At 44.0% G+C, this 72,089-nt stretch overlaps 2 protein-coding genes across 6 annotated transcripts in view; both read right to left on the bottom strand.

Annotated features, from left to right (window-relative positions):
• Positions 1-23,250: 23,250 nt before the first annotated feature.
• On the bottom strand, positions 23,251-42,127 carry LOC106604571 (mastermind-like protein 1). 3 transcript variants are annotated; one of them, XM_014199342.3, is made up of 6 exons: positions 41,266-42,115; positions 40,222-40,520; positions 29,842-31,215; positions 27,169-27,378; positions 26,609-26,747; positions 23,251-25,655 (listed from the first exon to the last, which is right to left on the bottom strand). In XM_014199342.3, exons 2-6 carry the CDS (start codon positions 40,498-40,500, stop codon positions 24,595-24,597), a joined length of 3,063 nt encoding a protein of 1,020 aa, XP_014054817.1. In that variant the 5' UTR covers positions 40,501-40,520; positions 41,266-42,115; the 3' UTR covers positions 23,251-24,594. The 3 variants fall into 3 exon arrangements, with proteins under 3 accessions (XP_014054817.1, XP_014054816.1, XP_014054815.1); XM_014199341.3 differs by having other exon boundaries at positions 29,842-31,209; positions 40,222-42,127; XM_014199340.3 differs by having other exon boundaries at positions 40,222-42,113.
• A 7,029-nt stretch (positions 42,128-49,156) lies between these two features.
• The window catches only part of LOC106604570 (calnexin), a 24,285-nt gene continuing 1,352 nt past the window's right edge, over positions 49,157-72,089 (bottom strand). The window contains exons 2-14 of one of the 3 annotated variants that reach the window (XM_014199338.3): positions 64,865-65,098; positions 63,239-63,312; positions 62,878-62,936; positions 60,440-60,663; positions 59,518-59,710; positions 59,128-59,317; positions 58,786-58,899; positions 57,958-58,114; positions 56,238-56,453; positions 50,229-50,348; positions 49,853-49,970; positions 49,547-49,683; positions 49,157-49,327 (exon numbers count right to left, since the gene is read on the bottom strand). In XM_014199338.3, the coding sequence (XP_014054813.3) occupies positions 49,265-49,327; positions 49,547-49,683; positions 49,853-49,970; positions 50,229-50,348; positions 56,238-56,453; positions 57,958-58,114; positions 58,786-58,899; positions 59,128-59,317; positions 59,518-59,710; positions 60,440-60,663; positions 62,878-62,936; positions 63,239-63,312; positions 64,865-65,095 (1,896 nt within the window). In that variant the 5' untranslated portion in view covers positions 65,096-65,098 and the 3' untranslated portion in view covers positions 49,157-49,264. Of the gene's footprint in view, positions 49,328-49,536; positions 49,687-49,852; positions 49,971-50,228; positions 50,349-56,237; positions 56,454-57,957; positions 58,115-58,785; positions 58,900-59,127; positions 59,318-59,517; positions 59,711-60,439; positions 60,664-62,877; positions 62,937-63,238; positions 63,313-64,864; positions 65,099-72,089 lie in introns of all 3 variants that reach the window. The other 2 variants (XM_014199337.3, XM_014199339.3) reach the window with 2 other exon arrangements.

Here is a 72,089-nt window from a genome sequence, read left to right as displayed (position 1 = left end):
TGTAATTCCTTTATGGGATGTGATTGCATGTGTACAATGACATAGTGTCCTATTGACAGAAGGGAAAGTTGTTATAGTGGTTTTACCTTGGCGTGAGTGTCTGGTGAGGGGAGAAGGTCAGTTGGCCTGAGAATGACAGGAAGCTACAATTAACCCCAGGAGCAATGCTACTTCCACACACGACAGACACATATAGCCTAAACTTCCTTGGGTTTTTCAAGTTACAAGCTGCAAAAAAATCACTGTCAATGAATGATGCACTCACACTTCATTGAAGTGTTTGGCACTGGCACATGGCATGTCCCAATATCTCAAAATGGCTTCCTCTCTCGCATGTCCTCTCCCTTAGTACGTAAGTCCTGTTCACAGTGATTACTTGAGTTAAATTCTAGGTTGAGCATTCCACTGGCAGCCTATTACTCCAGCATCGGGTTGATTCGATGACAATAGCGAAATCTAAGACCGTTCAAACAGATGCATTCTTCACATGCCTACACATTTTCCCTCAATGGAGGACTTACATTCTACTAAGGATGAGAGAATGGGTTCATGATGTTATCTCCCAACTGAAAGCAAATGTTTATAACCGATAAAATGAGCAAGAAGCTGCAGTGTAATTGGTGTCAGTGTTTCATGACACACACAAAAAAAAACATGTATAAACAGTGACTACGAATTAAGATACATGTCCAAGTCTCTAGAAGCAATTCTTTCTTTGTTGTCAGTCAACCTTGAGTTTTATCTGCATTTTATTAGCAATTCCTTCACGGAGCTGTTGAGAGCATATCAGGACCCGAGGCTCATCCCAAGTTTACTGTGAATGGCTCACAGGACTTCAGAGGAGAAGGAAGCTCCACAGATTTTCTCCATGCTGGCACACAATACAAACGTTTTTATCTCTTTTTCCTCTCTCCAACTTCGTCTTTCTTCATGTGTATCCCAGTTGTTTAAGGGGGGAAAAAAATATGTGTTTACCGGTCTCTTGTGGAGGCAATGGTTCAGACGACAGTTAGCATATTAAGTGTTTTTCGCAAGCTAAACTATTGACCTGCGAAGCTGCCTATTGGAATTTTGCTAAGCTATGAACAGGGAATCAATAGGGCCAGTGTGATGCGCAAACAGTATCAATGAGAAATGAATTCAGCTTCTAAACATGAGTAGAATACTTGTAACTTAGATCATGAGCTTTAGTGTATGTGTGTTTATGTAGGCCAGTGTGAGCTAGCCAGCTGTGGAACACTTGGTGTGGAAAAGCTTCAATTCAGACAGGAAGTCCATTGGCACAGACATCTTTTTACCCACAGTTCTAAGGGATAATAAGAGCTAATGTGGCATCAGTTATGGGGTAACCACCACAGCATCTGTGCACCACACTATGTTCCTGGACAAACCAGTACACAACGGTAGACTAAGGGTGCTTTAAAACCGATCAAAATGATGCATCGTAAACTCAGGAAAACCAATGGTGTTCAATGACAGCCAATGGTGTTCAATGACAGCCATGCGTTGTGGCAATGCAAAGGTGCACAGATTGGGATGCACTACATTTCCGTGGAAGGATTTCTATTTTTGACGCAGCATATCCTGGCTACGGAGCTGGCAACCAATTCAAAATGAATAGCATGAGGTTTCTCCCGCCTCATTTTCCATCACTCCACCACACCCCCGAAAGCACTCAGCAGACAACTATGCATCAGAAGTGGTTTGAAGCCGCCCCAACGCACACACACTTGGCTCTCGCACAGGCTGGAATAGTCAGTCAAATACCTGTCAATCTAAAACACCAAGTCCAGTAAAACAGAAAATGAGAGTTAGCCACAGTTTATTAATCCATCAGTAACCACTTCACCCAGTCAAACTAACCTCCACACACTACTGTCATCTTAATCGTCTGTTGGACTTTCTTTAGGTAGACCCACTCTGGAAGCCACCCACTGGCCCCCCTGGAAGATGAAACTGTGGCCCCCCCAGGGTGAGGGGGGTTTGCTCCGCCGAGTTTGCTCCTCCCCTGGTGAATAATTTAATACATTTGTCTGGGAATGTGTTTTCTAACATTAATGCAGGCATGATGCATTCCACAACATTTATTCCGTGCAGAAGAGAACATGAAACCATACTGTTTCCATAGTCCCTAAACATCTAGCACAGGGATACCCAACCCTCCGCTCGAGGGCTTTTGATCCAACCCTGTTCTAAACACACCTGACCATACTAAGCACCTGTTCATCAGGACTTGATTAGATTACATAGAAGCCTGCACATCTATTATCTCTTCAAGAGTAGGGTTGGCCACCACAGATCTGGGGTGACATTTAATAGATTTAAAAACCTCCAGAAGAACACAGGTGGAGATTAATTATGTATCATAGTCCAGTTGCATACAAATTTACCCACTCCTCCTGCCACTCCTCTCTGGTGCTTCTCATGCTGCTCTTTTATGGTATGGACTCTATACACGTTTCCATAGCAGCGGAATGAAACTGTTACTTTCATTCTTTTGAATTGTTAGATACTACTGCGCTGTTGGTGCTAGGAACACAAGTATTTCCCTGCACCCGCAATAACATCTGCCTAATATGTGTATGCAACCAATACAATTAGATTTGATCATGAATGATATTTGGAATCATTCCACAGTGTACAGTAGGACTCTGGGATAGTATTACCATTCTATTTATATAAGTCGTACTACTCTACTGTAAAGACTATCCAGATGGGGCAGAAACGTTTGAACCCCTCTTTCATCCTAAATTGAATCCCCCAACTCCAATTAAGTCTTTAAAGCAACCAGATGCTGTTCTGTCTGTGGTTATACTCCTTTCCCAAAACAGATTTTCCCCACATGACAAGCTGGTAAAGCTGAAGGCTTGGGGGAGCCCAAACACAGAAGTGTCCCATATGTGCATTGGTGTCAAATTAATGTTTACAATTTAAATACTGATTGTCAAGTCTACACAACTTCAATGCAAATAGAATCAACGTGTTTAATATTGTTAAAGGTGCTTTATTTATGCAGATAACATTTAAATACATATTTTTTTTATTCAAAAGTATTCCAGTATTTTAGTTGAGCTCAACTGAGCATCTCACCTGAATTCAAATTCACAGATGTGGAAAGGAGGTTGGGATTGGGGTGGGTGGAGATAGGGATTTTAGTTCTTCTTTGTGATAAAAAATAAATAAAACTAACAATGCTGCAATTGTACATTTAAATTCGTAATACGAATATATTGGGTAACACTTTACTTTAAGTGCACATTCATTAATATGTAACTAAATAGTAATACATCTATTTATAACATAGTTACATGTAATTACTAGTTACACTGTAATAGGGTTTTATCGATATGTTATTACACAAGTGGAACAAGGACATGTAATTACAAATCTACTTGGAGGTTATTCCACATGTGTAATTACGCATGATTGATGTATGTGTAATTACAAGAGGTCTTGTTCCAAATGTAACTAACATGTTAGTCTCCTGTGTAGCGCCATGTTAACAATGCAGCCTATTGTGTAACCCTGTTACATGTAACTACATAAGTCACTACCACCTAAATAAGCTAGGCTAGGACTCCGTCAGCTGTTGTAGCAAACCCTGTCATTAACTACAGCTTGTTGTCTTATTTCCATATTATTTGGCTTAAAGGATGTACTGAATTAAATGTAAGAGCAATGTATTTACAATGGATATGCATGTAGCTATAATGTACCTACCCAGGAGCAAGCAACTTAATATAAAGTGAAACACATAATGGTATAACCTTAGTAGATTTGTATTTATATGTAAGTAGGCAAGTCAGTTAAGAACAAATTCCTATTTACAATGAAAGCCTTGGAAGAGGTGTTAACTGCCTTGTTCAGGGGTAGAACCACCTTGTCAATTTTTACCTTGTCAGCTCGGGGACCTGTTCTAGCAACCTTTCGGTTACTGGCCCAACGCTCTAACCACTAGGCTAGCTGCTACATATGTGCTTTGAAAGGAATTTAAGAGTTTATTTCTCTGGCTTCAAAGGTGTTACGTAATTGAAACGTTGTTCAAAATAACATAATCTATAATGTTACAGTAGGTACTCATGAGCAAGCAGCTTCAAGTAAAGTGAGACACAGTAGGGTCAACCTTTTTATTACAATCATTGGGAAAATACACTTCAATGTACAATAACTTGTTACAGCACCAATAAGTGTAATTACAATGTACTTTCAATGCCATTACATATTTCACAGGATATATCCAAATGTTATTTATTACAATGTTGTTATAAAGAAAAGTATTGTAACTAAAATGTTTCTACACAGGAACAAGCAACTTAACGTGAAGTGAAACACATTGTGCATTACTCATGTAATTACTATGTTACAATATAGGCAGACACCCAATAAAGCACTTGTATTTGTGATCAATGGGAATCCATCTCAACCTTTAAGTGTAATTACAATATACTTTCAATTAAATTACATATTTCACAGGCTACATCAACATTTCAGTTATTACAATGTTGTTATAAAGAAAAGTATTGTAAATAATGTTTTTATGCAGGAACAAGCAACTTAATGTAAAGTGAAACCCATTTTATTTAGTAATGTAATTCATATGTAGTTACTATGTTACGTGTTTTTGATTGTAGAAGTTGAAGTTTGGTAAGACACTTTAAGGGTTGGTGCATAACCTGTTGATACGACAGTGATATGTTTGGAAACAATGGAATCGAGAGTCTCCCGTTTCATGTGATATACATTGTTACGTGGAGTGACCCAAAAAGGACAGATAGCAACCAAACATGCTTATAACCCTGTCAAAATAATGAAACATTAATTTGCTGTAGGATGGTAGTTCCAAAGACATCGCATTGGTTGATATAAATGAAAAGTTGAGATTGTTGTTTTTGGCAAATTAGAGCTTGCAGGGGATGCTTGATTTAAAGGGCCGGTATTGACCGCTATTTAAATTGACACTGCAAAATACCTGGCACTGGATACTCCCGGCTACATTTCCTCTAGGGGGTGCATGCAAAGAGTGAAAAATCTTACAGCTGACATACTAATCGGATGTCTTTGAAGAGTTGAGAGAGAACTCCTTTCTTATTTTCTTTACCCAACCAGTACGTCCACTCAATAAAATGGAGATGCTTCTTTAAACTTTTTTTGGTTCCGATTTCCCCTTAGCCTCCAGACCTGCCCCTTTGTTGTCTGCCACGCTCTTTCAATGTGTTGTGTGTGACATCCTGTGTGAGGATCCACACAGTTGTTTGTGTGGTTGACTGTCTGGTGATTGTAACCCAGCCTATTCAGAGACCTGACATACTCTCTCCAGCAGTCTCTCAGAATGGTGGAACCTCTTCGCACATGTCGCCTGATGATAGGGATTAAGGTTTCCTGTGAACGGTTTTCCACCATTTTAAGAACTGTGCGCCGTCTGTTGTGTTTGACCTCCATCATCCCAAACACCAAACCCTGTCTTCTCCACGTTGGCCCCATCCTTCCACGATTGTACTGAAAGATAGGAACAAGTGCATATGGTTATTTTGTGACAGGGAGCTGGCCAGTGGTTAGTCGGCGTCTTGGAATGGCGGAGATCAGTAAATCCATGGGAACTAGCAGAATGTCACTTATGACGCAAGCTAAGGTCTGATGGCTGAAGTTGTATAATGTTGAAAGACCTGAAACATGATCCTAGGAAACATCACTGATGATGTGTCCAAACAGCACAGAGATGTATTTATCAAATAATTCAGTATATAAAATGGGCAAGCCCTCTATTTTTGATCCATATCAGTATATCTACTGAGGAGTAATTTAATAAGGCAACTGATGAAATATATCCACAAAGTAAGTGAAATATTTCCACAAATTATCTCTGTTCCCAAGTCCAGATAATGAATATTACTACATCAAAATTGATCATGCTATGCCTTTCTCTTGTGCGAGAACTTGGATTAATCCAACACCAAAGCCTTCCTCCTCTTGAACCTCCTCAGGGCTTTGTTGCAGACCTTCAATAATGAGAGGTAAGACAAATGTTGGTGATATGAGAAAACTTGAGTGTCCCAGGGAAGCATGGCCCCCAACTTTTATAGGAGGGGCACCGAAATCAAATCTCACTTCGGGTCCCAAATCGTCTGGAGCGGACACTGTTCCTGTCTCATGTGGAAATACACTTTAGAGGAGGCTGGTGGCTAGAATGGAATTGCAATGAGCCCGTCCTCCTATAGCTCCTCCTACCAACCTACAGTGGTCAATGTCAGCCTGGCCTGGCAGTGTACATTCCTATAACCTATGAGACTAGCTAACTAGGCTACATAGGAGGTCAAGATGACAGTTAGATTCACTGTACATTTACATATTCAAATACACTGCTCAAAAAAATAAAGGGAACACTAAAATAACACATCCTAGATCTGAATGAATGAAATAATCTTATTAAATACTTTTTTTCTTTACATAGTTGAATGTGCTGACAATAATCAATGGAAATCCAATTTATCAACCCATGGAGGTCTGGATTTGGAGTCACACTCAAAATTAAAGTGGAAAACCACACTACAGGCTGATCCAACTTTGATGTAATGTCCTTAAAACAAGTCAAAATGAGGCTCAGTAGTGTGTGTGGCCTCCACGTGCCTGTATGACCTCCCTACAACATTTACATTTAAGTCATTTAGCAGACGCTCTTATCCAGAGCGACTTACAAATTGGTGCATTCACCTTATAATATCCAGTGGAACAACCACTTTACAATAGTGCATCTAAATCTTTTAAGGGGGGGGGTTAGAAGGATTACTTTATCCTATCCCAGGTATTCCTTGAAGAGGTGGGGTTTCAGGTGTCTCCGGAAGGTGGTGATTGACTCCGCTGTCCTGGCGTCGTGAGGGAGCTTGTTCCACCATTGGGGTGCCAGAGCAGCGAACAGTTTTGACTGGGCTGAGCGGGAACTGTGCTTCCTCAGAGGTAGGGAGGCGAGCAGGCCAGAGGTGGATGAACGGAGTGCCCTTGTTTGGGTGTAGGGCCTGATCAGAGCCTGAAGGTACGGAGGTGCCGTTCCCCTCACAGCTCCGTAGGCAAGCAACATGGTCTTGTAGCGGATGCGAGCTTCGACTGGAAGCCAGTGGAGAGAGCGGAGGAGCGGGGTGACGTGAGAGAACTTGGGAAGGTTGAACACCAGACGGGCTGCGGCGTTCTGGATGAGTTGTAGGGGTTTAATGGCACAGGCAGGGAGCCCAGCCAACAGCGAGTTGCAATAATCCAGACGGGAGATGACAAGTGCCTGGATTAGGACCTGCGCCGCTTCCTGTGTGAGGCAGGGTCGTACTCTGCGAATGTTGTAGAGCATGAACCTACAGGATCGGGTCACCGCCTTGATGTTGGTGGAGAACGACAGGGTGTTGCACAGGGTCACGCCAAGGCTCTTAGCACTCTGGGAGGAGGACACAAGGGAGTTGTCAACCGTGATGGCGAGATCATGGAACGGGCAGTCCTTCCCCGGGAGGAAGAGCAGCTCCGTCTTGCCGAGGTTCAGCTTGAGGTGGTGATCCGTCATCCACACTGATATGTCTGCCAGACATGCAGAGATGCGATTCGCCACCTGGTTGTCAGAAGGGGGAAAGGAGAAGATTAATTGTGTGTCATCTGCATAGCAATGATATGAGAGACCATGTGAGGATATGACAGAGCCAAGTGACTTGGTGTATAGCGAGAATAGGAGTGGGCCAAGAACAGAGCCCTGGGGGACACCAGTGGTGAGAGCACGTGGTGCGGAGACAGATTCTCACCACGCCACCTGGTAGGAGCGACCTGTCAGGTAGGACGCAATCCAAGCGTGGGCGGCGCCGGAGATGCCCAGCTCGGAGAGGGTGGAGAGGAGGATCTGATGGTTCACGGTATCAAAGGCAGCAGATAGGTCTAGAAGGATGAGAGCAGAGGAGAGAGAGTTAGCTTTAGCAGTGCGGAGAGCCTCCGTGACACAGAGAAGAGCAGTCTCAGTTGAATGCCCAGTCTTGAAACCTGACTGATTAGGATCAAGAAGGTCATTCTGAGAGAGATAGCAAGAGAGCTGGCCAAGGACGACACGTTCAAGAGTTTTGGAGAGAAAGGAAAGAAGGGATAGTGGTCTGTAGTTGTTGACATCGGAGGGATCGAGTGTAGGTTTTTTCAGAAGGGGTGCAACTCTCGCTCTCTTGAAGACGGAAGGGACGTAGCCAGCGGTCAAGGATGAGTTGATGAGCGAGGTGAGGTAGGGGAGAAGGTCTCCGGAAATGGTCTGGAGAAGAGAGGAGGGGATAGGGTCAAGTGGGCAGGTTGTTGGGCGGCCGGCCGTCACAAGACGCGAGATTTCATCTGGAGAGAGAGGGGAGAAAGAGGTCAAAGCACAGGGTAGGGCAGTGTGAGCAGGACCAGCAGTGTCGTTTGACTTAGCAAACGAGGATCGGATGTCGTCAACCTTCTTTTCAAAATGGTTGACGAAGTCATCCGCAGAGAGGGAGGAGGGGGGGGGGGAGGGGGAGGAGGATTCAGGAGGGAGGAGAAGGTAGCAAAGAGCTTCCTAGGGTTAGAGGCAGATGCTTGGAGTTTAGAGTGGTAGAAAGTGGCTTTAGCAGCAGAGACAGAAGAGGAAAATGTAGAGAGGAGGGAGTGAAAGGATGCCAGGTCCGCAGGGAGGCGAGTTTTCCTCCATTTCCGCTCGGCTGCCCGGAGCCCTGTTCTGTGAGCTCGCAGTGAGTCGTCGAGCCACGGAGCAGGAGGGGAGGACCGAGCCGGCCTGGAGGATAGGGGACAGAGGAAATCAAAGGATGCAGAGAGGGAGGAGAGGAGGGTTGAGGAGGCAGAATCAGGAGATAGGTTGGAGAAGGTTTGAGCAGAGGGAACAGATGATAGGATGGAAGAGGAGAGAGTAGCGGGAGAGAGAGAGCGAAGGTTGGGACGGCGCAATACCATCCGAGTAGGGGCAGAGTGAGAAGTGTTGGATGAGAGCGAGAGGGAAAAGGATACAAGGTAGTGGTCGGAGACTTGGAGGGGAGTTGCAATGAGATTAGTGGAAGAACAGCATCTAGTAAAGATGAGGTCAAGCGTATTGCCTGCCTTGTGAGTAGGGGGGGAAGGTGAGAGGGTGAGGTCGAAAGAGGAGATGAGTGGAAAGAAGGAGGCAGAGAGGAATGAGTCGAAGGTAGACGTGGGGAGGTTAAAGTCACCCAGAACTGTGAGAGGTGAGCCATCCTCAGGAAAGGAACTTATCAAGGCGTCAAGCTCATTGATGAACTCTCCAAGGGAACCTGGAGGGCGATAAATGATAAGGATGTTAAGCTTGAAAGGGCTGGTAACTGTGACAGCATGGAATTCAAATGAGGAGATAGACAGATGAGTCAGGGGAGAAAGAGAGAATGTCCACTTGGGAGAGATGAGGATTCCAGTGCCACCACCCCGCTGGCTCGATGCTCTAGGGGTATGCGAGAACACGTAGTCAGACGAGGAGAGAGCAGTAGGAGTAGCAGTGTTATCTGTGGTAATCCATGTTTCCGTCAGCGCCAGGAAGTCTAGGGACTGGAGGGTAGCATAGGCTGAGATGAACTCAGCCTTGTTGGCCGCAGACCGGCAGTTCCAGAGGCTGCCGGAGACCTGGAACTCCACGTGGGTCGTGCGCGCTGGGACCACCAGGTTAGAGTGGCAGCGGCCACGCGGTGTGGAGCGTTTGTATGGCCTGTGCAGAGGAGAGAGAACAGGGATAGACAGACACATAGTAGACAAGCTACAGAAGAGGCTACGCTAATGCAAAGGAGATTGGAATGACAAGTGGACTACACGTCTCGAATGTTCAGGAAGTTAAGCTTACGTTGCAAAAATCTTATTGACTAAAATGACACAGTACTGCTGGCTGGGCATGCTCCTGATGAGGTGGCGGATGGTCTCCTGAGGGATCTCCTCCCAGACCTGGACTAAAGCATCCGCCAACTCCTGGACAGTCCGTGGTGCAACGTGGCGTTGGTGGATGGAGCGAGACATGATGTCCCAGATGTGCTCAATTGGATTCAGGTCTGGGGAACGGGCGGGCCAGTCCATAGCATCAATGCCTTCCTCTTGCAGGAACTGCTGACACACTCCAGCCACATGAGGTCTAGCATTGTCTTGCATTAGGAGGAACCCAGGGCCAACCGCACCAGCATATCACAAGGGGTCTGAGGATCTCATCTTGGTACCTAATGGCAGTCAGGCTACCTCTGGCGAGCACATGGAGGGCTGTGCGGCCCCCCAAAGAAATGCCACTCCACACCATGACTGACCCACCGCCAAACCGGTCATGCTGGAGGATTTTGCAGGCATCAGAACGTTCTCCACGGCGTCTCCAGACTCTGTCACATCTGTCACGTGCTCAGTGTGAACCTGCTTTCATCTGTGAAGAGCACAGGGCGCCAGTGGTGAATTTGCCAATCTTGGTGTTCTCTGGCAAATGCCAAACATCCTGCACGGTGTTGGGCTGTAAGCACAACCCCCACCTGTGTACGTCGGGCCCTCATACCACCCTCATGGAGTCTGTTTCTGACCGTTTGAGCAGACACATGCACATTTGTGGCCTGCTGGAGGTCATTTTGCAGGGCTCTGGCAGTGCTCCTCCTGCTCCTCCTTGCACAAAGGCGGAGGTAGCGGTCCTGCTGCTGGGTTGTTGCCCTCCTACGGCCTCCTCCACATCTCCTGATGTACTGGCCTGTCTTCTGGTAACGCCTCCATGCTCTGGACACTACGCTGACAGACACAGCAAACCTTCTTGCCACAGCTCGCATTGATGTGCCATCTTCGATGAGCTGCACTACATGAGCCACTTGTGTGGGTTGTAGACGCCGTCTCATGCTACCACTAGAGTGAAAGCACCGCCAGCATTCAAAAGTGACCAAAACATCAGCCAGGAAGCATAGGAACTGAGAAGTGGTCTGTGGTTACCACCTGCAGAGCCACTCCTTTATTGGGGGTGTCTTGCTAATTGCCTATAATTTCCACCTGTTTTCTATTCCATTTGCACAACAGCATGTGAAATTTATTGTCAATCAGTGTTGCATCCTAAGTGGACAGTTTGACTTCACAGAAGTGTGATTGACTTAGAGTTACATTGTGTTGTTTAAGTGTTCCCTTTATTTTTTTGAGCAGTATATTTCTTACAGTACAGCCCTCCTAATTTCAAACTCTCCCAAAGTTCTCTAGGACAATCAATACCAGTTGTAACATTAACTTACCATATGTATCAATCTTTGCACACATGCCGGATCATTTTCTGCTTGTGGCAGGCCTTTCTTCTGAAGGTATTTGATAACCTTTTTTTTCTGCTGTTTTCTTCTGACAATATATCATTTAGCACACAAGCCATGTTCAATTCAAAATCCCTGGGTCGGGTAAAAACAGTATTGGATCTGGGCGCACAGTTTAAGAGTTTAAATGTGTATCCAGCGGTAATTATAGAAATTGGCGTGAAATACCCATGTGCAGGAAATTGTAGTAACATCATTCAGCAAAGAAACAGATGTTCCCTTGTTCTCATGTTGTTGAACAACAGTCAACGTTGACCAAGGACAACCAAGGTAAATAAATAGTAAGATATGAATGTAGTTCAAATTTAGAATTCAATTTGACTTGATAATGGGTGGATTTCATCTGATATCTCAGTGCAAATGAGGCTCCTTTTGTGGGACAATCTCATTCTCGGTCCCAGCCTGTCGTTAGCTAAGGTCTAAGTGACACAGCTGGAATTTAGCTGTTTACACAAACAGTAACTAGCTAGTTGTATTTCTAATCAATAAGGCATGAGGGGTTGTGGTATATGGCCAATATACCACGGCAAAGGGCTGTTCTTATGCACGACTGTCACGCCCTGACCTGAGAGAGCCGTTTTTCTCTATTTAGTTAGGTCAGGGTGTGATATGGGCTGGGCATTCTATGTGTTTTATTTCTATGTTTTGGCCAGGTATGGTTTCCAATCAGTGGCAGCTGTCTATCGTTGTCTCTGATTGGGAACCATACTTAGGCAGCCCTTTTTCCCTCCTTAAGTTGTGGAATCTTGTTGTTGTGCAGCTGCCTTTGAGCAGCCCCAGAGCGTCACGGTCCTTTCTGTTTATTGTTTTGTTCGGTTTTCCTTCAATAAAGTTTGTGGAATTACCGGCATGCTGCACCTTGGCTTATTTACGACAGGGAGTTCGAGGACAGTGATCGTGACAACGACACAATGCGGAGTGCCTGGATACAGCCCTTAGCGATGGTATATTGGCCATATACCACAAACCACCGAGGTGCCTTTTGCTATTATCAACTGGATACCAAAGTAATTAGAGGAGTAAAAATACATGTTTCGTCATACCCGTGATATGCCACGGCTGTCAGCCAATCAGCATTCAGGGCTCGAACCACCCAGTTTATAATGTGAATTATATTATCTTCACTTGGTTTATTATCTAGCTAACAATGTAAGACGCAAAAGGCATGTTAATCGTTGCCATAGCAGGATAAGCCAGTTTGCTGACAGTGGTTGTTAGGCCAGCCAGCTTACGTTGGTTATCCAACTGTCAGCTAACTTTTTGATGGCTAGCTAACTACAGTTGGATAATCAACTGTAATTACCTAGCTAATTACATTATAATAGCATTAGCTAGGAGCCTGGCTATACACTGGCCATGTTTAGCCATTTGCCATGTTTAGCCTGCCTATAGCTTGGCCACGTGTAGCCGAATAGAAGCCCATTCAAATAGTCCAGATCGAACTTAGATGTCCTTCACTGGGGATCCCGAGTGGTGCAGTGGTCTAAGGCACTGCATCTCAGTGTGGCATCACTACAGTCCCTGGTTCAAATCCAGGCTGTATCACATCCGGCTGTGATTGGGAGTCCCATAGGGCAGTGCACAATTGGCCCAGCATTGTCCTGGTTTGGCCGGGGTAGGCTGTCATTGTAAATAAGAATTTGTTCTTAACTGACTTGCCTAGTTAAATAAAAAATAAGCAAATGTAAAGTCACTAGCCTGTACAGTGGCCTAGTTAGCTAGCAACCTAAGTTAATAAGCTAAGATTAATGTTACTAGCTAGGCTAGTCTACTGTCAGTGTGGTGATAGCTAAGTGTAGCTTAGCCAAACCATTTGATGGTATTTACTGTTAGCTAGAGAAGCTGGCTGCTTTAGCTTGCTAGCTAGTTGTATGCCATAGCTCCAGCCAGCTCATTAGAAGTTGTTACCAACATTGTAGTTAGTTGTGACATACCAATTTCCACATAAGTAATAACCTAATACTACAATAAGTATATACAATGTAGATATACAGTAATAACTCCTATATGATAATATATCTGTAATACCTGATGAATTAATATAATTGGCTTTAGAAGTATTATGCAGTGTTGCACTTGTAATAACCATAGCAAGAATGAATACCTGCAATTACAAAAAAGTACATTTTAGTACCTTTTTAGATGAGAGCTCACTAAACCCTTAGTGATTCTGAAAACCATGTTTGTATGTCCCACACATTTATTAACGGCTTCCCTTTGGAAAGCATGCCACATTTTTTAACAGTACTTTGGTTTACACTGAAAATGTGTTATTTGTTCATCCATAAAATGTCACGTAAAAGGACTTACAAACAATACAAGATGGCGTCATTAGCAGAGGATGATGCCATAACCCGAAGTGGTAGATGTCGACATCCCTAAGCAAGAGGTACAGGAACCAACTGTGGTTGCTCTAGATGATGATATACGTCCCATATATGGTAAGTATTGCTTGATTCGTCATCATTTTTGGTCCCAGTAGAAACATTACAATTATTTTGGGGAGAAAGTTAAATATCTGACGCGACCAAAGCACCAGACTCTGTTGGCTCTTTGATATTGTTTATGTGACGAGTCTGTAATATTGACACTGCAAAGTGCTAGCTAGTAGGTAGAACCTTTGTAAGCTTTAGTTCATATTTCAGTTCAGAAGTGCGGCAACCATGAATTGATCAGAGAGGGTGATGGGAGCCTCGCCCCATGCATATACTTATACCCCTTTCACACCAAGAAACCAGGGTTTTACCCTGTGTATTTGAAGTGGGTAAAACCTGTGTCAGACCCATTCATACTAAACCTATGACACAGGTAATAAGCATGCAAGTCCGTTCATGGAAAATACCTGTTCAGCACACTAGTAGTACTGTTGTGATTGGACATTACTGACTACTGGTCAGTGAACACAGATCGATCCATACAGACCAACAGCTCACCCATGCTTACACGTGTTATTAGGTAGACCCTAAATCCATCTTTATTGTTTGTGTTTTGAATATTGTGGAGGAAAGAATGGTTATCCGACCTGCTTGTGTGTGTATCACAGATCTGTGCATTAGCCAGGCTATAAACTATAAAAAGGGCAGGCTGGTCCATTGCCTAGTGGTTGGGAATCCCTGCTGTAACCATTCATCTTTTGGCTGACAGCCTGAATGTTCTCTGTGTTTCTCCCTTTAGTACAAGGGGGTCAGACTCCCTCCATACGAGAACCAAGTCCTGTCTCATCTGTTGGTCAGTGTGTTTGCATATATTGAGAAAAAAAATCTGATTTGCAGATTATAAATATCAGCACAACACTAATCAAATATATATATATATATTTGATCTTTCTTCATGTTTAGCATTTTAGTCACTGTTAAGTTCCAGCACATATCACAAACAGGTATCCATACCAAAACCATACAACATAACCTCAATCACCTACAGAAAACAGGGTATCCAAAAAACATATGTTTCAAACAATATACTTTGGCGCCACCTTCTGTTAAAATTTGCCAACTGGCGGAAGATGAACATGGACAGAAACATCTCACACACAACTCCTCCCTGTAACAATCTCTTCCCATCTCTCCCATCTCTCTCATCACTCCCTTCCTTCCTTCTTTGCTCCCCCTCAGTGAGGCAGAGGACAGTGCTGGCGGGCTGGGTAAGGTCCAGACCCAGGTAGAATCGAAACACAGAATACAGAAGCCCCAGTGTGGAGAACCCGATCAGAACCTACAGAACCTTAGCACTGAAATACAGAGGGGCTAGTCTGGGAGGGAGATAAGGAGGGGGAGAGGGAGAGCAAGAAAGATATATTTTAGGGAATTATTGAGCAATAATTCAGAATCAAATCAAATTGTATTTGTCACATGCGCCGAATACAATAGGTATAGACCTTACAGTGAAATGCTTACTTACAAGCCCTTAACCAACAATGCTTTAAGAAGTTAAAAAAATAAAACAATAAGTGAAGTACAAAATTGAAAATAAAAGTTACAAATAAAACAGCAGCAGTAAAATAACAAGCAAGGCCATATACAGGGGGTACCAGTATAGAGTCAATGTGCGGGGGCACCGGTTAGTTGAGGTAATATGTACATGTAGGTAGAGTTAAAGTGACTATGCACAGATTATAAACAGTAAGTAGCAGCAGCGTAAAAGAGGGGTCTGGGTAGCCCTTTGATTAGCTGTTCAGGAGTCTTATGGCTTGGGGGTAGAAGCTGTTAAGAAGCCTTTTGGACCTCGACTTGGCGCTCCGGTACCGCTTGCCGTGCGGTAGCAGAGAGAACCGTCTATGACTAGGGTGGCTGGAGTCTTTGACCATTTTTTCGGGCCTTCCTCTGACTCCGCCTGATGATATAGAGGTCCTGGATGGCAGGAAGCTTGGCCCCAGTGATGTACTGGGCCGTGCGCACTACCCTCTGTAGTGCCTTGCGGTCAGAGGCCGAGCAGTTGCCATACCAGGCAGTGAAGCAACAAGTCAGGATGCTCTCGATGGTGCAGCCGTAGAACCTTTTGAGGATCTGAGGATCTTTTCAGTCTCCTGAGGGGGAATAGGCTTTGTCGTGCCCTCTTCATGACTGTCTTAGTGTGTTTGGGTCAGGATAATTTGTTGGTGATGTGGACACAAAGGAACTTGAAGCTCTCAACCTGTTCCACTACAGCCCTGTCAATGTGGGCCTGCTCGTTCCTCCTTTTCAGGTAGCCCACAATCATCTCCTTTGTCTTGATCACGTTGAGGGAGAGGTTGTTGTCCTGGCACCACACAACCAGGTCTCTGACCTCCTTCCTATAGGCTGTGTCATCATTGTTGTGTCATCGGCAAACTTGATGATGGTGTTTTCAGAATTTCACATTGAGCTAGCTAAATAAGGCAGGTCGTAGCTAGTGTTTCTATATGGATATAGAAAAGGTATAAAGTTTTAGATGTGGCTCAATTCATACCTGCATGCTACAGATTGCCATAAAAGTAAAAGTCATGAGTGAACACGGAGTACAGGAGGGGACTGAAGATCAGCGTGGCAGATGTGTTGTTCCCTACCCTTACCACCTGGGGGCGGCCCGTCAGGAAGTCCAGGATCCAGTTGCAGAGGGAGGTGTTTAGTCCCAGGGTCCTTAGCTTAGTGATGAGCTTAGAGGCACTATGGTGTTGAACACTGAGCTGTAGTCAATGAATAGCATTCTCACATAGGTGTTCCTTTTGTCCAGGTGGGAAAGGGCAGTGTTGAGTGCAATAGAGATTGCATCATCTGTGGATCTGTTGGGGCGGTATGCAAATTAGAGTGGGTCTAGGGTTTTTGGGATAATGGTCTTGATGTGAGCCATGACCAGCCTTTCAAAGCACTTCATGGCTACAGACGTGAGTGCTACGGGTCAGTAGTCATTTAAGCAGATTACCTTAGTGTTTGTGGGCACAGAGACTATGGTGGTCTGCTTAAAACATGTTGGTATTACAGACTCAGTGAGGGACATGTTGAAATTGTCAGTGAAGACAACGGAGAGCGTGATCACACAATCATCCGGAACAGCTGGTGCTCTCATGCATGTTTCAGTGTTACTTGCCTCGAAGCGAGCATAGAAGTAATTTAGCTTGTCTGGTAGGTTCGTATCACTGGGCAGCTCGTGGCTGTGCTTCCCTTCGTAGTCTGTAATAGTTTGCAAGCCCTGCCACATCCAACAAGTGTCGGTGCTGCTGTTGTACGATTCAATCTTAGTCCTGTAGTGACGCTTTGCTTATTTGCTGGTTCATCGGAGGGCATAGTGGTATATCTTATAAGCTTCCGGGTTAGAGTCCTGCTCCTTGAAAGCGGCAGCTCTACCCTTTAGCTCAGTGAGGATGCTGCCTGTAATCTATGGCTTATGGTATGTACGTACGGTCACTTTGGGGACGACGTCATCGATGCACTTATTGATAAAACCAGTGACTGATGTGGTGTACTCCTCAATGCCAACGGAAGAACTCCGGAACATATTCCAGTCTGTGCTAGCAAACCAGTCCTGTAGCTTAGCATCTGCTTCATCTGACCACTTTCTTATTGACCGAGTCACTGGTGCTTCCTGCTTTAGTTTCTGCTTGGAAGCAGGAATCAGGAGGATCGAATTATGGTCAGATTTGCCAAATGGAGGGCGAGGGAGAGCTTTGTTCACGTCTCTGTGTGTGGAGTAAAGGTAGTCTAGAGTTTTTCTTCCCTCTGGTAACACATTTAACATGCTGATTGAAATTATGTAAAACTGACTTGTTTCCCTGCAATAAAGTCCCCGGCCACTAAGAGCACCCCCTCTGGATGAGTGTTTTTTATATTGATTAATTCACAATGAATGAGTGGATGATGTGTGTTTGAAGTATATTGACCAAACACAAGACAAAATTAATTTGTCTTGAACAGAATATGAGATTACAACTTTTCTAAAAGCTTCCTATGGGAAAGATATGGGGAAAGTGGCATTTGAGGAACTGTTTGAGCCTCCAGCTCAGGGCTGGCTCCAGGCATAAGTGACATAAGTGGTCGCTTAGCCCGACCGCAAAAAAAAGTATTTTTAGGAACAAAGTATCTCAACTAACTGTTGAGAGTTAGAATAGTAGAATACAGTGATAGAAAAAGTACCCATTTGTCATACTTGAGTAAAAGTAAAAGATACCTCAATAGAAAATGAATCAAGTCAAAGTGAAAGTCACCCAGTAAAATATTACTTCACAAAAAGTCTAAAAGTATTTGGTTTTAAATATACTTAAGTATCAAAAGTAAATGTAATTAGCAAAAATATACTTAAGTATAAATCATTTGAAATTGCTTATATTACGCAAACCAGCCCGGACACTCCAACACTCAGAAATGATTTACACATTTTGAGAGTCTGCCAGATCAGAGGCAGTAGGGATGACCAAGGATTTTCTCTTTATAAGTGTGTGATTTGACCATTTTCCTGTCTTGCTAAGCATTTAAAATGTAACACGTACTTTTAGGTGTCAGGGAAAATGTATGGAGTAAAAATTACATTATTTTCTTTAGGAATGTCACAAAGTAAAAGTAGTCGAATATAAATCGTACAGATACCACCACAAAAACACAATACTTTAAATTGTTTTTACTTAAGTACTTTATACCACTGGTAGAATACACAAGGTGGAAGTTTGAAATTTGGTTGTGCATCAGCAGTTTTTCTTGTTTTGTCAGTCATGGACAGTCAGTCAATTAGCCATGTCAGCTAACAATTTTTAGAGTGGTAAGTTAGTATAGCCAGTTATCATGGCTGAATACTGACCGTGCACGTGCCCAGGGGCGCTGACCTACAGTGGGCCCCCATTTAATTTGTTAGTCACTCTCACTCAGAGATCATAAGTATGGCATACAGTGCATTGGTAAAGTATTCAGACCCCTTGACTTTTTCCACATTGTTACATTACAGCCTTAATATAACATTTATAACATTGTTTTTGTCCCTCATGAATCTATACACAATATCTGAAAATGACAATGCAAACCTGTTTTTTTTACATTCTTGCTAATTTAATTAAACAAATTAAAAATGAAATATCACCTTTACATAAGTATTCAGACCCTTTACTCAGTACTTTGATAAAGCACCTTTGGCAGCGATTACAGCCGAGTCTTCTTGAGTATGACGCTAAGCTTAGCACACCTGTATTTGGGGAGTTTCTCCCATTCTTTTCTACAGATCCTCTCAAGCTCTGTCAGGTTGGATGGCGTGCGTTGCTGCACAGCAATTTTCAGGTCTCCAGAGATGTTCGATCGGGTTCAAGTCCGGGCTCTGTCTGTGCCACTGAGGAACATTTAGAGACTCGTCCCGGAGCGCTCTGGAGCAGGTTTTCATCAAGGATCTCTCTGTAGTTTGCTCCGTTCATCTTTCCCTCAATCCTGACTAGTCTCCCAGTCCCTGCCGCTTAAAAACATCCCCACAGCACAATGCTGCCACAACCATGCCTCACCGTAGGGATGGTGCCAGGTTTCCTCCAGACGTGATGCTTAGCATTCAGGCCAAAGTGTTCAATCTTGGTTTCATCAGACCAGAGAATCTTGTTTCTTATGGTCTGAGAGTATTTAGGGGCCTTTTGGCAAACTCAAAGCGGGCTGTCATGTGGCTTATACTGAGGAGCGCCTTTATGGTAGAGTGGCCAGACGGAAGCCACTCCTCAGTAAAAGGCACATAATAATACGCTTGGAGTTTGCCAAAAGGCCCCTAAAGACTCAGACCATAAGAAACAAGATTCTCTGGTCTGATGAAACCAAGATTGCAAAAACTAAATACCCACCCACACTAGTATAATGCTCCCCAAGTGTTTGATAAGACTAGGACATTTCCCAAGACTAGGTCATTTCAACAATAAGTCATTTCTCAAGTGCCATTAATTTCTGAGTGGAGGTGAAGAATGACACGTCAGGTCATTTCTTAAATGATATGTAGGTAAAGTGAAGACATTAGTAAACATTTCTGATCTACCAGCTCTAGCAGACTTACTGAGCTTTAAAGACTCTCTCAAACTCTGGCGGTCCCGAGGTGCTGGGCGGTGAGACTAAGTACTTGCGTCTGGCGTAGGTCACCTGGAGTGAGAAGTAAGCTGCGCCAAATACACACACCTTAGTCTGCAGGTAGCCATGCCCATAATATAAACACTTTATGCAATGTATAGTGAACAACTTACCTTGCTCTAACAAACCCAACACCGTTACTCCTGCAATGACCACTACCTGATCCAGCATGTCTTAAGCGCTAAAAGTGTCTGTCTTTCCAACCTGGTGTTTAGATGAGGGGACCGATAGGTGTCAACTCAGGGCGAGAGGCTGCGACTTCCTGATCTTTGAGTGGCCTGGATCATGTGGGTAATTTATTATCCAATGCTTCATCAGGGGTTTGATCATTAGTCCAAACAGTTATCTCCATTTTGCAACTAAACCAAGTTTCTATGGGATAAATGTAGGTATGTCCCTCCCTGGTTCGTTACGCTTCTTCCACTTACTAAAATCTTTGCAACAGAATCGGCATAACGATTACACCCCTGGTAGCCCAATGCAATGGTCAAGCAGAAGGTTTCATGTCTGTCTACGCATATTTATCTACACTATATTACAAAAAGAAAACCAGCCCTGTTGCGGACACTGACGTTTTGCTCCCGGACAAATTAAACATATTTGCTCGCTTTTAGGACAACAGTGCCACTGACACGGCCCGCTACCAAAGCCTGTGGGCTCTTCCTCTCCGTGGCCAACGCGAGTAAAACATTTAAACGTGTTAACACGCAAGGCTGCCGGCCCAGACGGCATTCCTAGCCGCGTCCTCAGAGCATGCGCAGACCATCTGGCTGGTGTGTTTATGGACATATTCAACCAATCCCTATCCCAGTCTGTTACCACATGCTTCAAGATGGCCACCATTGTTCCTGTTACCAAGAAAGCTAAGGTAACTGAACTAAATGACTATTGCCCCATTGCACTCACTTCTGTCATCATGAAGTGCTTTGAGAGACGAGTCAAGGACCATATCACCTCCACCCTACCTGACACCCTAGGCCCACTACAATTTGCTTACCGCCCCAATTAGGTCCACTGACGATGCAATCGCCATCACACTGCCCTATCCCATCTGGACAAGAGGAATACCTACGTAAGAATGCTGTTCATTGACTACAGCTCAGCATTTAACACCATAGTACCCTGCAAACTCGTCATTAAGCTCGAGACCCTGGGTCTCGACCCCGCCCAGTGCAACTGGGTCCAGGACTTTGACGGTCCGCCCCCAGGTGGTGAAGGTAGGAAACAACATCTCCACCCCGCTGATCCTCAACACTGGGGCCCCACAAGGGTGCGTTCTCAGCCCTCTCCTGTACTCACTGTTCACTCATGACTGCGTGGCCACGCTTCCAACTCAATCATCAAGTTTGCAGACGACACTACAGTGGTAGGCCTGATTACCAACAACGATGAGACGGCCTACAGGGAGGAGGTGAGGGCCCTCGGAGTGTGGTGTCAGGAAAATAACCTCACACTCAACATCAACAAAACAAAGGAGATGATCATGGACTTCAGGAAACAGCAGAGGGAGCAGCCCCCTATCCACATCGAAGGGACCGTAGTGAAGAAGGTGGAAAGTTAAGTTCCTCGGCGTACACATCACGGACAAACTGAAATGGTCCACCCACACAGACAGCGTGGTGAAGGTGGCGCAACAGCGCCTCTTCAAGCTCAAGAGGCTGAAGAAATTTGGCTTGTCATCTAAAACACTCAAACTTTTACAGATGCACAATCAAGAGCATCCTGTCAGGCTGCATCACCGCCTGGTACCGCAATTGCACCGCAAGGCTCTCCAGAGGGTAGTGAGGTCTGCACAACGCATCACCAGGAGCAAACTACCTGCCCTCCAGGACACCTACAGCACCCGATGTCACAGGAAGGCCAAAAAGATCATCAAGGACAACAACCACCCGAGCCACTGCCTGTTCACCCCGCTATCATCCAGAAGGTGAGGTCAGTACAGGTGCATCAAAGCTGGAACCGAGAGACTGAAAAACAGCTTCTATCTCAAGGCCATCAGACTGTTAAACAGCCATCACTAACATAGAGAGGCTGCTGCCAACATAGAACAGACTTAAAGGTATCACTAGTCACTTTAAGTAACGGCACTTTAATAAAGTTTACATAGAGGTATCACTAGTCACTTAAATAAAACCACTTTTATAATGTTTACATATCCTACATTACTCATATGTATATACTGTATTCTACACCATCTACTGCATCTTGCCTATGCCACACGCCATCGCTCATCAGTATATTTATAAGTACATATTCATCCCTTTACATTTGTGTGTATAAGGTAGTTGTTGTGAATTTGTTAGATTACTTGTTAGTCGGAACTAGAAGCACAAACATTTGGCTACACTCGCATTAACATCTGCTAACCATGTGTATGTGACCAATAAAATTTGATATATCAGCGTAGAGGCTATGCTATATACTCCCCTACACATTTGGACAGTGTCGCTAAAACTCTTAATTTCACTCTGTACTCCAGAATTTGAGATCAAACGTTTCATGAGGCGACAGTAAAGAACGTCACCTTTTATTTTAGGGTATTTTCATACATGTTTTACTGTTTAAGAAATTAAAGCATTATGTATCCAGTCCCCCCCATTTGAAGGTGTCATAGTTATTTTGGACAAATGCACATAGGGTGTTAATTTAGTCAATAGTTTAGTATTCGGTCCTATATTCCTAACACACAGACTACATCAAGCTTGTGACTACAAACTTGTTGGATGCATTGTCCCTTTTATCATAAGGGTAGAGTATGTTTCTGAGCACTTCTACATTAGTGTGGATGCTACCATGATTACAGAGAATCATGAATAAATAATGATGAGTGAGAAAGTCTGAGGCATTAAGATCATCATAACCCCCCCCCAAAAAAAGTTTGTCTTGGGGGTATGATATTTGTGCGTCTAACTTTCTCCCTTGTCATTATTCAGGATTCATTCAGGATTATCCGTAATCATGGTAGCATCCACATGAATGTAGAATTGTTCAGAAACAAATACGTAGGGGAGTGTATCAGGGATGGACAACTCCAGTACTCTGGGTCCTGATTAGTGTCAGTGACATGTTTTCCCCAGCACATCCCATTCAATTTCAAGTTAATAAACGTATTGCATTCTAAACCGGAGACCATGAACAGTTGATTTTGAGTCCAGTGTGTTAGGGTTGGGACAGAAATGTGTCAGGCTCATCAGTCCGGCCCCGAAGATTGGAGCTGCCCATTCCTGTGATATATGATGCAAAAATAATTACAAGGAAGGACAAGAAACCAGATGGAAGAAAGTCAAATCATCATCATGACTAAGTGGAATGGGATACATAGGAATACAGTGTTCTGCAGGATTCTACTCACACCTTACATTGGCACTTAATATTAAAATGCTTGTCAGTTACAATTCACACACACAAAACTAAGACAAAACACAGGGTCCGTTTCTAAATAACTATATTTACATAATACTCTTGTTTTACAGAGAACGATATTAAAAGTATGAAATACTTACAAAAATCCGCTGCAATATACATATAAAAATAAGATCTATCTTCAGAACAATCGGAAAATGCATACATACAAAAAATATATCGAAAAATGTACAAGGAGCCCCTGACACAAAAGAGGATGAACAAATTCAAACATCTCAACTTAAGTATCTGGCTGTACTGTCGTTCAAGGGAATGGAAAAAGATTGTCTGCAATGTGTCTGAAGGCAATAAATGTCCACTATTCATACATTATCTTATAGCTTGGTTAATAAAATGACAATGGACTGAATGTTTAAAGACAGTGATTTTAGGGTAACCATTTTAGAAACATGATACATACAAGCATCATTCAAAAGTGTTTTTGGAAGGTGTTGGGGGGCGGGGGTCATTGCACAACTAACAGAGGAAGAGTCTTGTCTCTTATAACATATGGGTCCACACTTACCAAATAATGGGCACTGGCTAACCAAATGAGTATGGCCGCCACAGTCGAGTCTCCTAGGCGCACCTCGTCATTGGTTTGAGAGTAGGGGAGAGATGGCACACGTCTATTTATTAGCAATATCTAGTGTATCACCACCAACATTTGACATGGGGGAATGTGTTACTAGGTCACCTCTGCTACATAGAGCATTCATTTGCATTTAAGGCGGCAACTTCTAACAAAGCAGAGAACGGGTAGGGGGCATAGAAACCAAAATAAGCACCTCTACTGTGGTGGTGCTTGTTTGGTAAGCGTTGACAAAGTGTGTGTGCGATGTTTGATTCACCCTTGATTCAGTGGTTTAGTACTGAGTCAGAGGTTCAGTAGTAGTAATAGTAGCAGAGTTCTTTCTATACGTTTCCCAGTCCTGGGAAAATGCTCCAATAGGAATCAACACAGGGGTTTTGGTCCTGCACACCATCATTCCCATCCAATCATTCTCCTGACCTTATATACACAGTACACACAATACTGAGGATGACCGTCTCTTAGCCGTGTCAGAACAGTAACAGGATTCCATTAGTAACTCTCGCTGTTCCTGCCTTTCATTGGCAATTGGCTTGGAACACATACACCAGCATTCCATCTCACCAACTCATTGGATGAATCTCACTTGCCTGAAGGCTTCCTCTCCCCAGCTCCTCTCAGTCTTAATCTACTGATCTGAAAAGGCAAGGTGAACACAACATGGAAGACGGGATGCCTAGCAGACACTTGCTCTCAACCATCCGGCTCTAACATTGGCGCAGATGGAGAAGAGGAAGCCACTACAGACTATTGAGATTCTCCTGTTCATTAAAAGTCATCAGTGGTGGCTAGCTAAGAGCTCATCCAGATCGTCCATCCACTCCTGTGTGCTGCGTTCTTTCAGCAGAGAGTCCACCAGGTCACTCTCACCAGGGAAGCTGGGCAAACTGCTAGCCCCTGACCCAGTGTTGTAGCCAAACGGCAACTGCTGCTGCTGTTGTTGGTTAGAAGTTCTGTTGCCCTGGTAGTCTTGCTGTCTGCACTGGAGCCCCTGGCTGACCGAACGCCCCCCCTGCGGCTGACCAAAGGCACCCAGGTCGGGCAACACCCCCTGGCCTTGGGAACCCTGCTGCTGTTGCTGATTGGGTAAGACTTGCCCGGGGCCTAAGGGCTGCCCAAGGGAAACTTGGGTGTTGGCTGCAGTCCTTTGCTGGGCCTGCTGCATCATCTGTTGCTGGGCAGGGTTCATGGCACCCATGGGCCTGCCGTTGGCATTGGCACCGAAGGGGGTGTTGCCAACAGGCATCTTGTTTGGTATGTGGGTCTGCTGCTGCATGTGGAAGGCGTTGGGGTTGGCAAAGGCATTGGGCGGGAGACCGCCGTTGCTGGAGGGAGGCTGCTGGGCACCCATAGCTTGCTGCATGCCCTGCTGCTGCCATGTTTGGCTCTGGGTGCTCTGCATGGCGTTGGGCATAACACTGGGCATGTTGCCGCCAGGCATGGAGCCGGGTAGTCTGGCTAACTGCTGCTGCTGTTGTTTCAGCAGGGTGGCGTTGGGCTGGTTTTTAAGGTGTTGCTGCTGGGATAGCATGTTCTGTCGGTAGGGGGCGCCCATATTGCCTACAGGCTGCCTCTGCATGGAACTTTGCTGGGAGGGGTGCATGTTCATGTTGCTGTAGAGTACCTGATGCTGTAAGGCAGAGTCCATAACACCCACACAGGAGGCGAGGCTCATGTCTGCCTGGCTGGAGGGAGGGGGGACACCAGGAGTGGGGCCAGCACCACCCTGTTGGCCCATGGTCATACCAATCATGCCTTGTTGCGTCTGGGGGAACATTCGCTGAGCTCCGGGGGCGGGGCCTCCCAGCGAACCCACGTTGCTCAATGGCTGTGACGAACCTGCAGGGAGAAGCAAAACAAGAAGAAGTGAGTCACAAAAACATGACAAATTGAAAAGCTAACCTTTGAATTATAAAAACATGTGTAACTATTATGCAATCTTAATCAATAAACTCATTATAGGAGAAGACCAAGTCTCTCTCAATATATTTAAATGGCTTTCCATGCCTCCATATCTGTGTCATTATTTTTCATGAACGCAGTTAGCAGAAAGGAACTGATATGGTCTAGCTACCACAATAAGTTCATGCCATTATGAGGTAAAAAGGACAGCGAGCACTGAGACAGCAGCTGTTCTCGCCAAAGACACAGAACAAAGGGCAAATGTATTCAGCAACGAGAGAACACAGACCTCATTACTAGTTTACCATTCAAATTAATCACACGGTAAGCAGCATTTGCATTGACGAGGTAATATTAGTGTACTGGCAAACAAAGTTGTTCTGTGTGAGTCACATCATTGAAGCAAACCTTCTGGCCCATGACCAGACATTTTCAAAAGGTGCCTATTCAATAGCAATGGGAAGTGCAAGCAGTGGTAGAGAGTTTAGCCGTGGTTCCAAAATCGCCCTCTTACCCCCTAACCTATATAGACCCGCTTTTTACATAGGTTATGGTCGATTTGTTTCAGGCTGTGGAAAGCGACTGGGTTGTGCCTGTTTATTCAGCTGGGTTGAAGGAAAATTCCAAAACTTTTTGGGTCGTCAAGAAACAAATTCACTGCCCTAGTGTAATGAATTAAAATAATATGGCTAAACATGAGAGGAAACTACATCTAGACAATTCAATGATCTGAAACCCATAAAGGGAAGTCAACGTCTGTACACTTCTGCCAGAACTCCAGTAAAGGATTGGATTAGAGCCCTACAAGCCCTTTTAAGGCCTTGGGAGTGTCTAGGGGGGTTGGGTTATGCTACATTGGAGGTAACGTGGTGACATAGGGTCTCATTTACCTGTAAACTGGGCGACCTGCTGCTGCTGGAAGGGGTTGTTCTGTGCCCCAGGTTGCTGGTTCTGTTGGTCCTGGTACTGAGGAGGGGGACGGGTCAGGTGCCTCTGGAGCTGCTGCTCTTGCTGCTGACGCTGTTTTTCCTGAAACACAGAAAACATATTAGAGCATGATTGTCATACATGCATATACCGGTGACTGAAATTCCTCCCATACATTCTCTTGGACAAGGATCAGAGATGGAAAACGCCTACTGTGAAACTGCCAGTCATATAACCACTTCTACATGCAGACAAATGGCTCCCCCTTGTGTATATGTTACTAATAGACAACATGTAGGGCTATGCAGCACTAGCAGGCACAGTCAGGTAAAACAGACAGAGATCCTGTCTCAGACTTTACATAGTAATAGGGCAAGTTGAAACCAATCATGTGAATGAGCCAGGAAGTCTGTTCTCTTTGTATTTTGTCGTTAGGATTGAGGGTGGGGTATGCTGCTCCTAGACCCTGATCCAAGACCCAAATTCTACCTACAGTAGATGACCCTTGACCCGGGGTATTAACCTGTTGGGCCATGATCAGCTGCTGCCTCTGGCCCAGTAGGAACTGTTTCTGCTGCTCCATCAGCTGCTGCTGCTTCACCGCCGCCTGCCCCGACAGGTAGGCCACGTTGCCGTGGTTTCCTGCCATGCCGTTACCGGGCCCCCCCAGCTGGGGGGCCATGGCGTTGCCAGGTCCAGGGCCATGCGGTGCGGCAGGGTATGCGTTCTGTTCCTGCAAAATTGAAATTGGGGAAAATGTTATAGTTATTCCACTAATGTCAATCAGAGGAAGAGGGAGTGAGACAGCGTTCAGTCTGAGGTAAGGCCTTAGGGGCCTTGTCAAACAAGTGGGGGGAATATGTTCACAAATAACATTTGATGTAAAGCAAAAAGCGTGGTTTGATGTAACGCAAAGGAAAAAGCATTCAAATCAAAGCTCAAGCTTTACCTAAAAATACTAGAAAAGTTGTGTCCATAATCAACACAGCTTTAAATGAAGACCGTGGTTGTACAACTTCAGTTTGAAAGTTCATAAGTTAGTTTATGGCCTCATACAAGTGCTTTCCTTGACCAGCTGTGAGAACCACAGCTCCATATTGGCAGTGTTAGCCTCAGCCAGTGTGCTAACCATCTCGCCATAGAAACATCTGGAAAGTTGGCCAGAGTTATCAGGGGCTAGCCTCAGGCCTCTAGCTCCGGCCGGGGGATATTCTGGGTCCGTCCACACACACACACACACACACACACCACAGAACACAGTTGAGTCAGGGAGATGGGGAGAAAGGGTAGGAAGAGCAAGAAGGGATCGGAGAGCCCCTTCTCGCGAGAGGAAAAACCCCAAGTGGGTTAACGGGGGGGGCTACTCCTAAAATATACTGGTGTGGAGGACAGGCGAGGTAAAGGGGGCGAGGTAGAGGGGGCTGCATGAAAGGCTGCTTTGTCGTGATTGTCCCCTCCCTGGTCCCCCCCCTCCACCACCACCCAACCCCCCATGGGAGACTGCATGCCAGCTCCTTAGCAACCAGCTGCTTGACCCAGACACACATGCTGTCCCCTCGAACCATGGGGCCCATGCCAGACTTGTAGGACCAAAATATAAGCTACAAGGACAGTGTGTGGGTTGTGTTTGTTGACTAACATAAAAAGCCTGCTAGGCCTTAGATTCACAATCAACTATCAGTCTACATGCAGTATGCCTTAAAGGCCCGAGTGCAGTCAAAAACATGATTTTTCGGTGTTTTATATACATTTCCACACTATGTTGGAATAAAACTGTGAAATTGTGAAAATTATAATGCCCTTTTAGTGTAAGAGCTGTTTGAAAAGACCACATAAAATTTCAGCCTGTTTTGGTGGGATGGAGTTTTGGCCTGCCTGGTGACATCACGTGGCCTGACAATTAATAGACAAATAAGAGAGTTCCAAACTGCTACGCCAATAACAGCTAGTTTTCAGTTTCCCCTCCCTACTACTCCCAGACAGTCCTAGAAGTTCTTGCTTGAGAAATGTCTCTTCGCTAAGAAGCTATTTTTGTTTCCCCATTGTAGTCACAGTCATGTACTTAATTGTTACCCAGAAATTACATGTTGACATATATATTACCAAATATAATTAAAACTATGCTATCCATTGGTGTGGTTCTTGACATGGAAAATTGTGAAAATAAGAGGTCTTTATTTGGAGCCGTTCTTTCAAACTAAAAGGGCAAGCTAGACGACTCCATTGCTAATTTTTAACAAGCCCTTATTGTTTGGCTTCAAAATGATACTCCCTCATTCACCAGCGTCGTAGCACTGGAGGAGTGTGTGTGTGTGTGTATGTGTGTGTGTTTTTGTACACAACATGGCCTTGGAATGTTCTTTGTGCCTCAGTTGTAATGCTATTCGCTGATGCCAGTATAAAACATGCTTTGGGCCTTCCCCCTGTTGGAAATGTTAATAGCTCTATTCTCCCAGTCAAGCCGTGTGAAATTGTGTTAGGCTTGGGTGATGACCATAACCAAGTCATGTAAGTGTAAGCCTTTCATATGCACTTGCTGACCTCTTAACTTTTTAACGGTTATTCAGAATACCAATATAGCCTAACACTTGATCTTTCCATGTGGATCCTTGACTCTTATTATTTTTTATTGCGGCACCTGTTATTCCCAGGTGGTCTCCTGTCCCGTTACTAACCAGGCCTGACTGTGAACAGGTGGTCTCCTGTCCCGTTACTAACCAGGCCTGACTGTGAACAGGTGGTCTCCTGTCCCGTTACTAACCAGGCCTGACTGTGAACAGGTGGTCTCCTGTCCCGTTACTAACCAGGCCTGACTAAACAGGTGGTCTCCTGTCCCGTTACTAACCAGGCCTGACTGTGAACAGGCGTGTTCAGAGTGGAATAGCCACAAGCATATTTTTTTACCCTGTTTTCTCCCCCACCGGGCAAACGCTCCCCTACACCGGACGGCACTGGGCCAATTGTATACCGTCCTATGGGGCTCCCGGTCACGGCCTGTTGTGACATCGAATCCCAGACTGTAGTGGCGCCTCAGCACTGCAGTGCTTGACTGTTGTGCCACCCAAGACCCCGATCCTTGACTCTTATAATGAAACCTTTTTAAGCCTGCTTCATGAGATCAAACCTGGTCACATAAAAGTAATGGTTACACAATGAGCAGTCTTGTGAAAAAGTTCAGGGTGAGCTGTATTCTTACCTGGCCGTGGGGTAGCTGTGGTCTGAAGGACAGGCCTTGCTTCTGCTTCATCTGCTGCTGCTGTCTGAGGAGCGACAGCAGCACTGCCTTGTTCTGGCTCTGGGCACTGGGGGGGCCCTGCGGTGGCCCCTGGGCCGCAGCCTCATAGTGGGACAGGGGCTTGGTGTTGCTGTAGTTGAGCATGGCAGAGCCCAGGCCCCCGGGGCCTGCTGCTGCAGGGTGGCTAAGCGGAGCCCCTGGTCCTTGGGCAGGGTGGCCCAGCATGTTGGTGTGGGGGCCTCCGGGCTGCAGGTACCCGCCGGCCACAGCTTTGGGTGAGCCCTTGTTGGGCTGTCCGGGCATCATCAGCTGGGGCTTGGGGTTATTTGGGAAGTCCTGGGGGTAGAGGGAGGGGCTGGTGGGCTTCTCCAGGCCGTAAGCTCCCCCTAGGGGGCTCTGAGACTGGGCCGACTGGGGTGGCCAAGATGGACGGCAGGGGTGGGACCCAGGGGGGTGGAATTTGGGGGCTTGCTGTTGCTGCTGTTTCTGAGCGTGTTGCTGCTGTTGGAGCTGGGACTGCATCTGCTGGGCTCTCTGCTGCTGGGCGGCTAGTTGCTGGAGCTGCTGGGCAGGGGACAGGTCTTTGGAGACAGGCCCCGGGGGAAGGCGGTGGTTCTGGGGAGGGTGCTGCCTGGATGGGGGAGGCTGCTGGCTGAGGGGCTGGGGCAGGGCCGGGGAGGAGACGGTGGAGGTGGCCGCTGCCGGGAAGCTGGCGGAGTGCTGCATGGGTGGCCCCGATGACTTGGGCCTGGCGTGGGGCGAGCCGGCGCACGAGTCCTGCTCGAAGGCAGTAGAGGCCGGGGAGAACTCTGCCTTGACGCTGGCCAGGTCCGGAAGCAGGAGGCCTCCCTGTGAGGTACCCCCAGACTGTGCGCCCGTCCCAGGGGTGGGTCCGGCCAGATCAGGAGGATCCTTGCGGTCCTCGAAACCGTCGTTGAGGATGTCCTGGATATCCTCATAGGCCACCGAGCGGTTGAGCTCCTCCATGAGCTCCGTCCACTCCTGCTCGTTGAGGTCAGGGAAGAGGCTGTTGCTGGCACCGCCCCCTGACGGCAGCATGCAGGGGAGGATGTCATCCATGGGCTCCTGCTTCATCTCTTTGAGCCGGAACTCCTGCTCCCCAGCGGCGGTGCCACCGGGTTCTCCACCATTGGGTATGAGAGAGTCAGCGCCAATGCCGTGCTTGGAGTCCAGGGGTGAGCGAGGGGGGATGCCGCCGTTGGACGTGCCATTGTCTAGGCAAGCCTTTTTGGACGGGGGGTAGCCATCGCTGAAGCCGTTGACCTGACCAGGAGAGCCAGCGCTCTCCAGCTTCCTTTTCACTGACTCCTGCAACTAGAGTAAATAACAAGTCAATAAATGTACAATGTCCCCATGTGGCTCAGTTGGTAGAACATGGCACCTGCGACACCAGGGTTGTGGGTTCGATTCCCACGGGGGACTAATATGAAAATGTATGCACTCTTTACTGAAAGTTGTCTGCTAAATGACTGAAACGTAAATTAAAACATTAGTACCATACAATAAACACATGCTGAAAACTGACAATGCTTTTGATTGAGATCCTTGGCACAAGTGGAGATTTTTTTAAATATATATATTTAAAGCAGGAATCCTTAGTTCTATCCATTTTTTTTTTTTACTTCGAAATGAACTAAATATATCCATTGATTCTTGAATATAACTTATAAAACGCATCATGAGCTTAGTTCAACTGTCATACCAACAGAATCCAAAATATGAGCTTGTTTTTCTGTTTGTAAATAATATAAATGTAAACTGACGGTATTGCCTCAAAACATGGTTCAAACTATTATTTTAAAATGAATACATTTATAGCTATATATTTATAAGATCATCTTTGAGAACTAACAACCACCAAAATAAAAACTACAGTCAGGGAGAATCAAAAATGTAATGGCTTGGGGCCCCCATTAATATTTTGGAATAATGTTTGAGTCACTCAAATAGCATAAGAACACATCAAAATGTGTAGAATTGTAGGAAAACAGCTTTCTCCGCTGCTGAAAAAAAATCACAAGGGAAACACTGAACTCACCGATTCCGCATGCGTTTTTCTGCTGCTCATTAAGAAATATGAGATTTGAGTCTTGGGGGTGAAGTTCGATGTGGGTGTGTTTTGTTGGCTTTAGCATACCCTGGCAGATACTGTTGTTTGTCCCTCTTGAAGTACGGTAGCAACATAGCCACTACCACTTCCTCAAAATAGTCATAATTAATCTAAGACAAATCAAGAAATCAAATTAATGTAGACGTTTTTGCCGAGGACGTTTTAGTCGCACAATTTTACATCTAGCTAAGGTGGTGTTAAAAGTTCCTTTAAAAATTGCATGAAAAATAAGTATTTTGCCAGAGTGTGCTTCTGTATGGCAGTGTTTCATAGTGAATCATGTCACAAAACATGTTGCAGCGGGACGCAAGATGCTTGCAAATGAGTTTATAATTTTGGAATATTGACAAATGGCAGTTGGGATGTAAGTGCGCATCGTCACTATCCTCATTTTACCAAGTAGGTGCTGCTATGTTTGGATAGAGCGCAATCCCCGCAGACTGTTCTCCATGCATGACAATTCTCCCTAGGCGTTACAATCCGTGTTGTAATCCAAACCCAATCCTCTTGTGGGTTAGGTCGTGACAACCTCATTACACAATTCTCATAAAACTCAGTTTTGGAATATACTGACTTGGACAAATTATCCTATTTAAACGTAAGTCAATTTTGACACTGGAGTAAATGTTTGACTAATATCGAAGCCGCCTAGGCCATTTTTAACTTCAGAGAAGTTGTTTTTTGCATTCAGTTGCCCTTTAAAAAGGGATAGAGTCAGATTAACTTTATGTATCTGCGTTAGAAGTAGTTTTGCAAGCCATTGCTAACTAGCTTACCAAAAAGACTGGAAGTCTATGGGTACAGCTAGCATGAAGATATGCTTAACGGTCCTGTAAACATTACACTGCTTCACAAGGAAAATAAAACCCCATTCAACTTTTATCTCTGTGTTGAGGCAAGTTCCCCATTTAAAATATTAAGCCCGTCGATGTCTATAGAAATTTAAATTGTCACAAATAAATAAGCGGCTACTTATCCCCAGTGGTGAGAAACAGACAGGAGTGCAGAGTATAACTGTCACTGATGGATTCAGACACAGAACCTTATGAGGTCAGTAATGCAACCTTATGACTTTATTTAGGTTAGCTTCCTGTGACTGGACTGGCAGCCTGCCATAAGGTATACAAGCCGTCTGCATAGTCAAACAGTCAAACTTGACATGGGTTTTTAGGAGAGCTTTACGCAGCTCTTGGCTCATATTCATCATGCAAGAGTGCTGATCTAGGATCAGTTTTACTTTTAAGATCATAATTAATAAGATTACATGGATGGCGGGACCTGATCGTAGTTCAGCACTGGGTTGTTGCCTATTTCACAAAGCGGGATCAATACGTTTTAGTCCCCCCCCCCCCCCCCCCATGCTAGAGTCTAGGGCTGACCCCAATTAGTCGACTGGTTTGGTCGATAGGCTGTTGGACGACCAAGATCATTTTTTGGGGTCGAGCAGTGGCAAATAGATAGATATTTGATCCCATCTCAGTGAACTAATGCATTGCGGCGGCCTGGCCAAAAAGACAATTTATGCTTGATCCGAAAATGTCGTCGGAGGCACCATTTGGTGGGTATGACGCAATCGTGGAGCCTCCAGATGCTCGTTCCGCATCGCCATGCGACTCCCAAATGTTGTAACAATGCGGAGGTTTCTACATAGCTTCGCATTGACATGACTGATTGATGGCAGGTTGGGGGCTGCACATCCTGTATAAAACACAAACTCACTTCCTTGACAACAGCTCCGCACTTCTTCGCAAAGCGCAAGAAGTATGAATGCCCTGACTTCCGCAGAGGCCACATCACCATAAATGCTGCATGGCCAATGCAGACGTCTGATTGACCATGCAGCGCCCAGATGCACAATGCACTGCCCTCTCCAGAATGCGCACTCTCCAGCCAATTTGTGCACATTCATTGTTTCATAACTTCATTTTGTGAATTGTTTGCTTTTGATTGTTAGTGTATATCAATTGCCCATTACATATAATCACCAGTATTACATTAACCATTAATTCCTAATCTACAATGTTTGTTTGGTTACGGTAATTTCTGTTAAGGCTTTCAATATATTATTCCAGTCTTTTTACCGTTCTCATTGTCGGAGTGGATACATTGTTTGCAGAGCGCACAACCTATTCTACACTTGTTTTTCACAAGGTTTATTTAATTCCTTTTCCGAGTTACCAATTTAGTGATGGTCTTGTTTGACGGGCACCTGATTACGGATAGAAGTAGGCCTATAGTATACCAGGCCCACGCGCAAATGTAGGCATATAAAATGTGACATTTGGGGATCTAATAGTATTTCTGATTAGCTTAATGCACCACCAATGAGCTGTGGAGCTTCTCAAAGTAATGTTTTCTTCACCTCAAACAGCAAGAAAACAAAGTCTGTTTTTACATGCAGCCATTGAGAATGACAATAGTTCCTCAATGTATTTTTTTTAAATCTTTCCAGCTCTCTCCCTTTTGACAACCACTCAGAATGACAAGGGGGAAATGCTGTGCTCTGATCCAGTGGAAACCTAAAATAGGCCTACCTGATTACTTATCAGTACTCGACTTAGGTTCCGGTACTCATTTTGGTTGTTGGTACTGTTTATATTTAGGTGCAGGAGCTTCACAATACGTTTTAGTTCATATTCTATAAGAGCAACAGGAGCTCAAGCAGTAGAAATGTTGAGGTGCCAGTACTCAGCTTCGGTGAGTTCCTTCCCAAGTCAAGCACTGCTTCTTATCCCTTGCGCAAATAGCCTACAGCGGGGTCTATCCCGAGCTCACTGGCACAGGAAACTGAGGGCCCAGAATATTTTAAACAACATAGTTGGCAATGGCAATAGAAGTTACTTTATAGGTTTGTATCATTTTAATTTAGATTTGGATAGAATTTTGATTTAACCACATGACAATGATTGCGATACGAAGACGTTATTATAAATTAAATGGAACTGTTTCATGAAAATGTGCTTATGACAAATTGCCATTCCACATGAGAAAGATTGTTGACTCTTCGTGTAGCCAATTACAGGCAACTTCAGGAGAGTAATGGCAGAATCTGCGAAAGCCCGCAGGAAAATGGTTGGGTCAGGTTAAGGTTTTTTTCCTTCTAGATCTCTGTCTCCCTCGAGGCATTTGTCTTATTTCATCAAACAGTAAGCTTAAAGCATCAGACAACCTCAATGCATATAGTTGATTTTATTAAAACACAGGGTGTGTCTAGACATGGAAAAATACACGTTTAAAAATGTTGACCAATCAATTTAACAGATTACTTTTGGTCAACCAACATTTTTGTTTTGTTGGGGAAAGCCCTACTAGAGTAATTTCTCCATTATTTTGCCAGGCTATGACAGAAACACTAGCCAACAAAATGTACGCTCATCTCATCCGAATGCAGAGGCCAAACCCCAGACTGACATCCTAGGCAACCAGATCCCCTCAGGTTTACCCTCCTGTGCTGAGACATTTGAACGTACTGGGGCAATCCGCGCAGATTGTTTAATCACGCTTGTATAGTACTGTGCACTTTTAAAGTGGAACTGACAGCATTTTAGCAACATGAAATTTCATTAACATCTGTTCATATACACCCAGGACGAATGACTTTTTTTTTTACATTCTGACAAGTGAGCATTTAGATATGGTAATTATAACATTTCCACAAATTCTTAGAATACGTAATTCCCAAACATTCTAAGGCATTTGCGAAAATTCTATACCAAGATATAGAGTGGGAAAGCGGCCATGCGTTTCTACAATTAAAAGACACCGGAGAAAAAAAAAAAGTGGCATTTCCGACTCCGACTCTCGACCCCGCCCTGTGCAACTGGGTCCTGGACTTCCTGACGAGCCGCCCCCAGGTGGTGAGGGTAGGTAACAACATCTCCACCCCGCTGATCCTCAACACTGAGTCCCCACAAGGGTGCGTTCTCAGCCCTCCCCTGTACTCCCTGTTCACCCACGCCTGCATGGCCATGCACACTATTTATCTGTGTACGTACGCATGCATGTAACCTCAGCAAAAAAAGAAACATCCCCTTTTCAGGACCCTGTCTTTCAAAGATAATTCGTAAAAATCCAAATAACTTGACAGATCTTCATTGTAAAGGGTTTAAACACTGTTTCCCATGCTTGTTCAATAAACCATAAACAATTAATGAACATGCACCTGTGGAACGGTCGTTAAGACACTAACAGCTTACAGACGGTAGGCAATTAAGGTCACAGTTATGAAAACTTAGGACACTAAAGAGGCCTTTCTACTGACTCTGAAAAACACCAAAAGAAAGATGCCCAGGGTCCCTGCTCATCTGTGTGAACGTGCCTTAGGCACGGTACAGCCACCTGGTTTCTTCACACATCGCGCTGACAGAAATAAGCATCTCTCTTGAAAGAAGAAGGGCGGGGGTGTATGCCTTATGATTAACCTCTTCACTATAGGGGGCAGTATTTTCACGGCCGGATGAAAAACGTACCCAAATTAAACTGCCTCCTACTCAGACTCAGAAGATAGGATAAGCATATTATTAGTAGATTTGGATAGAAAACACTCTGAAGTTTCTAAAACTGTTTGAATGATGTCTGTGAGTATAACAGAACTCATATGGCAGGCAAAAACCTGAGAAGAAATCCAACCAGGAAGTGTGGAAATCTGAGGTTTGTAGTTTTTCAAGTGATTCCCTATCCAATATACAGTGTCTGTGGGGTCATTTTGCACTTCCTAAGGCTTCCACTAGATGTCAACAGTCTTTAGAACGTTGTTTCAGGCTTCTACTGTGAATTGGGAGAGAATAAGAGCATATGGAGTCAGATGACTGAGAAAATGACATGAGCTCAGTGGCGCGCGCTCACGTGAGAGTTAGCTGTGTTCCTTTTCTTTTTTGAAGACAAAGGAATCGTCCGGTTGGAATATTATGGAAGATTTATGATAAAAACATCCTAAAGATTGATTCTATACATCGTTTGACATGTTTCTACGAACTGTAATATAACTTTGACTTTTCGCCTGAACTCACTGCGCAAGCACAGTGGATTTGGATTACTCGACAGAACGTGCGAACAAAATGGAGGTATTTGAACATAAAGGATGGACTTTATCGAAACAAATGTACATTTATTTTGGAACTGGGATTCCTGGGAGTGCATTCTGATGAAGATCATCAAAGGTAAGTGAATATTTATAATGCTATTTCTGAGTTTTGTTGACTCCACAAAATGGCGGGTTTGGTTGTGTGACTGAGCGCCGTACTCAGATTATTGCAAAGTGTGCTTTCGCTGTAAAGCTTTTTTGAAATCTGACACAGCGGTTGCATTAAGGAGAAGTGTATCTATAATTCTTTGAATAACAGTTTAATATTTGATCAACGTTTATGAGTATTTCTGTAAATTGATGTGCTCATTCACCGGAAGTTTTGGGAGGCAAAACATTTCTGAACATTGGATATAAATATGAACTTTATCGAGCAAAACATACATGTATTGTGAAACATGAAGTCCTATGAGTGCCATCTGATGAAGATCAAAGGTTAGTGATTAATTTTAGCTGTATTTCTGTTTTTTTGTGACGCCTCTCCTTGCTTGGAAAATGGCTGTGTGGTGTGGTTTTTCTTGTCTAGGCGCTGTCCTAACAATCTAATGTTATGCTTTCGCCGTAAAGCCTTTTTGAAATCGGACAATGTGGTTGGATTAACGAGAAGTGTATCTTTAAAATGGGATATAATAGTTGTATGTTTGAGAAATTTGAATTATGAGATTTGTTGTTGTTTTGAATTTGGCGCCCTGCTATTTCACTGGCTGTTGACGCTAGCGTCCCACATACCCCAGAGAGGTTGACAACATAGGCAGCTCACCGCTCCTTTGATCTGGTCTCTCACACTTTGTGCGCTGGCTGTGCCGAGCTGTTTAGCTTTAGAGAGAGAGAGAAGAGTGTGCGCATGGCTCATCTGATCTGGCCTCGTCTCTAACCCCATCACTCCCCCGGAGGAGAGAAAAGCTAGTCTAGTGACTCACTCCAGTGCTTTATGAACCTGAAAAACTGGTCTCTGTCTTCACCCTTTCACTCTACCCTCTCTGCCTCCCCCACCCCTTCTTCTGAGCAATCACCGCCATTACCCCACCTACCACAGACCCAAGTCACATGAAACTAATTAACATGTGTATAGACGGAGGAAGCCCTACAACAAAAGAGCTAGTGCCTGAGCCATGGAGGGGAGCATGCCGAATTCCACACCCCCGGACCCAGCGCTAAGATAACGCCCGTTTTTCCTTTGAAGCCACCGGCGTGGCCACAATGGGCCTCCCTGGGATGTGCAGGACTGGAACGGAGCAGCGGGCCAGTCTAACTAAAGGCTGGGGGGGACAGTTTATAGGACAAGCTTTAACCTCATACTGACTGGCCAGCCTGAAGCTGAGCCTTGTTAATATGGCACAGAGTGACTGAACGAAAGATAGGCTAGGTAGCTTGCTAGCCCAGTGCCAGTCACAAGTGGGCTAGATAACACTGCTATTCATGACTGGAATTTAGATCAGTTTTAGTAAGTGACATTACTCCTAGGTTATAGGGTTCATCAACAATGGAATGGAGAGTCAAGTTCTGCCCTGTGGCTTGATACACACACACACAGCTATACCGTGGCATTGCATTGTGTGGATCAGGAAAGGGCACAGAGCAATGATGAGTCAGAGGCTCAGAGCATTAGGCTGGGGGTGGAGTTGTTTTTTTCTAATACCCCTGAGTCATCATTCATTCAGGGGGTAGTTATATTGTCCTAATGCAGCTGTTGCCCAAATGGTGGGAGGCAGTCAATTCCTACTGGGCTGTGACTGAAGCCTGGGTTGTGGAAAAAAAAACATTTTAATATTTCTCAGAGACTTAAAGCTGGAATCCTTGGTGAAACTGCCCTGTCAATTTGGGATATTATGACAAAGTTACTGCAAACAACAAACACTGTCCCCCCCCCCGACATAATTGAACGTGCGATAGAAGAGCAGAATATGTACAGCAATTTGTTTTGCCACACTTCTCAACGCAACTCTTCTCCGTTTCGTCCACAAATCAAAAACAATACCAAATGTGCGGACAGTGACACTGTTTCCCCTAATGCAAATTCCATCGTTAAGAGGGGTCACAGAGGCAAAATGCTTCAGGTGGGGTTCATGGCAAAAAAACAAAACTGTCCAAATGGATACTGCCATGGTAGGTAGGTCAGACTGACAAGAAACCAAACTGCATGAAAATGTATTCCATCCTACTTTCCCTACCTCCACAACACATGTAAATACAAGACTGTAAATACAAGAGGTCGCCAAGTTGCCATCTGTAATTCAATTGTTCCTTTTCACTTTTTGGTTTCCCTCGAGTATAACATATGGCAGGGATAATTACTACAGGGTCAGTAGAGGTAAATTGAGCAAACAAAAATGTCCCCCAACACCCGATAGAGCCTTAATCAACACTGAAAACAATGGAGGCAGCACGATGGTTGATTATAAGTCCATTGGACAACTGGAAGATTGATGAAGAAAGAAACAAGCCTAGATATTATTAGAGAATGTTCTCGGTGTGAGCACTCACTGAATACTTAGCTACTTTTTCGAGCCACAAGAGAGAAGCAGTATTTTAATATGACTCAGCCTTCTTAAAACGTGTTTATCCCACTTTGGCTGCGCTATCAGCATTCTGATAATTTAGAGATCCATGACAACTCTACAAAATGGCTGTGACTAAACATGAACTTCAGTGCCAACAATACATGGACCACTCTAGTGGACACCTCACTGTGTGACACATAACTTCGACAGTATGCCTTGTTGAAAAAGTCCTTTCCATATTCTGTTACATTAACATTTATGTTTGAACTAATATAACGGAAAAATTAGTTTCACCACAGTAAAAAAATTGTGGAATTGTGAACATTGTGCCCCAGCATGCCAAAGGCTGCCTAGTAAACACAGCAGGACAACAATGAGAACATGTGACAGCAGCCACCCAGAATGCACACAGGAGCACACATGATACTTGCTACAACTCTTATGTGGCAATCACTGCACATGGAGCACACTGCAAATGATAGCAAATAATGCTCTTTCCTAGACTTGCAATCACTGCACATGAAAATGACTAATTTAACGCATGAATGCGCAAATAAAATAACTGCCATGAAGCTGTTATCAGATTTGTGGTGCATTTGCATCCACTTTCTGAAATGGTCACTTACCGCAATCAAAGTGCTGTTTCTGCTCTGCTCGGACGTCCCACCATCCCCTAGGTCTGCGTTGTTGCCCCCGGTCCCTGACCCTCTCTGAACTGCTTGGTCGGATGTTGGCTGTCTGTGCTTACTCGACCGCTTGGCCTTGGTTTGCAGGCACCGTTGGTGCAGTGCAAAGGTCTGCTGCCGTTCCATCTCCAGCCGCTCCCTCGCTGTGTTGTCGTAGCGGTTCTCGCAGCTGGTGTTATGCCTCCTGAAGAGCTCGATTCGACGGCGGAGTCGCTCCATCACCGCACTGTGTCGCGGCACTACAAAATCGGCCATCATCAATAAAGAGTGTTTTAAACTCTGGACTCAGGTTTCGGCAGTCCGGATAAAATGCTGAATTTGCTCCTTTTCAGGGTGGGCGTCTATACCCGGTACCCTTTTACAGAGTGTCAACTAATGTTACTGCTTCCATAGTCGACCTTTGTCTTACTAATAGACTTTAGTCACAACACTCGGAAAACGCACGAAAAAGACGATTAATAAAATCTTAATCAACTGCCTAGCCAGCAAGGTAGATTGTGCACCGTATCTGTCACATCATGAAAAATATTGCCACTAATAACTGTCTGGCTAACGTTAGCCAGCTAACTAGCTAAAGGCCCCAGCATTGGCTAGTTCGACAAATTCGCAAAAGCTCATTCACGCCTTGTCTATATGAATGAAAAAGTTTCAATTAAACTCATGTATCTTTAATATACTAAATAAATTAATTGTATCACAGATACGCACGTCAAATATCATTAGTTGAGACACTAATCTAGCCAAGTTACCGTTAGGTAGCTGCTCACTAAAACGCTAGTATGGGACTTCCTAACATTCCTCTGGTCAAACATCCAAAGTTTGTGCGAGAAAAGCCCATAACTTTCACTTTAGCCGCTACAGTAGCTATCTAACATTTAGCTAGCCATCGCAAAACTAAACCGTATTAGCTAGAACAAACATTTCACCGTGTAAGATTGTTATAGTTTACATTACATATTTTAAAACATCTTACTGACTACTTACCCAACTTTACGTAGCTGGTTAGCTACCTGTTAGCTACAACAAACACTCCAGTCTCATTGTGAAATTCAGTTACCGTTAACTAGCTAACGTTAGCCATGAAGTTAGCTAGCTAAACCAAGTGACGCTGAGTGTTTCTACTAAGCTAGCTAACTACTGTAGCTACAGTAACTTACTCCGGCAATTAACTTATGCTAGCTAGGCAGGATAAAACGTCAAGTTACCGATTACCACCGACCTACAAAACACTAAAAACGTTTGCTTGGTAATAACAAAAGTGCGCACAACTTGACTTGCAAGCCAAATGTTGCCTGTGTTCTGCCTGGCAAGCTGGTCCTTGGTGTAGATCCAAATAATGTGACTTGATAGCTAGCAGCCAACTGCAACAATATACGGATGTAACGGTGTTAGCTAGCTAGCTAGCTTGAAAACCAACTATAACAAAGCATGATACCCAGACTACTTCCTCCAGTACTGCTTACAGCTAGAAACACACAACCCGAATCTGATGCAGTTAGGTCAAATGCAAAACAAAAACAAATTGCGACAACAATCAAACTCTGCCCCTCTTTGCTATTTCTATTGTTTTCCAATGGACAGGCAGATCTTCGTCGCCATTTTGGAACAAGTTTTTTTCCTTTACTTTTTCTCTAACCTTACGCCTTGCAAGACAGTAGTGTTGCCAAAGATACTTTGTCGCTGTCCCCACCTCATTGTAACGATTGACAGTGAAAACAAACAATAGAGAGACCGTGGCATTTGCATGAATTTACAGTTAAAATGTACAACCTTGTATCCTTTGAAAACTTGTGAAAGTATGGCACAGTCAGACAGACTTCAAGTAAGCTCAACTAACGAATAAACACTCTTTATTGGAAGAATGTGTTGTAACTGATAAGTATGTACATCAAATCGCCACACTGGTGTCAGAAGTTCGATGGCACCTGTGAGTCCATCAGAGAGGCATGTACATGTCAGGGACTTGGTATAGAGAAGTGTGGCGAATTGCTCTCCGCAGGGCAAGCGGCACGGATGCACCAAGTCTGGAACCAACAGGACCGTGAACAGCTTCTACCCCCAAGCCATAAAACGGACCCTTTTTTGACACATCACTTATGCTGCTGCTACTGTTAATTATCTCTCCTGTTGCCTAGTCACTTTATTCCTAGTTATATGTACATCTACCTCAATTACCTCGTGCCCCTGCACATCGGCCCGTGTATATAGACAGCCAACTTATCGTTACTCATTGTGTATTTATTATTACTTCTCTATTTTCTTTCACTCTGCATTGTTGAGAAGGGCCCGTAAGTAAGCGTTTCACTTTTAGTCTACACCTGTTGTTTACAAAGCATGTGATGAATACAATTTGATTTGAAAGAAGGCAATAATGAAGTAGCCCTTGTGGTAAGCATGAAGTTTGCCCACGGGTTGCGAGAACAGGGGTGTATTCATTAGTCACAGACCGTAGCAAAAACGTTTGGCAACGGAATCCGGGTAATGAATACACCCCAGGGCTCATTGTTCGCTACATTGGTGTCAAAAGTGGGATGGAATGAGGCCATCGGAAGCACGGGCAGACGTACTTGGATCCTGAACGATGGTAAAGATATATGTGTAAATGTTGTGGGCTATATTTGCTCCTGTTTGTTGGTGGCCCACTCTTTGATGGCAGCTATGCACATCTGACAATAGGGATTTGGTTAGTTACTTTCTAAATGTAATCTGTCAGTTACATGTCCAAAATATTTAATCAGTAACATAACTTTTGTATTACCCAAACTCAGTAATGTAATCAGTTTAGTTTCAGTTACTTTTGGATTACTTTCCCCTTAAAATGCATTAGAATAAGACAAAAAGGATCCATCAAATGCATTTTGCGTCATCAAAATGGTCTCTAACCTGTGGTCAGACTCGTTTAGGTGGAACAAACTTTAATTTGCGCCTTTTTCCAATGCTGAATTGAATGTCATTGATTAAACAGAAAGGTGTTATGTTTTTTTCCGCAAACATCCTTTCTGAATTTAGGCATTCATGATAAAGTCATAATCTCGTTTTTCTAAAGTATATATAATCTGATTACAATATTCTTTCTGGTAAAGTGCAGCTAATTGATTAGTTCGTTTTTTGTAATCTGCAGTGCATGCATAATCAGTGAATTCAGAGCGCTGGAATTCCAATTGAAGGTGTTAGCTACCCACGTTTCAAAAATGTTCTATGAGCCACACACACGGGTAAACTATGCTTGTTTGCACAATGACAGGTTTAGCCAGTGCTTAATTTGTAAATCGGGAGGTGCCGGAACAAAATGTGAGCGCGAGAGTGTGCGACCTGGGGAGTTCTGAGGTACAGGAACGCATGATTAAAAAAAATAAACCTTTATAATAAAGCATTGCATGCATATCATCGCATTTGCGTAGTGGCATAGAGCAGTAGACTAGAGGCACTTACAGAAGTTGCACATATTGGGAACATTTTTAGTAGCCTAGGGTCTGAGGAAAATGAGTGCCCCTGTGACAACAATTTTGGACCCCCTTGTGGCCCCCCTAAATGTGGAGTATGAAATAATTTTTACATAACACATTTTTTTTACATCTGTTATTAGACAGTGGCAACTCAGAACACTAATGATTATGAACATGGTCTTTTGCCTGCTAATGCCTGCAATGCAGTGCAGAAAACGATATGACAACAATAACGTCTAATGTAACTGGCCCCTCTAACAGTACAACTGGCCCCAGCTTGGCCCCCCTAGTTGAAATGGCCTAGAACCGCCACTGAATGTTGCGCAAACCATAAACCCGGGCTGAAAATCTACTTTCTGACATGACATTTGTTTGTGGTGGCAGGATAATTAAGGAAGAGGCAACTCGAATGATCTCTGATCGCTTTTATTATAATTTTTACATTGCAAAAAGTGACAATTATTTTTCATGCCTTGCGAGGTACCGGATCCGGCATAAATAGGTTCCGGAACAGTCAAAACGGAGAGGTGCAGGATCCTGTTCCGGCTCAAATGAATCACTGGGTTTAGCTACAAAATCATTGCTTGCTTGTTAGCTACAGTAGCTACCAAAATGTGTTAATCAGAAAAGGGATTTACTCATGTCAAGCTTTGAAATATAATCCATCCACAACTAGACTAATAACATAAACTGACAATATTATGGTCTTAACATTACATAGTGTACAATAAATCAAAAGGAACTGTAGAAACATGTGGCATTAAATGTTTACCTGGTCAACATTATACATCTTTCCCGATCGCTCATTCCATGTTTCACTTCAGGGCGGGAAGAAGGCCAACCAATCACTGCCAAAAAGGATGCGCATGCGCAATTTGGCATAAAGTATGCCAAATTAATGCAACGCAATTAATGCAATTGCATCGATTTTTTTTTTGTGTGACTAAGACCAGGACTATATTTAGCATATTTTTCCTCTTAGTTTCTTGTCCCAGGTTATAGTCTAGTCACATTGCAAAATACTATTGATTGTAGTCTGGATACCAGTCTTTTTACTTTGCCCCTTGGCAAATGACAGGATTGGCAGGTTGTACAGAGACAGGAACCAGGCTACATTGTGTGATCATTCTCTATGTGGATCCCCTCTGGAAAAACCCACTATAACCAAATCCTAAATCTGCAGCGGAAACAGAAACAAAATTGTCTTATGGAGGTCACTGTGGTACACTGTAGCACTGATAGAACTCTCCCAGCCCCTGCCAAGGCCTCAGTTGAACCACCTATTATGTGACATTTTTATTTTACCGTTATTTTACCAGGTAAGTTGACTGAGAACACATTCTCATTTACAGCAACGACCTGGGGAACAGTTACAGGGGAGAGGAGGGGGATGAATGAGCCAATTATAAGCTGATTAGATTACACAATTGAAATATGTTCATCTGGCTTTCCAAAATAGCTTGACTCACAAGACTAGAGGCAACAGGGCATAATAGTTTGTTACACTAGGGTCTATTTTAAACCATTCAGGAAAAGTTGTGGCAAACTGATTCTGTAAAGAAACCTCATGTCATTTTGTTCAGGGTCAAATGCACCCTTAAGCATCTCTAATCGGTCTTCAAGCGCTGATAGCATGTGATCATGCTGTCTGGTTACAATACAGGATTACTTGAACAGCAGATATGTTTTACCTCTAGTGCCATAGATGTAGAAATTGCTCTGAATGCGAGACCATTGATTCAAAACAGAGCTCTTTTGAATTAGATTGTAAACTGAATTATAGCTGACAAGCTTTAAATACGAACATAACTCATTACATTAATATGAACACAATTCATATATTCATTACATGTATGAATAATGCTCATATTACATTAATCACACACACCTGCAAATGAAGAGTACAACCAATTAGAAATGTGCAGTGAGCAAAAATGTAGTGTAATCAGACCCCATCCCTTTTTCCACTTTGTTACATTACAGCCTTATTCTAAAATTAATTGAAAAAAACGTATCTACACACACAATACCCCATAATGAAAAAGCTAAAACATGGCTTTAGAAATGTTTACATATGTATTGAAAAAAAATAACAGAAATACCTTATTTACAAATATTCAGACCCTTTTCTAGGAGACTCTAAATTGAGCTCAGGTGCATCCTGTTTCCATTGACGATCCTTAAGATGTTTCTACAACTTGATTGAAGTCCACCTGTGGTAAGTTCAATTGATTGGACATGATTTGGAAAGGCACACACACCTGTCTATATAAAAGGTCCTACAGTTCACAGTGCATGTCAAAGCAAAAACCAAGCCATGAGGTTGAAGGAATTGTTCGTAGAGCTCCGATTGTGTCAAGGCACAGATCTGGGGAAGGGTCACAAAAAAATGTCTTCAGCATTGAAGGTCCCCAGGAACAGTCCCCAAATACAGGTGTGCCAAGCTTGTAGCGTCATACCCAAGAAGACTCGAGGCTGTAGTGGCTGCCAAAGGTGCTTCAAAGTACTGAGTAAAGGGTCTGAATACTTATGTAAATGTGATATTTCATTTTCTTAATAAGTTTGCAAGGGATCTGAATACTTTCCAAATGCACTGTAGTTCTAAAATAAGCAGCATCAAACAGCCTGGGCATAATATCTGCTTGGTGGAATGCTGATTAATACCAAGTGACAGGCAGCAATGAAACACTCGGGCTCCCAGTCAGTTTCTAGTAGGCCTTTTTATTCATCAAAACAAAATGGCATCCCCATTCATAGATGACTGCATTTATAACAGACATGGGTCAGAGGAGCAGTCTATGACCCATATTCACATGATGGCTATCCGTGATCACAGTATTTAAAGCCACCACTAATCAATTATTCAACATTACCCATGATGTGACATTAAATCTCAACCGTGATAACCAAAGGTAACTCTTTATAGTTTCTCTCTAGTGTACAGGACTAAGTTAGGTTAAACCCATTCATTTCGGTGACCCATCAGAGAGAGTTGTCACACAGGAAAGCTGAGAGATATGTAAGGTACATTACAGTGCACTGTTCAGTCTAGGAGTCTTATCTAGGCAGCTTTAGGTAGAACCAAATAAAGGGAAAATAATGAAAACATTGTAGACTCAAATGAAAAGATAGCCACAAAGAGCGTAAAGGAGAGATGCATGTCTTTAGGAATATTCATAAAAGGGTAGTTCTCTGACCTTTTCATTTTCTTAAATGCCAACTAGGTGCCTTGGTCTCCCACCTCATATTTTATCTAAGCCTCAAACCAAAACCACACAAACCCTGCAGCAATAGTACCATAAAGAGACACATTACTAATCAGGTTGCAGTGGGAAGTAACTACATCGCATATACCCCATGACACAGGTCATTTCACAATAAGAAAAAAGAAAACAATGAGAAATGGAGGTCTATTTCCTCAAGGCGGAAGCTGTACATGCCAACTAAATTTCAGGGGTGACGACCCCCCGCCACACCACACAAAACCATGAGACCAATACAGGAAAAACACACCGCCAACCTCCAATCTCTTAATGAAATATTTATGTTCTGTAAGTTCTACCTTTTCCTCCCTGCCCTCCAAAATGTACTGTAGTAGATGAATGCCCAATCAACCAACAGCTGCTGTGGATCCTCATCACCCAATCACATGCAGCTTAGAGTTTGTCGGGGGAACCAATCCCCATTCACCGGGGAATAAGAATTGTGGGATTCCAAACACTACTGACTGACTTTCACCACTAAGGAATCCGAGACCACAAAACTTGACCGGGATTCCATGCAGACAGCGACAGCAAATGACCTGGTATGTGTTTCTGTGGGAGCCTCAGTTACCTTGAAAAGTGCCAACTCTTTTTTTTATTTTTTATATGAGACGAACCTCTAATGGCTTTTGACTTCCACTGCTTTTTAGGATGGTCTGAAAACAGCGTGGACAGGTTCACAAGAATGGGAGTAAGAAACAAGGAACATTAAATACTGTAGGCCACAGATAGGTATCAGCTACCGAGCGGTTCCAATCTTTTCTCCTTAGTTCCTTTTTCATGTCGTATGAGATTAAGTTTAAAAGGAAAAGATATCATTGAATCATTCAGTGAGAAAGTGGTGAGGGGGAAAGCTTGTCTGACACCCTGAGAGTATTCTTTATGACTCTTGTAAGACTCAGACGGTCATGAGAAACATAAAAGTCTTAAAGATCTGTGTTAAATTCTGCTGCTGCTGTTTTTGACTTAGGAAATGCAGTCACAGGATGTGCTTACTTACTCAGCTACCAATAGCCAGGCGGGAGACTGAATTATCCCACCAATGAGGGAGGATGCACGAGCTGAGCCAGGATTTTTTTTTCTCCATCTTCTCTTGATGAGTCAGCAGGAGCAAGGACATCAGTATGAAAACCTTGGCATCTCCGCGAAGCCTGCCGGCAACCAACAGTCAACCCTCCGAGCACCAGCCTCACATACTCCCTCCCTCACAAATATTTGTTAATGTACACTTACAATATATCCCTACATTATAGAACAAAACCAAAGGGGGAAAAAAAATGAAAAGGGAAAAAAAGCCATGTACAAAGTATTAAAAGAAACGTCACAGTACATTCACAGAAGAAAAACGTTTGCCAAACCTTGCTCTCTAGGGCTGTGTAAAGCAGCACAGAATCTAATCTACTGAAGCCTGTTTACTAAGCTCTCTCTCTGCTTCAAACTTTGCCCGCCCCACAGTTTTGCGGGGAACTAAGCATGTACAATGGATCCCCCTTACTCTCAGCTTCACTCTATTAAGAACAATTTCAGCGAGGTATTCTACAACTAAAACACACTTAAAAAAACCGTGGTGGGAGCCACATGGAATGTCGAGGAGACCTGTTTATCATGGGAACATTAGTCTCTTGAAACCCCCCAAAACCACAACTGCAGTGTTAAAAGCAGGCAAGACATCCAAATTGCATGTTTTTTTTTTCTCGACCCTCAACAGAAATGTTCATGTTAAGTCTATCTACTCCTCTGACACATACAAAACACATGGGACTGTTAAACTGGACCAAGCAAGAAGACATTGAGGGGGAAAATGGCTAAAACCTACGAGCTGTAGTGTTGCCCAGATTCACCGGTTGATAAATACTGTCTAGATCTGCGGGATGGATGGATGGTGGGCCGATTAGCAGAAGCATAGGGTGTTGGAGGTGGGAGGAGAAGAGAAGACAAGGTGGGGTCCCTAGGTTAGTGTCTGCTGCACTGTTACAGAATGGTATGGGAAATCGATTTATTCTTTCTTCGCTGTTCGAAAAAGCCCCTTTCTACACCAACAACCCAGTCTTCATCTTCACCATACTGGAATCCACACTTCCATATTGGAGGCAGTCATGATTGTTTTCTGTTGATCCTGACGAGAGAGATCGCTTCATCGTCCTGGGAGGGGGAGGTGTGGAGAAGACAGCCGGGGGCGGTGGGGAATAAAGGGAGCCGGGGGGAGGAGGGGGGGGGGGGGGGGGGTCAGGCCAGTTGGTTTAAATCAGAAGATCCAGGGTTGTGGCAGCCACTTCAGTCCTTTCTCCCTTTTGTGTTTCTAGGGGACCTCCTGAGGACATCATCTTGTTGTTGTTTCTGGAGAGAGCGGGAATGAGAGGGAGCTTTGGGTCAAACAAGCCAACATTATTTCTATTCTGAACGATTAAATGAACACAATTATTTCTAAAGCCCCTTTTACATCAGAAGTTGTCAACAGTGCTTCTACAATGGTCTTTCTACATAAGTGGCAAGCTCTGATTTGTCGTCACAACAAACCACATCATGCTAACCAAGACTTAACTTACTGTCCCGTACCTGATCAGTTGCCGCCTCCTCTTCCTCTTCCTCATTTACTGCTGCCTCCTCTTCTTCTTCCTCCTCCTCCTCCTCCTCCTCTTCTTCTTCTTCCTTCTCTGCAGGGCTGTCCTCTGCATCACTCTTCTTCTCCGCTGCTGCTATGGAAACCAACCAACACAGTTAGCTTTTACTGAGACCATTGTGAAATACCCCCAGGTGATGCAAGACAGCACGCATTGTCAAGTAAAATGACACACCGTCTTGACATACATTTGTGAAGCTACAGTACAGACAGAGAGGGGGACCGAGCCAATGAGTCCTAACCTGGCTGGCTCTTCTCCTCCTTGACTTGGTCCTCCTCAGCCTTCTCTTCCTCCTCCTTCACGTCTGGCTGGGGCTCGTCTGTCTTCTTGTAGTCAGCTGCAGCTGGAGCCGCCGCCTTCTGTTGGGGAGAGAGAGAGAAAAGACACACATCAACACAGATCTAAACATTGTCTCTGATGACATCACTTAGTCACCCATTAAGGATTTTACTCCCACCGACATTTACTGAAAGTCTTGGGGGGGGGGGGGAAGAAAAGTCCAGACTTGAACGAACTGTCGACAAATAACCAAGCTGAGGTAAATGTGTGTGGGAGTAATTTTAATAATAAATTAGACACTATTGAGATGAAACCTTAGATGGTCTGTGGTCCCTCACCTTTCCGGTGCAGAAGAAGACAACGATGAGGATGAGGGGCACGGCCACAGTCAGCACATAGACCACCCACAACCAGGGACGCTCGTCTGCTGCAGTCATCATCTGGTTTACCAGCCCGGGCTAGAGGAGATGGGAGAACAGTCACGGAATGGTCAAGATCTGGGAACCATCGACCACAACCAACATCAACCATCGACCACAACCAACATCAAAATTACAAGCAGGGTATGGATTACATATGCACTATTGGGGGTGCCGTTGAAAGTAGTTCTTTGTAACAAGTTTGCCACAGCATGGCTGGTATAACAAAGTGTTGGGTATGGGGCATTAAAGAAATGGTCGGAACAGGTCTATACCAAGTCAACCACAAATTAAAAAAAACTTCACTCCTGTATCTTTCATGTGGACCCTACATGTGTATTGTGTAATGATTTTTTTTTAGGGTTTCTTTACACATCTCACTCACTTCCTGAAAGTCTTCATAAGGGCTGGGGGCTTCCTGTTTCACAGTGCATACTTGTGCAACATACTTGTGCACTTGATAAAACAGAAAGACCCTCTTGATTTTGTTCAATCTCGGTCAAAAGAACCCCTTAGTTTGATCATTCATTAGTCCTAACCTAAGTCTTGCATACTACGGGAGACCATTTCGGAACAATGACAGATCACGGGAGGGTGTGCATCCAACTCCATCCATACTACAATAGCAGACCTGAGACGAGCTGTTCCATATTAACCTGTTGGGGCTAGGGGGCAGTATTTGCACGGCTGGATAAAAAAATGTACCCGATTTAATCTGGTTACTAATCCTACCCAGTAACTAGAATATGCATATACTTATTATATATGGATAGAAAACACCCTCAATTTTCTAAAACTGTTTGAATGGTGTCTGTGAGTATAACAGAACTCATTTGGCAGGCAAAACCCTGAGACATTTTCTGACAGGAAGTGGATATCTGATGTGTTGTATTACCTTTAAACCTATGCCATTGAAAAACACAGGGGCTGAGGAATATTTTGGCACTTCCTATTGCTTCCACTAGATGTCACCAGCCTTTACAAAGTGTTTTGAGTCTTCTGGAGGGAGATCTGACCGAACAAGAGCCATGGAACGATGATGGCCCAATAGACACCTGGCGCGCGAGTTCATGTTGGGTACCCTCGTTCCAATACGTTATAAAAGAGAATGCATTCGTCCACCTTGAATATTATTCATGTTCTGGTTAAAAAAGGCCCTAATGATTTATGCTATACAACGTTTGACATGTTTGAACGAACGTAAATATATTTTTTCCCCTCGTTCATGACGAGAAGTCCGGCTGGCTTAGATCATGTGCTAACAAGACGGAGATTTTTGGACATAAATGATGAGCTTTTTTGAACAAAACTACATTCGTTATGGACCTGTGATACCTGGAAGTGACATCTGATGAAGAGAATCAAAGGTAATGGATTATTTACATAGTATTTTCGATTTTAGATCTCCCCAACATGACGGCTGGTCTGTATCGCAACGCGTATTTTTCTGGGCGCAGTGCTCAGATTATTGCAAAGTGTGATTTCCCAGTAAGGTTATTTTTAAATCTGGCAAGTTGATTGCGTTCAAGAGATGTAAATCTATAATTCTTTAAATGACAATATAATATTTTACAAATTTTTTCTAATTTTAATTATTTAATTTGTGGTGTTGACTTGACTGCCGGTTATTGGAGGGAAACGATTTCCTCAACATCAATGCCATAGTAAAACGCTGTTTTTGGATATAAATATGAACTTGATAGAACTAAAAATGCATGCATTGTCTAACATAATGTCCTAGGAGTGTCATCTGATGGAGATTGTAAAAGGTTAGTGCATCATTTTAGCTGGTTTTATGGTTTTGGTGACCCTGTCTTTGAATTGACAAAACATTACACACAACTCTTGTAAATGTACTGTCCTAACATACTCTAAATTTATGCTTTCGCCGTAAAACCTTTTTGAAATCGTAAAACGTGGTTAGATTAAGGAGATGTTTATCTTTCAAAGGGTGTAAAATAGTTGTATGTTTGAAAAATTTGAATTTTGACATTTATTTGGATTCAAATTTGCCGCTCTTGAAATGCACCTGCTGTTGATGGAGTGCACCACGGGTGGGACGCTTGCGTCCCACCTAGCCCATAGAGGTTAACAGTGGCAGCCAACTGGCCCAGCATGGCTACCAGTGTAAAACCAAATGATCCATAGAGCAAATAATGAGGCTGTGAAAGCAATGGAATGCTCAGAGGGCCCCACGGTTCACTGTGAGGGGTATGTAGCTAGTACAGCCGTGTGTGTGCTGCTCTGACAAAGAGTGTGTGCGAGACTAAGAACAACAAGAAAGAGTGAGTGTGTGCACAAGGGAGAGAGAGAGAATCTAGACAGCAACAGAGCAAGAGCACCAAGTAGAGAACGAGGGGAAATAAACGAGAGCTGAGAGAGAGAGCGGAGACCGAGAGCGGAGACCGAGAGAGGAGACCGAGAGAGGAGACCGAGAGGCCTAGATGTGTAGAGAGAGGGCCATTAAGCCCAACATGCCAGGCATCCCAGGAATTCATCTTTAGGAATAAAAGGCAGCATAGGTCCGGGGATGCAGGGATTTGGACGAGAGGCAACCAAACTAACAGCTAATCCTTGGGTACGAGCCAACATCATCCCAACTGGACTCACAACTCTACTGCACACAAGCTTATTTTGCCTCAACTGCAATGGAGCGAGACCACCTAATGACGACCTCAGTGGAAGGTGCCTGTGAGAGAAGCAGGGCCACTTAATAGTCCACAGCCCCAGCTGTACGTTTGGCTCTATGGAACAGTGTACTCCAGCGGTGAAAGAATGCACCAGCCACGTCAGGCTACACTCTTCCTCTGGGTAACATAGTCATGCTCGGCCATCTCAAGAAAGGGACCGGGTAAGAGTCATGCTAGGCTAGCTCAAGAAAGGGACCGGGTAAGAGTCATGCTAGGCTAGCTCAAGAAAGGGACCGGGTAAGAGTCATGCTAGGCTAGCTCAGGAAGCTTTTCAACTAAATCCAACTCATCATACAGAGGAGTAGCTGGAGCATGGTGACGATTCCACTGTTATTGCTCAGCTTGGTCTCTCTCTCCCTAGAACACCACGTGTATGTCTGTTTCCACTTATGGGGCGGAGCAGGACAGGGTTTTTACACGTCACACAGAACAGATAGCCACGCTAACCAGTAGCGTTCCTCTGAAGGGCGTGGGGAGAGTATCTATTCTGGTGTACCCATGAGAACACACAGGCAGAGAAGTCACCACTAACCACTGATATGCTGATATCATCGAATGTTTACAGAGGATTGGGGTGATCCATCTCAGCATAGGAGTGCTGATCTAGGATCAGTTTTAGAGGTCGACCGATTAATCGGAATGGCCGATTAATTAGGGCCGATATCAAGTTTTCATAACAATCGGAAATCTGTATTTTTGGACGCCTTTATTTAACTAGGCAAGTCGGTTAAGAACACATTCTTATTTTCAATGATGGCCTAGGAACGGTGGGTTAACTGCCTTGTTCAGGGGCAGCACGACAGATTTTTACCTTGTCAGCTCGGGGATTCAATCTTGCAAACTTACGGTTAACTAGTTCAACGCTCTAACCACCTGCTTTACATTGCACTCCACGAGGAGCCTGCCTGTTACGCGAATGCAGTAAGAAGCCAAGGTAAGTTGCTAGCTAGCATTAAACTTACCTTATAAAAAACAATCAATCATAATCAATAGTTAACTACACATTGTTGATGATATTACTAGTTTATCTAGCCTGTCCTGCGTTGCATATAATCGCTTAGGTACACGTTTCTCCAACCATAAACATCAATGCCTTTCTTAAAATCAATACACAATGATATATTTTTTAACCTGCATATTTAGTTAATATTGCCTGCTAACATGCATTTCTTTTAACTAGGGAAAATGTGTCACTTCTCTTGCAACAGAGTCAGGGTATATGCAGCTGTTTGGGCCGCCTGGCTCGTTGCGAACTGTGAAGACTATTTCTTCGCCAAATGGGGGATGATTTAACAAAAGCGCATTTGCGAAAAAAGCACAATCGTTGCACGACTGTACCTAACCATAAACATCAATGCCCTTCTTAAAATCAATACACAGAAGTATATATTTTTTAAACCTGCATATTTAGCTAAAAGAAATCCAGGTTAGCAGGCAATATTAACCAGGTGAAATTGTGTAATTTCTCTTGCGTTCATTGCACGCAGAGTCAGGATATATGCAACAGTTTGGACCGCCTGGCTCGTTGCGAACTAATTTGCAAGAATTTTACATAATTATGACATAACATTGAAAGGTGGTGCAATGTAACAGGAATATTTAGACTTAGGGATGCCACCCGTTAGATAAAATACGGAACGGTTCCGTATTTCACTGAAAGGAAAAACTTTTTGTTTTCGAGATGATAGTTTCTGGATTCGACCATATTAATGACCTAAGGCTCGTATTTCTGTGTGTTTATTATATTATAATTAAGTCTATGATTTGATAGAGCAGTCTGACTGAGCGGTGGTAGGTAGCAGTAGGCTCGTAAGCATTCATTCAAACAGCACTTTCGTGCGTTTTTCTAGCAGCTCTTCGCTGTGCTTCAAGCATTGTGCTGTTTATGACTTCAAGCCTATCAACTCCCAAGATTAGGCTGGTGTAACCGATGTGAAATGGCTAGCTAGTTAGCGGGGTGCACGCTAATAGCCTTTCAAACGTCACTCGTTCTGAGACTTGTGGCAGTTGTCGATGTGTTCCTGGTTCGAGCCCAGGTAGGAGCGAGGAGAGGGACGGAAGCTATACTGTTACACTGGCAATACTAAAGTGCCTATAAGAACATCCAATAGTCAAAGGTATATGAAATACAAATCGTATAGAGAGAAATAGTCCTATAATTCCTATAATAACTACAACCTAAAATTTACCAGGGAATATTGAAGACTCATGTTAAAAGGAACTACCAGCTTTCATACGTTCTCATGTTCTGAGCAAGGTACTTAAACGTTAGCTTTCTTACATGGCACATATTGCACTTTTACTTTCTTCTCCAACACTTTGTTTATGCATTATTTAAACCAAATTGAACATGTTTCATTTATTTGAGGCCAAATTGATTTTATTGATGTATTATATGAAGTTAAAATAAGTGTTCATTCAGTATTGTTGTAATTGTCATTATTACAAACAAACCAAAAAAAAAATCTGCCGATTAATCGGTACAGGCTTTTTTTGGGGGTCCTCCAATAATCGGTATCGGCGTTGTAAAATCATAATCGGTCGACCTCTAATCAGTTTAGCCTTTTAGATCATAATGAATAAGATTACATGGACGCAAATACTTGATCAGCGCTCCTATTCTGAGACGACACTTCATACAGACGGCCCCTGACCCTAGGTCTGTGTTTGGACAACACGTCACCTCTAGTTTAGTCTGGATTTACTCTATTGCTAACCCCAGAGGCTAGAGACTTCATGCAACGCAGCAAATATTTGCATAGCTCCATGGAGGGGTTTCAGAGAAGTCCCTGGCTACAAGGATAGGTCCCGTAGTTCTACTTGCTGCAAAACAAACGTCCATTGGGAAAAGTATGATCTCGCTGTACTCTACTTCTTAGATGCAACAGGAATCTAAAAGAGATGTTGAAAGTGCCATGGTTAGAATAGGAGAGTGGGCCTGCCAGGTAATGACACTACATATATTTCCTTATCAAATGTCTGCATATTTTTTGTTTTATCAACGAGGCGTGAGGACTCACCCGTCCTAACTATTATGCGACCTCTCAACATACCTCTACATGGGTCCTTTGTACACCATCTTCACGCTTTGCTGGCAACAACAGTTACGTTTCACGAGAGATCCAAATTAAGTATGATTCATGATCCACATGAAGCATTCAAGTGTAGGTGTGTAAGTATATGAGTGTCTGTGTGGGCCTGTCTGTGTACGTGTGTGTGTGTGCGCAGTTGTGCCCACCTCAGCGGCTCCCTCAGCAGCTTTCTTCAAGCCCCAGCCGTCATTGGCCCAGCGCTCGGCCGTGTGCCGCTCGTTGGTGATGAAGAAGTTATCGAAGAAGATGTCGCTGGACATGGACCATAGCTCCAGGCCCACGGCGTTGAAGGGGGTCATCCTGAAGGGATGGAGGTCCTCGAAGAAGTCCGGATTGGCAATCTTCCTGGGCTTCCACACACCCTGGGGGGAGGAGAGGCGGAGGTACATTGAGAGTAGAGTACACTCTACTGTGAGCGTTACAATTATTTTGGGGTTATGGGAGCTATTTCTAAGTATATTGGGATTTATCTGCAACGAGAGCTAAGTAGTAAAAAATAAATAAAAAAAAGACTTTAACACACAAGAACACATTAAATAAAGTTACTACTCAAGATAAGAATATAAATAATCTCTCATCAATACATACACCACATGACCAAAAGTATGCGGACACCTGCTCGTCGAACATCTACTTCCAAAATCATGGGCATTAACATGGAGTTGATCCCCCCTTTGCTGTCACAACAGCCTCCACTCTTCTGGGAAGGCTTTCCACTAGATGTTGGAACATTGCTACATGGACTTGATTACATTCAGCCACAAGAGCATTAGGAGTTCCAGTTCATCCAAAGGTGTTTGGTGGAGTTGAGGCCAGGGCTCTGTGCAGGCCAGTCAAGTTCTTTCACACCAATGTCGACAAACCATTTCTGTATGGACCTCGCTTTGTGCAAGGGGGCATTGTAATGCTGAAACAGGAAAGGGCCTTCCCCAAACTGTTGCCACATTGTTGAAAGCACAGAACCGCATATTTGTATGCTGTAGTGTTAAGATATCCCTTCATTAGAACTAAGGAGCCTAGCCCGAACAAGGAAAAACAGCCCCAGACCATTATTCCTCCTCCAAACTTTACAGTTTGCACTATGGTAGCGTTCTCCTGGCATCCACCAAACCCAAATTTGTCCGTCGGACTGCCAGATGGTGAAGCGTGATTCATAACACCAGAGATTGCGTTTCCACTGCTCCAGAGTCCAAAGGCGGCGAGCTTTACACCACTCCATCCAACGCTTGGCATTGCGCATGGCGATCATAGGCTTGTGTGCGGCTGCTCGGCCATGAAAACCCATTTCATGATGCTCCCGAAGAAAAGTTACTGTGCTGACGTTGCTTCCATTGGCAGTTTGGAACTCAGTAGTGAGTGTTTAAACCGAGGACAGAAGATTGACGCTCTACAGCACTCCGCAGTCCTGTTCTGTGAGCTTGTGTGGCCTACCACTTCGCAGCTGAGCCGCTGTTGCTCTGACACGTTTTCACTTCACAACAGCACTTACAGTTGACCGGGGCAGCTCTAGAAGGGCAGAAATTTGATGAACTGACTTGTTGAAAATCTGGTATTCTATGACAGCGCCATGTTGAAAGTCACTGAGCTCTTCAGTAAGGCCATTCTACTGGAGATTGCATGGCTGTGTGCTCGATTTTATACACCGGTCAGCAACGGGTGTGGCTGAAATGACCATATCCACTAATTTAAAGGGGTGTCCACATACTTTTGTATATATAGTGTACAAATAGTTGCCAAATTCTGAAAGAGCAAGTGCAACTATTGTGTGTATGTTATTTAGGCTACACACTTCACTGGGGTGAAACATGTTCCTAAAGAGGCTGATGCTTTGGTATATGGTACACGCTGGGAGGTGTGAAGGGTTACCTGGTAGTTGGGATTGTCGATCATTGGGGCCTTCCACTTGCCCTTGTAGTTAGGGTTGTCAATCATGGGCCGTTGCCAGGCACCGCAGCCGGGGGCGGTCTCACAGAGGGCGTTAGGGATCTGAGGGGCCTCCCACTCGCCATCCATGTCCTCATCCCTGGAGAAAAAGTTACGAAAATGTCACAGATGCAGTCATAAAGTGTACAAAATGATGGTATATGGTTGCACACTGTGGGTGTGAGAAAGCAAAGAACATGAGAAAGAAAAGACAGACCGCATTTAGAGGATGTCGAAAAGGGGTCATTAGCCCGTATCTCAACATTGGTCTCCTCCCTCTTTCCACTGTGTCCCGTTCCTCTAGCTCTTCTCTACCGGCTCTAATTTAATTTCCGTCACAGAAGTGAGACATCAAAGCAGCGAAAAAGGAGCTCGTCGCAGCCCAAAAACCAGGCCTGGCTGTCCTGAGGCAAAGCACGCCTTGTGAAATTAGCTCCTCTCACCAGGAAGCCCACTCTCTTCACAGAGAAGAGGAGCTGCCGCAAAGGCTAGCAATTAGCTTCCAACACACAAGTGGGCTGACCCAGATGAGGATACACCATGAGGGAAGAGAAGATGGAGGGGAGGTGGTAGACGAAGGGGAGAGAGAAGACGAAGGGGAGAGAGAAGACGAAGGGGAGAGAGAAGATGAAGGGGAGGTAGTAGATGAAGGTAGAGAAAGAGGAGAAAGACAGAAGAGATAGTACTCTCTATGGCAGAGGGGAGAGAGACAGCAGTTTGAGAGTGTAGCAAGATAGCGGGGTGAGCTGAATGGAACGGTATGGTAGTTACCAGTCCTCGGGTTTGACTGCATCGGGGTCACTGGTGTATTCTGGCTGATCATCCAGCCAGCCGTCTGGCTTCACTGCATCCTCATCTGGGATCTGTTTTGGTGCATCCTCATCCCTGTGGGGCAGGGGGGTGAGTTAGAGGGTACACGCACTAACGCAGCACCCCCACACCTTGCACAATCATTAAAAAATTAAAAAAAATGTCCACAGGACACACACCTATTATCCCATGTCAAAACAATCCAACTACATTTGAAACATGCACATGCTGTGTAATTTACATGTAAGCTAACCTGTTGAAATAGCCTCTCTCTCCCTCTTACACACAAACACAGGCCCTTACCAGTCCTCAGGTTTGACTGCGTCAGGGTCCTGGATCTTGGGCCTCTCGTCCCAGTCCTCTGGCTTGTGGTCATCGGGGTCCTCGATCTCGGCCGCAGGATTGATGGGTGGGGTCATGTCTGTCAGCAGGTTACCACTGTTCACCACTGTCTGGTCTACCAGCACCTCAAAGCTGTTGTCTGGGTTCACCACTAGGAGGCGGGAGAGAGACAAATGGTTAGAGGAACTAATAGAAATGTAACAAGAAGAACGAACACTATTCCCTAATCTAACTGGCATACGATCGTGTGTTCTACACACTACATTTCTATGTGATCGTTATGTGACATCGCACCAGTTAAAACAGTAGGGATACCTAAATGGTGCCTGAGAACATGTTGAAATGTCTTACCCAGTGTGTAAAGGTGGGTCTTCTTGTCGGTGTAGTAGGTGCGCAGGTCTGCGTCAGGCTTCTTGGCGTGCTTCTCCTCGTACTCGCCAGTCTTGGGGTTCTTGTGGCGGAAGATGAAGTGCAGCTTGTAGTCCTCGCCACACTTGTCTGGTCCGAACATGATGGTGTAGGGAGTCTTGTCAACAAACTCATCCTGGTGGGAAGGACAAATATACATTTACTGTGGCTCTGTATTAGAGCATTATGGAATGTGTAACTGGCTACTGGATTTCCAGGCCGTCTACATTGGTACATTTGAAACAAAGACCAAGCTAAGGGGTCTTCTACATAAACAGAGCACTTTTGAGAGGTTATTTTGTGTTTTCTGAGAGTGTCTTAGATTGCATGGTGCACAGATAGAATAATGAGCCAGATATTTCACTGGATGTATAAATATGAAGCATCCGCATGGCGTCTCCACAAACTACCAAATATGGTGGTGAGAGGAAGCCCAGTGGCTGGCAGTGGGAGATGACGGAGCGAGATGGATTTTAGCCCATCTTCTGCAGATTCTCATCGATGAAACATTTGATCTCAATACAGTTTTCTGTTTCCAAAACTAGAATATTTTACGAACGGAGTGGACTAAGTTTTGTAGATTTAACCATTTGCAAAAGTATAATATTTCTTTTATTATTATAATTATTCAAAATCGTTTTTTACACTGAGTCCAAGGGTGCATCGAGTTATTGCACATGCACTTCGCAAAGTAGGTGTTCCCTAACGAAAACATGCTATAACGTGCCTTGGCTTCGTGTCCTTGGCTTCGCCCCCCTCCTTTCTTGTTCTATCCACTATGACTCATTTGTTCCCATTCGAAACGAAAGGCTGTGGTCTATCTTGGGTTAGTTATAAAAATCTTTGGTGCAGACGTGTGGCTTACCAGGTTAAGGTCTGGGGTCTGGGAGAGCAGTTTGACGTAGGCACCACCACAGTCGATCCCCTGCTGGAAGTTGACCTCATACTGGATGATGAGGGGTTTGGTGTCGAAGATGAAGGGTCTGAGGAGCTGGGCTGAGATGGCGTGGTGCTTAGCACGTGACTTGAGGACCAGTCCTTTGTCTCCGGGCAGCTTGCTGTCTTTCATGTCCTCCACCTCCCATTTACCTGCAAGGAGGAGGTCAAATATGCAAATATACTCACTTGATAACTGCCTGAATGGAGCCAAACCTAGGATGTATTCATTAAGCACCAAACACACAAAAAAAATTCAGTTTGTAAAATGATTTGCTATGTTGTGCCCTACTTAATACAATGTGTCAGAGACCTGGCCTAAAATTAACACCCACCACCCGCCCAATGCAGGTAGATTTTAGCATCGGCGGGTAAGAATATCTAATTGACCAGCCATGTTGGCGGGCGGTCACACTTGGGGCTCTACAGTGCGAGCATTTTATATAAAAATAGTAAAAAGTCAAGTATGGGCACATGCTGCAGTAGCTGTTTTCAAAGTATTTCTGCCATTTTGTTTCATATCTGGTAGTGCACCAAACAATGTGAATCCTAATGTTATAGCTATACCACCTGGCTGGGGGGCTGTTTGCACTATGAGTGAAGTGCTAAAAGATTTGTTTTTTAGAAGCAATCTACATAGGCTTAAAAGTTGGTCTAACTAATACAATAAGGAATTATACTTGTGTTTCTTGGATATTTACATTGTTCTGTTCACAAGTCAAGTTGTTTTTCAATGTTTACGTTTGCTTCCACTGCTAGCGAAGACATCGGCCTCCACAAGTCAGATTTTCACAGGCACACCCGATGACTCAAGTGGCACCATTACCACGGTAACCTTAAAGAGGCAGCTGAAAATGTTTCATCTCTGATGTTCTGGTTAACTTCTCTAGGGTAGGGGGCAGTATTTTGACGTCCGGATGAAAGGCGTGCCCAAATTAACCTGCCTGCTGCTACTCAGGCTCAGAAGGTAGGATATGCATATTATTAGTAGATTTGGATAGAAAACACTCTGAAGTTTCTAAAACTGTTTGAATGAGGTCTGTGAGTATAACAGAACTCATATGGCAGGCAAAAACCTGAGAAAAATCCAACCAGGAAGTGTGTAAATCTGAGGTTTGTAGTTTTTCAAGTGATTGCCTATACAGTATACTTAGGGTTCATTTTGCACTTCCTAAGGCTTCCGCTAGATGTCAACAGTCTTTAGAACGTTGCTTCATGCTTCTACTGTGAATATGGAGCGAACAAGAGGGCCTGGAAGTTGATGGGTGAGAAAATGACATGACCTCAGAGGCGCACGCTCACCTGAGAGTTAGCTGTGTTCCTTTTCTTTTCTGAAGACACTGGAATTGTCCGGTTGGAATATTACTGAAGATTTGTTAAAAACGTCCTAAAGATTGATGCTATACATCGTTTGACATATTTCTACGAACGTAAATAGAACTTTTTAAAAACTTTTCGTCATGACATTTTGCGCGCGCTTCCTGCATTTGGAGTAGTGGACTGAACGCGCGAACAAAAAGGAGGTATTTGTACATAAATTATGGACTTTATCAAACAAAACAAACATTTATTGTGGACCTGGGATTCCTGGGAGTGCATTCTGATGATCAAAGGTATGTGAATATTTCTAATATTATTTCTGAGTTTTGTTGACTCCACAAAATGGCGGGTTTGGTTTCGTGTCTGAACGCTGTACTCAGATTATTGCAAAGTGTGCTTTCGCTGTAAAGGTTTTTTTGAAATCTGACACAGCGGTTGCATTAAGGAGAAGTGTATCTATAATTCTTTGAATAACAGTTTAATATTTTATCAACGTTTATGATGAGTATTTCTGTAAATTGATGTGCTCATTCAACGGAAGTTTTGGGAGGCAAAACATTTCTGAACCTTACACGCCAATGTAAAATGGGGTTTTTGGATATAAATATGAACTTTATCGAGCAAAACATACATGTATTGTGTAACATGAAGACCTATGAGTGCCATCTGATGAAGATCAAAGGTTAGTGATTAATTTTAGCTGTATTTCTGTTTTTTGTGACGCCTCTCCTTGCTTGGAAAATGGCTGTGTGGTTTTTCTTGTTTAGGTGCTGTCCTAACATAATCTGTGGGACGCGGTTAAAAAGACTCAGTTCACAACATATTAAATTAAATTGAGCAATATACCACATGACATCTTACTAGTAACACATTTACTGATTTAGAAACATTACAAAGCACGCTCATCCACAAAAAAGAACTGCTGTTTTTTGTGTAATTAATTCCCTAGAAAAATAATTTGCCTAGAAAAAAAATAATTTGTGGCTGGTACTAGACTAAAAAGTTAGTTTATGGCCCTGGTCAGAGAGGAACTGTCTTAGTGCCTACCATCATACTTGGCGATATCTTCATCAATGTCCTCCTTCTTGGCCTTTGACAGGACCCAGCTGAAACAGGAGAAGCAAATTGACTTGAGTCAAGTAAACAGGGTAGCACCTGGACACCATAGGGACAGCCCCTGGGGAAATGACCTTGGGGCTGCGTTCGTATTTAAGTCAAAATGTCAGCTGGTCGTGTGGTGAGCACGCACACAGCACAGGATGGCATATGAAGAGAAGACAAATGCAGTTTATAACACCCATGTTATTTCGGGGCAGCGTATTTGAATATATCTTCCTTGATGTAGATGTAATTTGCATTACAAATGACTGGATATAATAATCCCTGCGTTTAAAGTTTGAGTTCTCACCTGTCTAGGGTCCCCCTGTCAAAGGACTCGGCGAAGAAGTGTTCCCCCATAGGCTCGGGAGCTTTGTAGGTCACCTAGAGAGGAGCGGAGAGCAGAGGGGTCAGTTCTTCCACTGCCCAGTGTGCCAACCAGGACACGTGTGTGTGTGTCCTATGCAAGAGCAATGGGAGGATATAGGTCAGTCAGATAGCAAACCTTCACGTCACATTGCTAGTCAATGTATCACCTCAGAGTTTCTTTTAAATGCCTCCCTACCTCTACTGAAGTTAGGCTAGTCAGAGATATTCACCACTGGAAACGTCTCATGACTCTGGCGTTAGCCATATCCTTTATGTAGAAACAGGGTCTAAAATGAACACCCGCCACCTGCAGGTAGATTTTGGCATTGGCGGGTAAGATGTTTATTTCACCAGCCACGGTGGCTGGTGTTCAGGGCTCCAGTGAGCCTTTCACTCGCATGTGTGAATAAAAATGGTCAAGTATGATCAAATTAATAGTCAAATAAATTCTGCAGAAGCTGTTGTTTTGTAAGTATTTCTGCCATTTTGTTAGCTGGTAATTTAATTGTACAAAGTCAAAGAACTACAAATACAATATAGACTATTCCACCTTGCGCTGCAACACTGCCTGGCTGGGGGCTGTGCGCATGTGAAGAGCTGAGTGGAAGATTCATTTTTAGAAGCTCTGTGCACAAGCATAAAAGTTAGTCTAATTTAATTTAAACTAAAGTTTACTGAAGTGAGACTTTGTCCTTGTGTTTCTTGGCTATTTACATTGTTCTGTTCACAAGCTAGGTTGTTTTTCTATGTTTGAGTTTCAACTGCTAGGGAAGAGAAGACAACACTTCTAGTAGTCAGACTCAATCTCACAGGCACAAACATGACTGGAGTTGCACTACCACAGTAACCTCCTGCCCTTAAAGTGGCAGGTGAACATTTTGTCTCATCTGTGATATTTTGGTTAAGACTCAGGTCATAAAAAAATTAATTAAACAAGATACCACATTAATTCCCCCTAGTAATACGTTTATTGTTTTCAAAACATTACAAAGCATGCTCATCTGTTTTTTGGTGTGTTTAGGTGTAACTTTAGCGGGGGGGGGGGGGGGGGGGGGGGGAGTGACAGGTAGCCACAGTGGTAGGTGGACCAAAAAGTTTATTTTATGTCCTGTGTAGAAATATGACAATTTAGAGTAGACACTAACTAGTGGAGAAAATAAGGCCACTAAGCAGTCATAGCACAGGCTTTATCTCACTATCATTTGTGGTGTTGTGTGAATCACATTCATTCATTGAGATGAGCTCAAACCCCTCACTCGCTCTACAGCTCATTCACAATGGACATTTGACCAGTGAAAATGGGTCGGTTGGTATGTATGTGTGTACAAGTGAGGCACTCCCTTTGAGTGGATGCAGAGTATATATCCAAGCAGTAAACTAAATTATGATCCATTTATCCTTGAGAGGAACAGTGAAAAGCCATGTAGGCCTAACCTCTCCTCCTTGGCTGTCACATCTGGGTATGCTGGAGGGAAAGAGAGGAGCCACACTTTCTAACCACTACTGGGATTTTAACCACTAAAACCCTAACTTCATACACACTGGTCTAGGTCAATAGGATACTTACTTTAGGGGCTGGAGGCGGTCCCGGTGGTGTGTCTGCATCCTCTGGCTCCACCTCCCCGTCCAGAAGCTCCTCCCCAAGGCCCAGGTCCTCCAGCTCATCCTCCACGCCCATGTCTTCCGCCAGCTCCATGATAGGCTCCTCCTCCTCCTGGTGGGCGGCCACTGTGGTCAGTAGCAGCGTGGAGCACAGGGCCACGGCCAGCAGCACAACACACCTCACATTCAGCTCCATTGTCTAGCGGGGAGGAGAGAGATCAATTAATAAACTAGGAGAAAATGTGAGCGGTTGCCTCAGCTGTCCATAAGTGCTTTAATAATAAGTATGGCAGATAACAGTGGTGGTCTTGCTGACTCGAGCCTACTAATTACTTTGGCTAATTAACAGATCCCCACTTCCTGTCTGCATCTACATTCAGACTCCCAATGTTTCCCCTAGGATTTTTTTCTGCAGTGGTGGCAAGGGTAGTGGGGTTGCATTGCTACTAGCGTTAGCGCAATACCATGCTAGCTGTTCCCCTAGACCCCTCAAACTCAACTCTGGACCGCCAAGTCAGTTCCACTGCATTTTTTCATTGCTCACCTATCATCATGGACTGATTTAGACCTGGGACATCAGGTGGGTGCAATTAATCATCAGGTAGAACAGAAAACTAGCAGGCTTCAGACCTTGTAGGGTAAGAGTTGAATTCCCCTGACAGATTATCCATTTAAAAGCACACCTTCGCAGAAATATACATTATTTTAAAAAATGACATACCGGTAATGAATATGGGGGAAAACACTGATTCCTATTGAATTCCTTCCTTAGCCGTTTCAGATTGTTAGCCACCTTACCTCAATGGCTAGAGAGGAGGAGCAGAGTTACAGTATTATTGCTTAGTTACACCCATCCGTTCCTTTCACATCAAAATGAATAAGAGTAGAGGCTGATTTCAAACAGTGGAAGCTATGGGTAGGGCATGAAAGATGGAGGGATGTGACGGAGAAAGCAAAATGACAGCTGAGGAAATGCAGCCATTTAATGAACAGTAAATAAGGGGATAAATGATATTTTTTTTAAAAGGAAGGAAACAGAGGAAGAATGTGTGCGAGAGAGAGACGGGACTACATGAGACACCAGAAATATGTGGGCGAGTGACAATGCAAGTTAGCATATCGTTGAGCTGGAGAAAAACGATACTTCCAGAGCAGGTGGCCATTGGGTCAAATTACATAGAGTTTTTTTATCCTATTAGAACATAACGGCCTAGCGGAATAGGTGGTCCATGCAGGAATCAAACCCCCAACCCTGGTCTTAGAAGGACTATAATTGAAAGTTCCTGGAACAAAAATGGCCATTAATACTACTAGGCTCACTCCTAAGGTTTTAAACGTTTTATCCTTACCATGCCTACAGAACGCACACACCCTCTGACCGTTTCCAGGCATATGGTCACCATGCCATTACCCAGAGCCTCCCTGGCACCCATTGCCATAGCGACGAGAGGGGTGCCTGAGGGATATGCAGCCTCAGCCTTCCCCTAATGGGATTAGTCCCAATGAGATTACTCTAGCACACCATATAACACCCACTGAGTTCATACAATACACATATTTACCTTTCATATTATTCACAGGCAATTTACTCAACACAATACAAATAATTTAGGACAGACTGTGTACACACAGACATATGTTCCTCCAACACAGTCCCAAATCAACCCTTAGCCTGCCCTACCACCCATCTATTGGAGTGGACTACATAGGTGTTTAAGCATTATGGCAAATATTCTGCCTAATTATCAGAATGTTATTACAATGTTTAAGGCTGGCGCATGTCGCACTGAATGTGGGTCTAGCTTTCGCCAATCGCGTTTTAGGGACCATCCACAGTAGACTGCCAGCTTTTTTCAAACAATTCTACATGTAAAATCAGTGCGCACTCGTTTGCAAATTCTGTTCAGAGGTTCTAAGTACTCTCGGCCAGGAAACGCTATTGCTGTGTCTGAGCCCTTATACCTATCCAATCCTTTCAGATCTTCGCTAGCGCCTAGGGGGAAAGGATTGATTCAGGATTGGGTTGTCTTCTCTAATCGGATAAAGCCAATGAGATTGCAATTTGTGCCCTTAGAAATCCCCCTTACTCTCACCCCTCAGCATGTTCTGATACCATTAGCCAAATAAAGTGGGGCTGGGCACAGAGAGAGCGAGTATGTAAGAGTACTATTAGGTCCACATTACCATACGCAGTATACAACTGATATGTTTTCTGACCATAATTTAATCTAAAATCAAGTCATAACATAGAGGGATCTAACCAAATTCCATTAACACACTAACCAAAGTTACCAACTGTCTTTTTGTCAGGAGATTGCCAGCATCTACACGCTAGCATGCAATCACACACTATACATACCATGTACATAGCTTAACCCCACGTGGTATTAGCATTAGTAGCACCACCGGCTAGCACTTCCCATGGCATAGCAGTAATGGTGGTAACAAGCCCAGACAGTCTAAGCAAAATGGTTATTAGGTCAAGATAACCATAATGCACTACTGTCCATACATGGTATTAATACTCCAGTACTGCCGTTCTCACCACAGCTTCCATTTAGTATCGCTATTGAGCTTGTTCTGCAGGTCATATGGGCATTCTAAAGGCTCGCACACATTGCACCGAATGTGGATCTAGCGTCGGTACGGCGATCGTTCAGTGAGCCGTTTTTACAGGACCACCCGCTGTAGACATGACTGCCGACATTATTCACCCGATTATACAAGTAAAAAAAAAAAAAGACATTAAAAAAATAAATCACTGGAGCAGCTGGACAAAAATCCTTGAAGGTGGGTGTGAGAGCTATACACCCATCCCCCCCCAGCCAACTCCCATCTGTCCAGATAACCAGGGTGCTGTCCCCTCCAAGGGACACGTCACCTCTACAACCATATCCCTTAAAGAGTGTCCCGAGGGGACAAATCAGGGGAGTTGCGAACACAGCCCGTGCGTGCGTGTGCGAAATGTACAAATCGTCGAGGAGGTATTCAAATCCTGACTCATTGCAGAGAAGAAAGCGTTGGTGGACATAGGGTTGGGCGATATTTGGGGAGACATCTACTCTGATATGCTGCTCCCAATATCGCCATACCCAATATAATCGTTTGGTGCCGTTAATGACTAAATGTTTAGTACAATTTTGTGCTTATTTACAATAGTCGCATTCTCATTAAATAATCTTCATGCGGTTAAAAAAATAAGGCTTAGTTCATTAATTTAACATGCTGATAAAACTGCAGTTTAGGATTTGTACATTTTAAATGGAGTATAGTCTTGCAACATCATATACCATCAACGTCAGATATCACAATATTCAATTTAATCATATATCGGCACTAGCGTGGAGCAAGGGGTTTGGGTAGCCAGGCAACAGCCACTCAGGGTGGTTGTCACTAGTTAGCACAGCCACAAAGTCAAAAATGGCTATATCGTAAAAATTTATGAAAACAAAAACATTTGTAGAAATAGGCAGTGTTAGGCATAATTATGAATTTGTGGCTGTGTTAACTAGTGATGACCACGCAGTGCCTGAAGAGAAATTCATCTCAACTTTCCCTTCACAGCTTTTCATACATAGAAGAAACACTGTCACCACTTTGCTTTCACTACCCAAGAGGGACACCTTCAGGCCCGGTGATGGTCCTGGCGGTGTCTACGCGACAGCTGGTGTGTTCTGTAACAGAAGGCTCTGCCATGCTTCTGTTTGTAAACTGTGACTAGGGTGTTTCCCTGCAACAAGTCAGGCTGCCAACAGAGAGGGGATAACCAGAGGGAAGCTCACCACCAAAGCACCATGCATGTAACTTCCTGATGACCAAGTCAGGGGTTAAGATACAGGACTTTTGGGGGTGGGGCAAAAGGGTTGTAGTTGACTTGCAAGGTCCACAGTTAGGCTTGGGCAATATCACTGATCTGGCTTTCAAGTCTATGAAAATGCCCTTTGTTACAAATGTAACCAGAACCATGCATAATGCACATTCACTAATAATGCCCAACTTCTCCTAGCAGGCATTAGGCTACAGAAAATTAACACAGGTCTCATCAACAATCTCTCAAGCCCACGTGATAGTGATTGGCCAGCTAATCTTTATATTTCAAGTTTAGCCAACTTGGATCTATTTGCTAGCCAACGAAGTTGAACAGTTGAATTGTTATGAACACACCCTTCTGTTTGAAAAGCATGTTAGCCTGTCCACTTTGTTCAGATGTTGAAATCAAGTAGCCTAGACATATATACACAGAAGTATGTGGACATCCCTTCAAATTTGTGGATTCATCTATTTTAGCCACACCCGTTGCTGACAGGTGAATAAAATCGAGCACACAGCCATGAAATATCTATAGACAAACATTGGCAGTAGAATGGACTTACTGAAGAGCTCAGTGACTTTCAATGTGGCACCATCATAGGATGCCACCTTCCATCATATTTCTGCCCTGGTCAACTGTAAGTGCTGTTACTGTGAAGTGGAAAGGTCTAGGAGCAACAATGGCTCAGCCGCGAATTGGTAGGCCACACAAGCTCACAGAACCACAGAGTGCTGAGGAATGTAGCGCATTAAAATCGTCTGTCCTCAGTTGCAACTCTCACTACCGAGTTGCAAACTGCCTCTGGAAGCAACATCTGCACATCAACAGTTTGTCGGGGGCTTCATGAAATGGGTTTCCATGGCCAAGCAGCCACATACAAGCCTAAGATCACCATGCGCAATGGCAAGCATCAGCTGGAGTGGTGTAAAGCTCGCCGCCATTGGATTCTGGAGCAGTGGAAACGTTCTCTGGAGTGATGAGTCATGCTTCACCATCTGGCAGTCCGACAGACAACCTACCCAAATGCATAGCGCCAACTGTAAAGTTTGGTGGAGGAATACTGGTCTGGGGCTGTTTTTCATGGTTCGGCCTAAACCCCTTAGTTCCAGTGAAGGGAAATGTTAACGCTACAGCATACAATGGCATTGTAGATGATTCTGTGCTTCCAACCTTGTGGCAACAGTTTGGGGAAGGCCTTTTCCTGTTTCAGCATGACAATGCCCCCTTGCACAAAGCGCGGTCCATACAGAAATGTTTTGTCGAGATCGGTGTGAAAGAACTTGACTGGCCTGCACAGAGCCCTGACCTCAATCCCATTTAACACCTAATCGCCCAACATCAGTGCCCGACCTCACTAATGCTGGTGGCTGAATGGAAGCAAGTCCCCACAGCAATGTTGCAACATCTAATGGAAAGCCTTCCCAGAAGAGTGGAGGCTGTTATAGCAGCAAATGGGAGACCAACTCCATATGAATGCCTATGATTTTGGAATGAGATGTTTGACTTTTGGTCATGTAGTGTACTTTACTTCTCAGAATGAGAACAAGTTGCCAATTCCTTATATGATTGTATTTTATGCTTATTGCATATTTATAAACACATACTAGACAGCTAGTATAACAGTCTTTCGCTAAAATGCTGCTAGCGGTACCCTAATGCCGCGAGCGACAAACTGAGCATTGATTTTCCAGAATCAGCGATACTCTCGTTTTAGTAGTGTCTGCTCTGAGCATAATTTGAGCAGTTCAGACATATAGGGTATTGTTAGACAAGTTGCTATATTACAGCAGAATAATATCTCAATGTGTTTGTGTCCATATGACCCATTCTGTTGAACCAAACCTCAAATAGCAAGTTGAAACCACTTGTCAGAGAAGAGGATGTGATCTCTTGGCGTGAGAGGCAGGGGAAGGGGCTTGGTGTGTGTGTGTGTAAACCATAAAAATCTGTCCAAAATAAGGCCAATGTGTTTCTATAGGCTTATTTTGGACCTAAGCTTGTTGCCTGCCTTCCCGCCTTTGGGACAATGACGCCCAAAAATACAACATGAGAACAAGCGGACAAACACTCACAAAAACAGAAAATAACCTTGATTCTTGCAATACAAGAATTTGGAATATCGTGCAAAAACAAATTCTAATTCATTCGATATATCGCCCAGCCCTAACCACAGTCGCTCTGTTTTGGGGGACACAGGAGCTTGAAGGGTGCCTGCAGCCTAGCACAGATGCAAGGCGTTTTGTGGTCGAGGGGTGGGAGGGCTAGAAGGATAAACGTGAGAGTAGTGCCAAATGTAACTTTCTCAACAAAGGCTGAAGACATCATGCGGGCAAACAAAACCACACACACAGGAGGGGAGACCCTAGTTGTGCTGCCAAGTGGACAGCCTTCCCCCATTCACATCATGCCTCAGTGGTCACATGTCCTTGTGAGGGACAGAGCAGATACAAGGAGGGGGAGGTGACTGTAGACTAATCAATCAGTGCTCAAGCAACACAGCAAGGAGTATTATCTGTCAGCCAGTCCTCTGAATTCATTCCACCCAGTTCACTCTGTATTTGGGGAAAACAGTGCTGTCTTCTAATGCTGAGGTCATATGGTTCTCTCAGTGTACACCATCTAAGTAGGAGACATATTGTGCAAGATGTCGAACTGTGCTTTCACAGAGTGTCCTCATGGATAAGAAACATGCAGCAGCTGATACTGGAAAGCCAACTCTGTGCTATGAAGCCCTGTCTAGGTCATACTGTAGAGATCTGAGTAGGGGTGTGCCCTGGGCCTTCACCATCTCAAAAAAGATAATGCAAGACGTAAGAAGATTATATAAAAGCTAATATATTTTAAAGCATGTGTATCAGCCTATTGTGCCATTCAACGTTAGTTACTAAATTGTCATCAAGAGTGGAATTAAAACACAATTATCTTCTTAATGTCTAATCTTAAAATGTAACCGCTCTGTGTTAAATATTACCCACCAGAGAACTGAGAAGTTATTATTTAACAAGGTTAAACAACAAAATGTCCAACTTCCTACAGCCATTCAGATAAATTATTTATATTCATCCCTAGAATACCAATTACATTTCTCACAATAGCTATCTAGAAACGTGTGAACCATTCAATAAGACACCAATTCTAGCTTTGGAAAACATTGGGAGTCTGTATTGGTTGGACTCCCTGAGTTCTGCATCCTTCTGGTGGGTGGCGACGGAAAATAACCCTACCACAATATAGCCGGTTCACCCCCAAAAAACATTTCCTGTCAATAAAGGCATACGTATAATCTCTAGGAACTCGATTTACCAGATATAAAGTGATGTGTCCCTCGCTATCAAATAAGCGCCCGAATCCAATTGTTCTCCGAACTGCCCCATATTCC

Source organism: Salmo salar, chromosome 05, assembly GCF_965601325.2.
Source record: "Salmo salar chromosome 05, fSalSal1, whole genome shotgun sequence".
Classification (NCBI taxonomy): Eukaryota; Metazoa; Chordata; class Actinopteri; order Salmoniformes; family Salmonidae; genus Salmo; species Salmo salar.
This window is presented reverse-complemented; position numbering and strand designations above follow the sequence as displayed.

Coding starts and splice junctions, on each gene's coding strand:
- LOC106604571 (XM_014199340.3), bottom strand. CDS start 40,539: ATGATGGCCGATTTTGTAGTGCCGCGACACAGTGCGGTGATGGAGCGA. Junction 31,216..40,221: donor GAAACAGCACTTTGATTGCG/GTAAGTGACCAT, acceptor TATTTACTCTAG/TTGCAGGAGTCAGTGAAAAG. Junction 27,379..29,841: donor CACAGCTACCCCACGGCCAG/GTAAGAATACAG, acceptor TCAATTTTGCAG/GAACAGAACGCATACCCTGC.